Source organism: Zingiber officinale, chromosome 10A (assembly GCF_018446385.1).
Source record: "Zingiber officinale cultivar Zhangliang chromosome 10A, Zo_v1.1, whole genome shotgun sequence".
NCBI lineage: Eukaryota > Viridiplantae > Streptophyta > Magnoliopsida > Zingiberales > Zingiberaceae > Zingiber > Zingiber officinale.
Window position 1 is genome coordinate 21,096,009 of NC_056004.1, and position 72,089 is coordinate 21,168,097.

General features: G+C 39.2%; 1 protein-coding gene across 6 annotated transcripts; it reads right to left on the reverse strand.

Moving 5' to 3' along the window:
- Positions 1-27,326: 27,326 nt before the first annotated feature.
- On the reverse strand, positions 27,327-47,450 carry LOC122027067 (rho GTPase-activating protein 7-like). 6 transcript variants are annotated; one of them, XM_042585886.1, is made up of 26 exons: positions 47,048-47,450; positions 46,654-46,732; positions 46,400-46,534; positions 44,796-44,832; positions 43,923-43,999; positions 43,306-43,376; positions 43,132-43,210; positions 42,913-43,057; positions 41,917-42,036; positions 41,471-41,548; positions 41,229-41,284; positions 41,083-41,152; positions 40,240-40,324; positions 38,275-38,518; positions 37,911-38,192; positions 36,623-37,003; positions 36,491-36,540; positions 32,481-32,541; positions 32,311-32,394; positions 31,532-31,648; positions 31,292-31,458; positions 30,129-30,195; positions 28,703-28,861; positions 28,453-28,590; positions 27,969-28,352; positions 27,328-27,842 (listed from the first exon to the last, which is right to left on the reverse strand). In XM_042585886.1, exons 3-26 carry the CDS (start codon positions 46,532-46,534, stop codon positions 27,690-27,692), a joined length of 3,240 nt encoding a protein of 1,079 aa, XP_042441820.1. In that variant the 5' UTR covers positions 46,654-46,732; positions 47,048-47,450; the 3' UTR covers positions 27,328-27,689. The 6 variants fall into 6 exon arrangements, with proteins under 6 accessions (XP_042441821.1, XP_042441820.1, XP_042441819.1 ...); XM_042585885.1 differs by having other exon boundaries at positions 46,654-46,767; XM_042585888.1 differs by having other exon boundaries at positions 27,332-27,842; positions 28,703-28,825; positions 46,654-46,767.
- Between the last annotated feature and the right edge of the window lie 24,639 nt (positions 47,451-72,089).

Below are 72,089 nucleotides of genomic sequence, written 5' to 3' on the forward strand. Positions count from 1 at the left end.
CTTCGAACACCTCCTTGTCGCCTTCCTTTCTATATCTTTTCCTTTCCTGTATATGCAGTAAGAGGAAGTGTAGTCTATAAGCAAAATTTGCTTAGTAAGCGCTATCTAACTCACAAAAAAATCTCGATATGCATGTACATATATCTATAACATGAACTAACTGAATGCTTACTAAAGACTGCTCATGCTCATCTAATAGTAAAAGAATCAAACAGGCTGAAATGCTAAACATGTAAGCTACTTATGCTCTTCTAACAGCGGGAGGAACAAAGCATACTGAAATGTTAAACATGTAAGCAAGTCTAACATAAACATAAACATAGGCATAAACATGAACATGACTTGAACATACTTGCATGCGTACTTATACACCTACTATTGTGGTGATCTAGTTGCACTTAGCGGTACCGTAACATAAGTTGTTGATCAAACAACTACTCTAGCGCTAGGTTGGTAGGGATCCGAACTTAGGACCGGAGCCCCCCTTTATTCTGGCGCGCTCACCGGGCTTAGGTCCCCAGATCATACCACCATCCCAGAACATATCTTAGTTGATTCTGGCGCGCTCACCGGGCTTAGGTCCCCGGATCATATCACCATCCCAGAACATATCTTAGTTGATTCTGGCGCGCTCACCGGGCTTAGGTCCCCGGATCATACCACCATCCCAGAACATATCTTAGCTGATTCTGGCGCGCTCACCGGGCTTAGGTCCCCGGATCATACCACCATCCCAGAACCTATCTTGGTCTTTTCTTTCTTTTCTTATCTTTCTTATACTTTTCTTAAACCCAAAATACTATTAGGGTATCTTTCGTATGCACCTATGAATGAAACTAACTGCGTAACACATAATCATTCATAGAATACAAAAGAAATCTGCACATACAATACTTATCATGATCTGAACCATATCGGAATTTAATCAAACACCTGTGCAACATGAGTCTACACCATTCTAATCTAATCTATACTGTTACTATAGTTACAAGCATCCTCAATCAAAGCTTAAGAACTTCATAAGCCAGAACGGAACAACACAAATCAAACTCTACTTAACTGTTCTAAAAAAACAAGTACTGATAGAAAGAACAAGTGCAGTAGCAATCAATCCTAAACCTCCAGATGCACAAAAGCAAGTCTAACAATGTTGTAACTAACCCAAGTTATCAAAGACTGGATCACCAAGAATCAAATCGACAAAACGAATCCAATTAAAACTCATCCCAATCAAAACTCATCCCAATCAAACTCATAACAAAAACTTCGTGATAACCAGATTCGTATCAAGACTTCCACAAGATCTTCAAGCCGAGACATGAGTACTATAGGAAACCAATTTGCAACCCAACCCACCATTTGTATTCCTAACAGGCATATAAACAAATAGTTACCATACAGCAAGTTCAAACCGCACACTTCGCAGAGGTATTCGAATCCAAACTTATTCCCAGGTAAGTGAAATCCACGGGTTCCACACAAAGAGAACACCACCGAAAATCAACTCCTTCGATATCAGAAAACTGCGGCCAAGAAAACCCAGAAAACCTTGCGATACAAACACAGAAAACCTCGGCGAAACATCAATCCGAACGGAACTCTAGATCAAGGATTAAACCTCGGAGCTATCCTACTGCAGGTGAGGAAGCACTTACCTCGTGTTCTTGAACTCACAGCCGGAAGAAAGCTTCTAGGGCTTCGGCGAGCTTGAGATCGCAACTCTTCTGCCGCCCCTTCGAGCCCACGGATTTTCCTCGACAGGAGAGTCCCTATTCGGTGAAGAGCTCCCGGGACTTGCCCCTCACCGGCCGCCGGAGAGAAACCCTTTCTTGGCTTCGTCTTCGCCCGAGCACGAAATAGCGCCGCTCGAAGAATCGGGGTCACGGGAGAGAAAAGAATATATCTTAACCCTCTCTTTAACTTGTCCTTTTATAACTAAACTATATTACATGTTCTTATCTCTTCACGAAATAGCCGCGGAACGGTTGGTTGGTCGGGTTTTGACCAGGTTAAAGGTCATTGGTTCAAGCCTTGGCTTGGATATTTTTTGTTGAAACTTCTTTCGTTTAGTAAAAATATCAAACGACCTCCAAATATTGCATAAAAATACTCTAAAAATTTCTAAAAATATCTAGATTATTCTAAAAGTATTTCTAAATATTTTTGAATTACTTTTAGGACACAAAGTGAGAAATTTTGGGTTGTTACAATTCCCCATACCTTATAAAAAGTTCGTCCTCGAACTTAGAATAATTCTGGACAGTGGGTACTTGTTAGATTTGGTCAAAGAAATTAATGTTGGGTGATCGGTGGCCGGCTTGAAGGGGGGTTGGATAGACGGCACCCCCAAATCGATTGCTTCCTACGTATTCGTTAGCACAGCAGAATACAAAGAATACAAATACGAATATGAAAGCTAAATGCTAATACAAAGAACAAGAAAGAGCAAGCAAACCAACACGCGTCGATTTACGTGGTTCGGAGATAAAGCTCCTACTCCACGGCGTGTCCGTAAGGTGGACGATCCCTCAATCCGTCGGTGGATTAGTCCCCGGAAACTCCGGCTAGCACAATCCTCCTTGTCGGTGGAGAAACCTCGCCACAACTCGATCAAGAACACTTGGATTGCTAGAGCACTAGATGACTACTAATTAGGCTTTAACCAAGTCTAATTTCGTCGCCTTGGCCGGCCATACCAAGCTCCTTCTTATAGAGCTTGGAACAAATCAGAACCTGATTTGCCCGTTACCAGCCGACTGGTCCATCGACTGGTACCAACGGCTATCTCAACGGCTACGCTACGATCATCGATCGGTGGTCCATACACCGATCACATAAAGACGCTACAAGAATCGCTACAAGATCTTTGCTCTGATAAGGCCGCCACAAGAAACCCTAAAACTAGGATTTTACTCCGAGTACAATCTCTCATGCACTGAACCTCACGACTCATTTGACTCTTCTTTGCGACCTTGACCTCTTGCCTTCAAGCCTACTTCCTTTGGCTCTCGTCCCTGGATGCATCCAAGCTCGCGGCTTGTCTCCAATGCCATCCTTCGTATGTCGCTAACCCTCCGTCGCCATCCCTCGCTGCTTTGTCCATGGTCCCTCGGATGCTCCATCCTTCACCGGACCCGAAGCCGTCAACCTGAGTCACATGTGTCACCTGCAGTCCTGCACAACTCAAGTACACATATCAAATAACAAGGGTAAACCTAACTTAAACCTTTTGCCCAAACACCAAAACACATGGTCCCGCGGACCATTGGGATTGCTCCAACAATTAATACAAAGAGCGGGTAACCCTAGTATCAAATAAGACAGTAGCTAAATGCTAAAGGTTAGTCATTTGACCTGTGACTACTGTGGAGGCACCGACAGCTTCTTCCTTAGTGAGAGAAAATACTCTGGCATCGGTTGGAACTGGTGGGGCTTCCAACCTTCCTTGACTGAGATAGGGTCCCTCCAGTGTTGTTGTCATGTGGTGTAACTGTGCAGGCCCGTCTCCATATTGCACTGACTGTTGCTGAGATGCCCTAAACTTGTTAGGACATGCTTTTGCTAGATGTCCTTCTTGACCACATGAATAACATCTGGTCGTACCCAAAAGGCAGGTTCCGAAATGTGCTCTCCCACACTTAGGACAGGGAGGAAACTTGGTCTGCTTGCTTACTGGACCTCCCTCTTGGTTACCTCCTGAATTCCATTGTTTCCTTTTGCTATCCTTGCCCTTCCAGTTCTGATCACTTGACTGGGGTCTCTGATTCCCCACTGTCTTGTCTTCCGTCTTGACTGGCTTGTGTTGCGTTTGTTGTGCTTTGATGCTGTTCAGATAGTGCTCAGCGATTAATGCACTACTGACCAGCTCTTCGCCAATCTGCGGTCGATGAGCTCCACTGCTCACATTAAGAGCTATCTCCGGTCTCAACATTCGGAGCATCAGTCTGACTCGTTCCTTCTCCGTACTTACTAGCTCTGGGCAGAGGCGAGCTAGCCTGTTGAACTTCTTGACTGCTTCTTCTACTGACAGATCACCTTGCCTGAATTCCATAAACTCTTCATAGTGTTTGTTGGTGATCCGCTGGCGGAAGAATTCTTCATAGAACTCTGTCTCGAAATCAGCCCAGTTCATCTGATTGACTATTCTCTTGCTCTTCACTCTCTCCCACCACATGCGGGCATCTCCTGATAAGCAGAAAGAAGCGCACTTGACCTTCTCAACTTCTGGCCAGTCAAGAAGCTCCATGGTGCTCTCCAGTGTCTTAAACCAAGCCTGAGCATCCCAGGGCTCAGTCGTGCCTGAGAAACTTTCTGGCTTTAGCTTCAGCCACTGTATCAAGTAGGCTTCTTGTCTTCTAGGTGCTGTGAGGACTTCCAGGGCGGCTGATGGAACTTCAGTCACCACTGGAGTCTCCACATTAAAAGTTGGAGGAGTGGGAGGGACTGACTGCTAATTCGCCATCAGATTGGCTATCACTTGTTGCTGCTCCGCCACTTGTTTCTGGAGTTGAGCCACAACCTCAGAGAGATTTGGTTCAGCTGCTCTGGGCTCTTCGTTCTCCTGTGCTCGGTCCTTAATACGAACAGTACGGGGACGTCCTCTTCTTGACATCTAGTTATGTAGAGAAAACAAAACTAAAATCGTCTCTACGCTTTCTAGACATATATACATATGTAAACAAAAGAATCAAAACTTCTATCTTACTTAAACATTTTTAAGCAAATACTCTATACTGCAAATAATAAAGAAAGCATAAAAGAAAATTTTAAATACTTTCTTACTTGAAGACGGCAAGGATGGTGCTGATGTGCGATGCTGGAGAATGGGAACTGCTCTGATACCAACTGTAACGACCACCCTTCTTACTACTACTACTCTCTAAGGATGACCGTTACTTAACTACTAACTCTACTTAACCGGTATGATTAAAATCCTCGAAGAAACCCTACCGAAAAATTCCGGCAGAGTCTCCCCTGTACCGATGACCATATTCAACAATACATGCAATATATACTCAGCCACAAGCGGCTGGAACACATATCAATCAACCACGCAGTATAATAAATCCCAAAATAAAGAAAGCAACACACAAATATCTACTTACTAAACTGAACTCATCCTACATGCAATCTAAACAGAATAATCTCAAATGTTTACAATAACTAAAATGCGGAAACTAAAATTAAAACTTCTTTCCTAGTCCCAAGTCTTCCATAGTCCTGGCATCACACATCCTTCGAACACCTCCTTGTCGCCTTCCTTTCTATATCTTTTCCTTTCCTGTATCTGCAGTAAGAGGAAGTGTAGTCTATAAGCAAAATTTACTTAGTAAGCGCTATCTAACTCATAAAAAAATCTCGATATGCATGTATATATATCTATAACATGAACTAACTGAATGCTTACTAAAGACTGCTCATGCTCATCTAATAGTAAAAGAATCAAACAGGCTGAAATGCTAAACATGTAAGCTACTTATGCTCTTCTAACAGCGGGAGGAACAAAGCATACTGAAATGTTAAACATGTAAGCAAGTCTAACATAAACATAAACATAGGCATAAACATGAACATGACTTGAACATACTTGCATGCGTACTTATACACCTACTATTGTGGTGATCTAGTTGCACTTAGCGGTACCGTAACATAAGTTGTTGATCAAACAACTACTCTAGCGCTAGGTTGGTAGGGATCCGAACTTAGGACCGGAGCCCCCCTTTATTCTGGCGCGCTCACCGGGCTTAGGTCCCCAGATCATACCACCATCCCAGAACATATCTTAGTTGATTCTGGCGCGCTCACCGGGCTTAGGTCCCCGGATCATATCACCATCCCAGAACATATCTTAGTTGATTCTGGCGCGCTCATCGGGCTTAGGTCTCCGGATCATACCACCATCCCAGAACATATCTTAGCTGATTCTGGCGCGCTCACCGGGCTTAGGTCCCCGGATCATACCACCATCCCAGAACCTATCTTGGTCTTTTCTTTCTTTTCTTATCTTTCTTATACTTTTCTTAAACCCAAAATACTATTAGGGTATCTTTCGTATGCACCTATGAATGAAACTAACTGCGTAACACATAATCATTCATAGAATACAAAAGAAATCTGCACATACAATACTTATCATGATCTGAACCATATCGGAATTTAATCAAACACCTGTGCAACATGAGTCTACACCATTCTAATCTAATCTATACTGTTACTATAGTTACAAGCATCCTCAATCAAAGCTTAAGAACTTCATAAGCCAGAACGGAACAACACAAATCAAACTCTACTTAACTGTTCTAAAAAAAAACAAGTACTGATAGAAAGAACAAGTGCAGTAGCAATCAATCCTAAACCTCCAGATGCACAAAAGCAAGTCTAACAATGTTGTAACTAACCCAAGTTATCAAAGACTGGATCACCAAGAATCAAATCGACAAAACGAATCCAATTAAAACTCATCCCAATCAAAACTCATCCCAATCAAACTCATAACAAAAACTTCGTGATAACCAGATTCGTATCAAGACTTCCACAAGATCTTCAAGCCGAGACATGAGTACTATAGGAAACCAATTTGCAACCCAACCCACCATTTGTATTCCTAACAGGCATATAAACAAATAGTTACCATACAGCAAGTTCAAACCGCACACTTCGCAGAGGTATTCGAATCCAAACTTATTCCCAGGTAAGTGAAATCCACGGGTTCCACACAAAGAGAACACCACCGAAAATCAACTCCTTCGATATCAGAAAACTGCGGCCAAGAAAACCCAGAAAACCTTGCGATACAAACACAGAAAACCTCGGCGAAACATCAATCCGAACGGAACTCTAGATCAAGGATTAAACCTCGGAGCTATCCTACTGCAGGTGAGGAAGCACTTACCTCGTGTTCTTGAACTCACAGCCGGAAGAAAGCTTCTAGGGCTTCGGCGAGCTTGAGATCGCAACTCTTCGGTCGCCCCTTCGAGCCAACGGATTTTCCTCGACAGGAGAGTCCCTATTCGGTGAAGAGCTCCCGGGACTTGCCCCTCACCGGCCGCCGGAGAGAAACCCTTTCTTGGCTTCGTCTTCGCCCGAGCACGAAATAGCGCCGCTCGAAGAATCGGGGTCACGGGAGAGAAAAGAATATATCTTAACCCTCTCTTTAACTTGTCCTTTTATAACTAAACTATATTACATGTTCTTATCTCTTCACGAAATAGCCGCGGAACGGTTGGTTGGTCGGGTTTTGACCAGGTTAAAGGTCATTGGTTCAAGCCTTGGCTTGGATATTTTTTGTTGAAACTTCTTTCGTTTAGTAAAAATATCAAACGACCTCCAAATATTGCATAAAAATACTCTAAAAATTTCTAAAAATATCTAGATTATTCTAAAAGTATTTCTAAATATTTTTGAATTACTTTTAGGACACAAAGTGAGAAATTTTGGGTTGTTACACGCGAGGATCAAGGGCATCCTCAACGGGCTTCATGCGATAGGCCACCAGATGGAAAATAGAGACTTAATAAGGTACGCATTAAATGCTTTTCCACGTAATAGTTTGTGGGCATCAATTGTAGATGCCTACAAAATTTCTAAAAATCTTTCTAAGTTAAAATTAGACGAGCTCTTCTGTGAATTAGAATTACATGAACAAACTAATGCTGGAGCCGAGAAAGGTATAGCTTTATTTGCAGGTTCCTCCAAAGAAAAGAAGAGTAAGCCTGAATATGAAGAAGATTTCGACCAAGACTCCGAAGACGAAGAACACCTGGTGAACTTGGTAAGAAAAATGTTCACCAGGAGAAAAAGGAGCTTCAGCAAAAAGGGCTTTCAAAAGATTAGTTCTCCCTCAGAACAAAAGAACGTGACCTGCTACGGCTGCAACAAAAAGGGACACTACAAGAACGAATGCCCAAAACTAAAGTTCGACAAACCAAAACCAACCAAAAAGAAGGCCCTCAAAGCAACGTGGGACGACTCCTCGGACGAATCGGAGGAAGAAGAGCAGAAACATCAGAGCCACCTCGCACTGATGGCCCGCGAAGCTGAAACAGAAGACGAGTCGGAAGATGAAGACGAGTCTGAACCCGAAACAAGCCACGAGTCCGTACTCGTTTCCGAAGGCCCGAATGAGGTAAATTTTAATTTAAATAAAAAATTTTTTAGAATTATTTCCTGTTTAAATAGTAAATTGATTAAACTAGAAAATGAAAACAAATCACTTCTTGAGGAAAATCAAGACCTCAAGGAACAAAAAGAAAATACAAATCCAACTCAAGATCTAACACTTGAGGAGGAGAATTTATCATTAAAAAATGAGATTAACAATTTAAAAGAAATGTTAGAAAAATTCACAACAAGATCAAAAAATCTAGACTTAATCCTAAATAATCAAAAAACATGCTATAATAAAATCGGACTAGGATATAAGTCGAATTCAAATAAAACCTTCAAATCATTAATAACCCAATACAAATCAACCAATCTAGCTTGGGTTCCGAAAGCGTGCTTAACCACGCAAATAGGACTTAATCAATATTATATACCTAAAGAAAAAATACATTATATAAAATCAAATAAACCAAACCAAAATCCAAAATACAAACCTAAATCAAAATTTAAACACTTTAAAAATCAACAAAATTATCACCAAGTTAACCATAACTATAAAAGGAATCGACACAAACCTAAAACCAAAATTTAAATTAATGGCCAATAATTCAGGGGGAGGCTCCAGAATAGTTAGCACCTCCAAAACTAACTTACTCGACAGGGTAACCCAAAATTAACTAACCCGGCAGGGTAATTAGGATTAGTTAAAAAGAGACCAAGTTTAACTTGAATCATGGTACTGGTAAAGTTTTTGGATGATAGTACGTTAGGGAAACTTGGGCATCGCATGTCTAGAAAGATATGGTTTCGATCTGGTGCATTTGGCCAAGTGGAACTGACCGAAGCTACCCTTAAATGAATCCTAACCAGTTAGACCAAGATTTAGTACTAAGCTCCGTGGATAGGACTATTCGGAAAACCTCGAAAGGTTGGTTACTACTAATGACGTCCATGTGACTCACCAAGCTTAGAAGTTTATCCGAAAAATGCCTATTTGTGGAGACCAAAGCTAAATCTGAATCTAACACAAGTTAAACCAAAACTCCATCCAATTTCATCTCGCAAAATCATAGGATTCCCTGATTGATAATATAGATCGGGTGAGATGAATAAGGCTAAAATTTTAATTTTAAACTTAAAAATTAATTTCAAAATCTTAATTTTAAACTTAAAAATTAATTTCAAAATTTTAATTTTAAACTTAAAAATTAATCTTAATTTTAAACTTAAAAATTAATTTCAAAATCTTAATTTTAAACTTAAAAATTAATTTCAAAATTTTAATTTTAAACTTAAAAATTAATTTCAAAATTTTAACTTTAAACTTAAAAATTAATTTCAAAATTTTAATTTTAAACTTAATTTCAAAATTTAATTTTAAACTTAAAAATTAATTTCAAAATTTTAATTTTAAACTTAAAAATTAATTTCAAAATTTTAATTTTAAACTTAAAAATTAATTTCAAAATCTTAATTTTAAACTTAAAAATTAATTTCAAATTTTTAATTTTAAAAAAAAATAATTTCAAAATTTTAATTTTAAACTTAAAAATTAATTTCAAAATCTTAATTTTAAACTTAAAAATTAATTTCAAAATTTTAATTTTAAACTTAAAAAAAAAATTAATTTCAAAATTTTAATTTCAAACTTAAAATTCACTTTAATTTTAAAACTTAACTTAAATAGTGTCTGCTCAAAAATAAAAACACTAACGTTAAATCCCACTTACTGTAGGAAACCAAGTGGATTTTGGACAGTGGTTGCTCCAAACATATGACTGGAGATCACACCAAGTTCACTCAACTCACTTACAAAAGCTTAGGAACAGTTGCCTTTGGAAACAACGGCAAACTCAAGGTAATTGGTATAGGTAATATTGAATTAAAAATAGACTTTATAATTACAAATGTGTTACTTGTTGAAAATTTTAAATATAATCTTCTAAGTATAAGTCAATTGTGTGATACTAGGTATAAAGTTAAATTTCTATCCACAGAGTGTTTAATCAAACATCTAGACAATCCTACCATAAGCCTAAAAGGTTTTAGAAAAGACAACATCTATGCCATCAACTTAACCACTTCTTCCATTAAGTGCTATTTAACACAAAAAGAAGAAATTTGGTTATGGCATAGAAGGATGTCTCACACCAACTTTAGAAATATAAGTAAACTAAATGGACTTGTGAGAGGCTTACCAAAATTACCTAACTTAGATTCAACCATATGTAATGCTTGTCAACAAGATAAACAAACCAAATCCACTCACAAACAAACAAATCAGCCACAAACTAACTCAATATTAGAACTTCTACATTTAGACCTTTTTGACTTCCATGGAGTCAAATCTATAAATGGAAACTTATATTGTTTAGTAATTATAGATGATTATTCTAGATTTACTTGGGTAAAATTCTTAAAACATAAAGATGAAACTTTTGAAATCTTTATAAATTTCTGCAAACAAATTGAAAACGAAAAAGATATTAAAATTAAAAGAATTAGGAGTGACAATGGGGGAGAATTTAAAAATCATAATTTTAACAAATTCTATCTTGAAAATGGCTACCATCACGAATTTTCATGTCCTAAAACCCCCCAACAAAATGGAATTGTAGAAAGAAAAAATAGAACCATACTAGAAGCCTCTAGAACCATGTTAAATGAATATAACCTACCTAAATATTTCTGGGCAGAAGCTGTTAGCACAGCCTGCTATGTGCAGAATAGAACAACATTAAATAAAAGACATAATAAAACCTTCTTTGAAATATTTTATAACAAACAACCTAACATAAAATATTTTAAAGTATTTTGGTGTCCAGCATTCATCCTAAATACTAGAGAACACTTAGGAAAATTCACCTCTAAAGTAGAAAATGGAATTTTTGTAGGATATTCTCTAAACAGTAGGGGTTACAGAATATATAATAAAATTTCGCTAAAAATCGAGGAAACCACAAATGTAAAATTTGAAGAAACCCATGGACAAACTCAACTTCAACCTACTGAAATTAATAATTCTGAAAAAAACCAATCAATCCCTAGACTATGAAGAAGATGAACACACTCAAGAAAATGAACCCCCTAGAACTATAAGAGTAAATCCTAATCATCCAACTGATCAAATAATTGGTGACCCAGACTTGAGAGTTCAAACCAGATCATCCTTTAGAAACCTAAGTCAAATTTCTCTAATTTCAAAAATTGAACCCAAAACTGTGGATGAATCCCTACTAGACCCAGACTGGATTATAGCTATGCAAGAAGAATTAGCCCAATTTGAGCGTAATGAAGTTTGGGACCTAGTACCATCACCTAAGAATAAGAAAATAATAGAAACAAAATGGGTATTCAGAAACAAGTTAAGTGAAACTGGGGAAATTACTAGAAATAAAGCTAGGCTAGTTGCCAAAGGGTTTAGTCAGGTTGAAGGACTTGACTATGATGAAACCTATGCCCCAGTAGCCAGATTAGAATCCATTAGAATGTTACTAAGTTATGCAACCCACAAGGGATTTAAACTATACCAAATGGATGTTAAGTCTGCTTTTCTTAATGGACTAATTAAAGAAGAAGTTTATGTAGGTCAGCCTCCTGGGTTTGAAAGTCTAGACCACCCTGATTATGTTTTTAAGTTAAAGAAAGCATTATATGGACTTAAACAAGCACCCAGGGCATGGTATGAAAGGCTAACATCGTACTTAACGTCTAAAGGATTCAACCAAGGTCAAATTGACCCAACCTTGTTTGTTAAATCATTAAATACAGACATATTTATTGCACAAATATACGTAGATGATATAATATTTGGTTCAACAAATTCATAATTTTTAGAAGAATTTATTAATCTAATGGAAAAAGAATTTGAAATGAGCTTAGTAGGAAAATTAACTTATTTCTTAGGATTACAAATCAAACAAACAAATGAAGGAAATTATATTTATCAACATAAATACACTAAAGAATTACTTAAAAAATTCGGAATGGAAAATAAAAAAAAAATAAAAACACCTATGGCAGTAAACACAATCTTAGACAATGACCCAAGTGGAAAATCAGTTGACTTAAAATATTATAGGAGTGCAATAGGAAGCCTACTGTACTTAACTGCAAGCCGACATGATATTTTATTTGCAGTTAGTATGTGTGCTAGATACCAAACTTGTGCTAAGGAATCCCATTTGACACAAGTTAAAAGAATTTTTAGATATCTTAAGGGAACAACAAATGTAGGAATTTGGTATCCTAGGACAAATAATTTTGAACTAATAGGGTATTCTGACTCAGATTATGCTGGATGTAAATTAGACCGCAAAAGCACAAGTGGTGGATGCCAATTATTAGGTTCATCACTTGTCAGCTGGTTTAGTAGAAAGCAACATTGTGTTGCTCTATCTACAACTGAGTCAGAATACATAGCTATAGGCGAATGCGTTGCACAATTATTATGGATGATGCATACTCTAAAAGATTTCAACTTAAACATCACAAATGTAAAAGTATTAATTGACAATATAAGTTCAATTAACCTAACCAAGAACCCTGTGCATTATTTAAGAACCAAACATATTGAAATTATGCACCACTTTATCAGGGATCATGTTACTAAAGGTGATATTGAACTCAAGTACATTGAGTCCAAATCAAATTTAGTTGACATTTTCACAAAACCACTCCCTGAAAGTGAATTTAGCAACTTACGTCGAAAATTAGGGATGTGCTTAATAGACTAGGATTTTTCAAAAATATTTTCAAAAATTGTTTTCAAATTATTAGTTAAACCTGTTTTCAAAACTTTCCATTTTTTAGATTTTCAAAAACAGTTTTGGCCTTAGACTAGTTTTTTGAATCCTTAGAAAGCATGTACCCATAGGACTAGTTTTGAGCATCTCACCAACACCTTAGGTTTACCTTGCTTGTGTTTGACAAACATAGAAAGGGGTGAGATGCATAGGCCAACTGTCTGGACTTAAGATGCTTATTTCAGTGCATCAGCATAAGTCTGGACGTTAAATACAAATCAGACATTAATCAGATTAAGTTCATCAGTCAAGTCAAACACTGACTACTTATAATCAACTTAATCTGACTAACCAAGTGAAAGCTACTATCTTCTGATAGTTAGTTAGTACCTAATTGGTTAGACAGTTGTATAATTTTAAGTGTCAAGTTCAAGGGGAGAAATTAATTAAAAATTTGTATATTTTTTTAAAACTAACTTATTTTTGAACACCAGTCTTCAAAAAGGTTAAAATTTAACTGAGTGTTTGAAAAATTGGAAGTTTTAAAATCCCACCTAATTTTTAAACTTGATTTTAAAGTTGAAAATTATTACAAATCTAAACTTATTCAGTTTTGTAGCATATGCTTGAAAATTCAACTTTCCAAACTTAGCTTTTATCAAATTAGCCTTAAACTTGAAAAGTATTTGAAAAATTTTACACATTTGAAAAGTTAAACTTGATTAACTTTAAACCTATACTTTTTTTGTCTCCCCCAAGTCAACTTGACTATTTTTTTTAACTTGCTGTTAAAAATTGTACTTTTATCAGTATCTTTTGAACTAAACTTTTTGTTACTCTACACTATACTTGTTTACCCCTGCTTATTTTTTGATGAATGCCAAAGGGGGAGGGTTAAGTGGTTAAGTTAGCTAAACCAGAATTGAAAATACAAACTAACTTAAAAACCCTTTAAATGCTTGTTTTTTCTTGCATATGTTTTCACTAACTTAACCAGGTTGTCATTCCATCAAAAAGGGGGAGATTGTTGGTGCGGTTAGCACTAACGATTTAACCCAGGTTTTGATGAATGACAAATCAGGTTAAGTTAGTCTATTGTTGATCTAACACTCTGATCGAGTGTGCAGGAGAAGTCCAGACAGGTCGACGGGCTGACCAGATGTCTGGCACGAAGTCCAGCTAGGTCGACGGGCTGACCGGATAGCTGGCGAGAAGTCCAAGCGGGTCGACGGGCTGACCGGACGCTTGGCAAGAAGTCCAGCTAGGTCGACGGGCTGATCGGATAGCTGGCGAGAAGTCCAAGCGGGTCGACGGGCTGACCGGACGTTTGGCGAGAAGTCCAGCTAGGTCGACGAGCTGACCGGATAGCTGGCGAGAAGTCCAGACGGGTCGAAGGGCTGACCGGACGTCTGGCAGGTAAGTAAGGTAAGTCACTGGAGGGGAGTGACTGCGAGGACGCGTTCCCGGGAAGGGAACATTAGGCGTCGATCCGGCTTAGATCCATTTCGGATGTCTAAGTCGAGATCGTGACTAGATTCCGGTCTCGGAAAGACGGAATCTAAGTCATACTATTTGTACTAATTCATACTATTATAAAATGTGCTAACAATCTGTTTTGCAGGATATATATTGCCTCGGACTAACTTTGTTTTGCAGGAAAAGGGAGTTTTCTGGAACAAGGTGGTCCGGGCGCCCGGAGGGGATCCGGGCGCCCGGAAAGCAAATTATATCCAGGCCAAGTCGTTGTCACGTGGAGCATCTCGGTTTGAGCAGCTACGTCACATTCCAGGCGCCCGGAAGGAATCCAGGCGCCCGGAACAACTTATAAAAGAAGCCCCAGGCAGGAGCTTCAAAATCAACCTTTCACATCTGAGAACTCTGAGATTACTCGCTCTGCTGCTCTGCGCTCCAACGACGCTCACAAAGCTCCGACGATACGTTCCCGCTCTTTTAAATTCCTTGTCTGTCGGTACAGCTTTGTTTTTCTTGTCATTAGCATCTTTTTGTACTTAAATTGTAATTATCCGAATTGCTAGTGAATTGCCCAACGAAAGTACTCAAGGAGTACGGGCCTTCGAGTAAGAGTCGTCACAGGCTCCGAACGAAGTAAAAAAATCTTGTGTCTACTTTACTTTTCCGCTGCGCTTATACTCGATATTTTCGAATCGATATTCACCCCCCCTCTATCGAATCTAACGGTCCTACAATAATTAACGTAATACTTCCAATAAACATAATAGACATGAGTGCACACACAGAACTGATATAATCAACAAGATATAACGAATAATACAATAAATCATATGTACACATATCCCGACACAAATTTAATCGACAAGATACCTCCATCATAACACCCAAATACATGTGCACATACTACTACCTAGATTCAATCGACAAGATGGCTCCAATAAAATAACCAAACACGTACGCCTAACCACATAGGTATAATCCACTAGAAACTTACAATAATCATAACTGGATATGTATACAAACACTACCTGCAAATGGACAATCTATCCTAGGACTCCTACAACATATACATAGATATGCATAATCAGCATATTAACCCAATTAACTAGATAAAACCTTATGCTACCAACTCTCATGGGTTAGTGGTATACCTAAAAAATCAAGCATAAGTATCAAGCAGGAAAAATAATAATCATAGACAATCCAATGTATGACAACCTAATCATCCAGTAATAACCATGCTCTAAGTTCAAACGAACAAATAGAGGCCAAGAAAGAAATACTCGCCATGGTTCAACATTGCACATCTACGTCGTACCACTACAGAGACTATATCTAATGGTTCACTCAACCTATTGACTAAGAGTCTACCTATCAAGAGTGTATTTCTAGATCTCTTATAGTCGTGACTGTAAATATCCTCCGTCAAATGTCAACAAAAGATCGAACACTCTCTGATCTGACAAATAGACTCAAGACCTTGGTAAATGATCATGTGATCAAGGTCTTAAGATACTTGATAGAGACAATATTAGTCGAGCTATCTAACCATTGTGTCGCAGTACTTCATGCTATGGTTGCTCTACCTGAGGTTCAGTAACCTCTAGAGGCGAGCAATGCACACAAGATCGAGAAACGCTAGAACTAAATAGCTAGTCAAAATATCTGTCAATTGATACTCTGCCCCTCGTATATCATCATATGATATTTCCACTCGAAATAGTGGATCTTATTGGTGTTAATCAACTAACACCTTGGTAACGGTTATATCTCCTAGGTGTTAAGCATTAGCTCTACACCTTCTTACATCAATGGGGGTCACCTGACCCAAATGTACCTTCTAAGTTATCTAACCAGATACATACAGTCTAAAATTAAAATTCTCATAGAATAGGATACATCAATCCTCTATAGATTGACCAAGCTGATAATAGCATACGGCTAATTCAGTCTTTTCCACGTCGATACCAGCCATGTACTCAAATGTGCTTACAATATCTAACTAAGCATGAGTAACTCAAAGATCAACATCTCTATAAAATAGAGTAAGTCAATTCCCTGTTGATCGGACCAACCAAAATTAGATCGATCATCTACTAACTAAATCTAACAAGAGTACATTAATCCTCCGTAAGCAACTAAGGTAAATCGATCCACGACTATCCAAGTCAACAAGTGTAAATCAGTCTTTTACTGACCGATCTAACAAGAGTAAAATAATTATCTACTGTCGAAACAACCTAAGTTAAATCAGTACTCTACTAGCTGAGTCAATATGAATATACAAATACTATCCATTACTCAGCTAATAATAACAGAGTCTGGTATGTGCCTCCAACCCTAACCAACTAGTAGTAAAAGAAGTTAAAACTATTGGTGGTATGATATGAACAATCCCCTGAAACTGTAATCCTTGATCTCTATTAGGGTTAACCATGATCAGTGATTGACCCATCACATATAATATATGTTACAACAACGAGACAGGTACTAACAAAAGTACTAACACATGTTATAACTATCATAGTCAATAATACATATACTAACAGAATTGTATGAATACAATATACCAACATACCTCCTATAGTTTGGAGATGTCCTGTTGCTGCCAATTCCCCAAACTCGAAAAGTCACATCTAGAAAACCAAAACACGAAATCCAAAACACAGGAAATAAGACTCGTAAACCTATGGCTCTAATACCAAATAAATTGTCACGCCCCGAGGAGTCCCAGCCAGTGGAAAATCCGATAACATCTTCCCTGTACTAGTGACAATCTGAATCATTTCTACATTCACATATATACATCAACCACACACGGCTGGACTATATACACAACCACACAGTTTATATTCAGTCCACTCGCCTGTAACAACTAAAATACAACCACGCGGCTATATATATATCTAACAGCCCACTCGACTATACTAAAAAGAAGAAACACAACGAAAATATGATAAAATCATCACAGACCAAAAACAAGGACTGCTAGCCGGCTAGGTTTATACAACACCACAATCAAACAAAAATACCACATAACAACATTCCGAAACCAAAACCTAAATTTACATTGCTAAGTAAACCAAAAACATAGACCAAATAAAGTATAAATGAAAACCAGAAACATGTCTTCGGATGTGACGTGGGAACCGGTAGACAGGATACTCCAAGCGACTCCAAAAATCTACATGCTACCTGAAATAAAAATAACTCAACGGTGTGAGTTCAAAGAACTCAGCGGATATCAAGCTAACATGCCTAGTAAGATATAACTAACAGAAATAATCATGCGGTACAGTTTCCTGAACAAAAGTAGGGAATGCAGACTGAAAAAGCTGAAGAAACTGTACTCACCAAGGCCTCCTATCCAGAACTTACGATCGTTAGACCAAATACCTCATGTCTCCTGTATGCATGTCAATCATATGCAAACACCAAAATGCAGCAACCAATATGCAACAATCACAAGCAATAAATGCAATCATGCAATATGGTGCAAAATGACATGTGTCACCCTTGACGCAGTCAACCATCTCACACGCGATGGTGAGACCGAGTGGGTAGGACTATGACAACTGTGCACTCTGCCATCACTGCTCCTGAGTGACCTAATGGACAGGATGCTGTCGGAGTACACATATCCTCCTACCCCAAACAGAGTGGGGGAGTGCAATGTTCTCATCTCCCTGAGATAGTCCAGAGGAGGGATCCCTGCCGGCTACCACGCTGTGTCACCACACCCTGCCTGATATACAACTAATCCATGAGTGATTGTGTGTGCAAATCATGTAACTGGCGATGTGCTCAACAATAATGGAGCCGACAATCGCACAGCAATTAATTATGCAAGAACGTGCATGACACTAAGTATGTAAATCCTAATCATAATCACCTCCACATAATATGTACCAAACAGGAAAAATAAATCATACCATGACCTAGGTATCACAGATCTAAGTACACATGCCAGATAAAAAAATCCAGAAAACTAGTCCTATACTCAGTGAAACCTAGTATATCACTTCCTCTAGGAACTAAGGTACACATAGCAATAATCAAGAGATATAAACATGGGTGCATAACAAACAACAAACAGAACATACAATAGGTATCAAATAGTGACATACCAAGGGCAAATCTAAGCATGATCATTACCACTAGCTATAAATTACTATGCATATCAAAGTGACAATATCATAAAAGATAAGTCAAGAGATACCCGCCTCAAAAGAAGATCGTGTTAGAAGTATCCCACGTCAAATGATTCGTTGCAGATCAAGATCCACTTGAAGTCCTCTCTCTAGCACCAGCATTGTCTGGACCTGTAGCTGAACTGCAGCATAGAACAGCTTGCGCCCATCATAAACTCTTTCAAACTTCCTTCACTATGCTCTCACATTGCATCATCAATGCAAAACTTGGAACTGACTACAACGTTTTCCTTTATGAGATAAAAGATGCACTGACTGAAAGACCTTAGATACACTCTCAATTTGATCCAACAAAGCTAGTGCATGGCGCAGACTAAGAGAGTGGTACCATAATTGATGCAGTTGCTTACTGTGAGAGCCAAGAAGCTTCTTTGCATCAGCCATATCAACAGAAATACTCTCAGCAGATTCACTAAACAACCGCAGAATTTGAGAGTAGTATTGAATTGCTTTATTAAACCCATGATGATAAACCTGAACAACTTCATCCACAACATCCTCAACAAGATCTCTCTGTTCCTTCAAGAACTGAACTTCACCTTCATGATCTTTTGATGTCAACATGTGGACAACACGTGGCAATGAATCTAAACAGCTCACAGCTCAACTTTCATCAATCTGCTTTATCAGCAGGAATCGGCAACCCATCGAAGATCCCTTTAGCCCTTCCGTAACTCATCATAGCAAGTCGATTAAAACCTTATCGACGGGCCACGAGATCGTCCGACAGAGAAAGGAGATCGAGCGACGTCGAGTGAGGGAGGAAGGTTTTCGGCTCTGGACGGTGGTCGAAGAGGGTGGCGGCATCAGGCGGCGGTGTGCGGCATGGGAGGGAATCGGCGATGAGAAGAGTTCGGGCGGCGCGAGGTCGACGAAGAGGAAGAGGGGTTTTCGGCGAGGGAAAAATTAGGCACGGTAGAAATAAGAAAATAAATTAATTTAGGAAACTTAGGCGTTTGGTTTAGGGGAATAGGAGTGGGGAATGAGAATCATTGATTACCTCCTCTTCAATAAGTCATTACCCTATTTTCATCAATCAAAATATTTTCTTATTCCAAAAATACCCTTGACCTAAAACTAAAATTCTCCCTTAATACCAAATATCAAAATATATTTATTTATTTTTTCTTTCATATCACTTCTCTCTCCTTGTTCTCTCTCATCATTTTATCACACACTTTCTCTCTCCTTAATCTATCCTATCACACTCTCTTTCATCTTTTTTTCTCATTACACTTTCTCTCTCATCGTACTTTCTCTCTCCTCAATCTCTTCCATCACACTCTCTTCCTTTTTTCTCTCATCATACTTTCTCTCTCCTCAATCTCTCCCATCACACTATCTTTTCTCTTTTTTTCTTATCATACTTTCGCTCTCATCACACTTTCTCTCTCCTCAATCTCTCTTGTCACACTCCCTCTTTTTTTCCTTAACACACTTTCTCTCTCCTCAATCTCTCTCATCACACTCACTGCTTTCTTTTTTCCTCATCGCACTTTCTCTCTTATCATACTTTCTCTCTCATCACACTCTCTCCTCTCATTTTTCTCATTATATTTTCTCTCTCTTCATCCTCTCCCATCATACTTTCTCTCACATCATATTTTCTCTCTCATCTTCTCTCATCATGATCTCTCCTATCACACTCTCTTTTCTCATTTTCTCTCATCATACTTTCTCTCTCATCAGACTTTCTCCCTCATCATTCTCTTTCATCATATTTTTCTCTCACATTCATCTTTCTCTCATATCTAATTTTTTCTCTTATTTTCCTTTAAGGGTAAAAAGGGAAATTTTAATTTATTCCGATAGAAAATATGTAACTAATCAAACATTGCTTTTAAAAGTGATATTCATGCTCATACCTATTCCCATTCCACAATACAATGATTCTCATTCCGATTCCTATTCCTAGGAAAGAACCAAACGCCCCCTTAGAGTGCCTTTGGTTTGTGCGTTTTTTATTTTCATTTTTTGAAAAACGTACATTTCTAGAAAATGATATTTGGTTTATATTTTTTGTGTCTATTTTTTTAAAAAAATAACTAGCGTTTTCTAGAAAAATAGAGAACGATAAAAAATCATTTTCTGTTTTCTAGAAAACGCGCGTTTTTCAGAAAATAAAAATAAAAAACGTGCAAACCAAACGCGCCCTTAGGTTTGGTTTAATCAAATCCTAAGTATTTTTCTAAATCAACTCTTATTTTGGTATTTCTAAACAGACTCTTCCCATGTCTATTATTTCATCTCGCAAATAACTTCATACGAGCTCCGAAAAATCTTCAAAAAATTTCTAAAATTCCATTAAGGTTATTCCTCATTTAAACCCTATTATTTTTTTATTACGGTATTTTACAGAGGCACCACAAAGATTGGCCAAAGCAACTGAAGATCGCATGACGTGGATGTCAAAGTCAAAGAAAGAGTCAAAGTCGGGCGAGCGGGTGAGTTACTGCTGAGCGGACCGAGATGTCTGAGCAGACGAGCAAGGCCAAATGAATAACTCGAGGTTAAGAGACAAATAGACATCACATCCCCCCATCGTCGTCCTTACCGAGTGGGAGGTGTGTCCGTCTGGATGAGAGGCAATAAACCTCCGACAACGGGAAAGCTAAGAGAAGGGAGAGTGCTTGGTGCTGCATAGTCGAGCGAGTGTGTCCCGGCCGCTCGACCTAGCTGCCACCGCTCGACCTATAATGGGACTCGCCTGTATATCTCCTTGTACTCTTTTGGAGGTTTATACCATTGACAACAAAGCATGTTCCGCAGACAAATCGTATGGTAGAAGCTTCCAAGCTGTTACATCAAAGATATGCATGCTCTCTTAAGGAAAGGTGTTAGATTTACTTTTTTGACTTAGCTTTTCATAGGGTACTTGGAAAAATATTCGCACACTTTGAGATGTGTGCACAAGTACTACAGTTGCACTATAAAAGGGGGTTCCCATCTACAGGAAAAGGTATGTGTAGCTTCATCATTCTACACACTCTTTTGTGTTTTCCTATTATTTTCTACATTGTCGGAGATTGACTTAAGCATTAGAGGGTCAATGCCGAGAACCCCTTCCTAGCCCAGCATTGACACTTTTGTGTTGTAGGATCACGTAAAGTCTTTGTCGCGTTAAATTTTTAGCCACGTTCCTAGCTTTCCATCTTCTCTGCTTTCAGATAGGAACAGAACATTTAAGGATGTAATCCTAGTAGGATATAAATGGGTGCTTGTACGCAAAAATGGAAAAGGTAAAGTTATGAAATGCAAAGTCAAACTTGTAGCTCAAGGTTTCTCACAAAAGACGTGGAATCAATTATGAGGAAACATATTCACTTATGATGGATGTCACTACTTTATGATTTTTGAGTAGTTTGGTTGTATCAGAAAAACTGTACATATAACTTAAGGATGAGGTCATTGCAAATCTATATGATTCACTCGAGATATATATATATATATATATATATATATATATATAAAGATTTAAACCACCATAAACAAATGATGTAACCCCCAAGATCATGTTTTCAATAAAGCTGCAAAAATCATTATATGAATTAAAGCAATCATTAGTCCTCATACATACAAAGAAAACTAAAGTGCTTTTATATAGATAATGCATATCATTTCATTCACCAATGGTTGTTCAATCAATTGACATTAAAAAAAAAGATCTCTTTTGTCCACTCAAAGATGGAGAAAATATTATTGGTCTAAAATTACCATATCTTAATACAATTGGTGCATTATCATATTTTACCAATTATATTCGCCCAGATATTACATTTTTTGTTAACCTTCTAGTAAGATACATATCTTTTCTAACCTGAAAACATTGAAATGGTGTAAAATACATATTTCATTACCTTTGTGGTACAATAGACATGGATTATTATATTCGATAAGATCAAATTTATTTTTAATAAGATATGCATATGCATGTTATCTTTTAAATTCACATAAAATTAGATCTCAAACAAATAATGTGTTTACACAAGGAGACATTATAATATCATGGAAGTCAGCAAAACAAGCTTTAACATGGACATCGCCAAATCACTCTGAAATCATTGCAATATATGTAGCAAGTCGAGAATGTATATGATTGAGACATATGACTCTAAATATTCAAGAATCATGCAAACTAACAACAACAAAAGGGAAGTTATATTAAAGGGGATCAAACAAAGTATATTTTATCAAAGTTTTTCTACACACATAAACTCTAAAAGAAAGATGATATTGATGTTCAGTAAATTCGTTTTAGTGACAATGTAGCTGATTTATTGACAAAAACCTTGTCGACATCAATATTTAAGAAATTGGTACACAATATATGGATGCATCAAATAAAGGATATTCAATGATTAAAATCAGGAGAAGTATCTATTGTTGTACTCTTTTTTCTTCGTTCAGATTTTTCCCACTGGTTTTACTGACAAGGTTTTAACGAGACAACGTTGAATTCTCCATCAATCATCTAAGAGGGAGTGTTATAATAGATAATTGGTTTGATTTAATTTGATTAATGATTGATATATCATTATATTCTTCCATTTTTGTACCACTCCATCTATCCTATAAATAGGGGTGTTTGGTACAACGATTAAATAAGATAATTCTCTTTTTAATTCTCTCTTCTTCTACTTATTAAATTATAACACGTTATCAGTACAAGTGCTTTTTAAGGTACGAACTCATATTATATATCCTTACTCTTAGTCTTTATGTTGATGGTCTCGAAATATCACAAACTTTTAATTTTATATTTATGCCTTTAGTTTTATATTAATGCTCCGAAGTAGCACAATATTTCAATTTAATAATTATATTATTTAAGTAACACAAATTCTAAATTTATATTGATGCTCCCGAAAAAGCACAAATTTTTAATTTTATATTAATGCTCCTGAAGCATCACATTATTTAGGTTTAATATTGATACCCTCGAAGCAGTACAATTCTTAATTTATATTGATGCTCCTAAAGAAACATAATTTTTAATTCTATGTTAATGCTCCTAAAATAGCACCACGCGAATTTATGTTGATTTATTAACCGATCTATAATTTAAAATACAAAGATATAAAATTTATCAATATTTTTAAAGAATATTGATTTAAAATATAAGTTTTATCAATATTTTTTTTATACACCTGAACTTAAGAAGAAATGTAATATTGATGTTCAACAAATTCATTCTAGTGACAATATAGATGATTTTTTTCACAAAAGCATTGTTAACATCGATATTCAAGTAATTGGTGCACAAGAAAGAGATGCATCAAATAAAGATTTTTAGTTGATTAAAATCAGGAGAATATCTACTGTTGTACTTTTTTTTCCCTTCATTCAAGTTTTTTCCACTGTGTTTTATTGATAAAATTTTAACCAGACAATGCTACATTCTTCATTAATTATCTAAGGGGGAGTGTTATAATAGATTATTGATTTGATTTAATTATTGATTTATATATTATTGTATTCTTCCATTTATGTACAACTCGACCCCACCTATTATATAAATAGAGGTGTTTAGTAGAAATATTAAATAAGATAATTCTCTCTTATTCTACTATTAAATTATAGCAATGTAAAAAAGAAGAGGTATAACGAAAGAAAAGTGATGTGTATTTGCAAAACTTTAAAACTTAACTACTTAGTCTCTGTGATGGAAGAAAGTGAGCAAAGGGGAGGGAAGGTTAAATAAGGAGAAGAAAAATTTGAAATTCTGTTTGGGAGGAAGTGAGCTAAGAAAATGAAAAGTAAAAAAGGGTAAATTTTAACCTTCTTTATCTATGAAATAAAAGAATTTTTTACACTCTGAATTGAGGTGAAAGAAAGGGTAAGGAAATTTATCCCTATTTTATTATATTAATTCTAAAAATCATTGTTTTACTTTGCACCACGATGAAAAAGCACCACTCGATCAACTCACACAGTTCAACGCTCACATTCCACCAACGTTAATGTTGACACCGATGTCGACATTGATGCCGACACTTACACCGACGCCATCCCTTGTAATATCTCTTCGAAGACAGGTAATCCTAATTTTTATTTCTTCTTCTATTCTCTGCTGTTATGTTAGATTGGTTGTTAGGGGTTAGAATCTGGCTAAATTTATCATTGTTGTGTGTTGTTATTTGATTTCAAGTATATGATCCGAAGAAATAAAAAGTTTGTGTGTTGCCAACCAGGGAGGAGGCGATGGCGGCGACCACCCCCTCTCAATTTTTAAGTATAAGAAGTATATAAGAAATTCCTAACTCAATAGGGTGAAAGAGAGGCGAATGGAAGATAATGACATGGTTAACTCTCCTCAATATAAATACATACATTTCACCCCCTTAATATGAAATTCCTAACTCCATCCATGTTGCGGCCAACTGATTTCAAGTTTACCATATCAAAATGGTCCTTTAACAATCTCTGTTACAATCAAAAGTTAGTGATTTCAAGTTTGCGGTGGCTTGTTATCCTATTAGCATCATTTCAGAAGTTATTCTTGGAGGTTTATTTGTTCAGCCGTAGTGGTTCGTTGGATCTGTAGACAGAGATTTCACATAAAACAATCTTCTGTAGATTTTCTAGCGATCTCAATGATATCAAAATGTCTAGTTTTTGTGTTCCACTGGTTAAAACGATGTCTCTTCATGTTGAGATGTTTAAAGTTGATAGAGCAAACAAGTGGTTTCATTTTTGGATGCTCCCTATTGTTGCTTTTATAATTTAATTTATTTTTTATTTATTTGATTACATATGAGTGATGGAAATATAAAATTTTATGAAATTGTATCCTATGTATCAACTTGTATCGACATAAATGATTTGTTTTATTGCTGCTTGGTATGCACGCTTGCATCTTATGTTTAGATGGGGTTGGACGACTTTCCTAATATTGTTTTGTTAATATATAAGATTGTCAAAATTAATTTCATGATTGGAAGATTTTAATAAAAGAGTTATAATGGTTTAAACGTGTAAATTTTAACCAATAAATATATATAACATGCACCCGATTATAAAACACATAAATTTTTAATAAAAATAAAAATAATTTTATAATTTTATATATTAAACCTTTATCATTCTCCCTTTCTTTTCCAATAATATCTCTGTGTTAATGAACCTTCGAGCACCTGTTGGATTAGAATGGATAATACTGAAATTTGGGAACGGATCCAGGTGTATCGAATTTCATAATATCAAAGATAATTAAATAAATAAATACTTTTGGGCCTTCGGAAACATTATGTGGGCCTACCTGTCAGTTTTAAGCACGATCTAGGCCCATACTATCACATAACTGACGGCGATGTTCCTCGGCGCGTATCGGTACGCACGGAGCGACAGTAAACCCTAGCGCTCTGACACTGTCCATAAATACCTAGCGATACCCTTATCCTCCGCCGCATCTGCGAAATCGACCTCCTTGCTTCGGGTTTAATTCTTCTATACATTCGAATCAGGTTCGTTTATTCCCCTTCTTGTTTCTCTCCCAAAGATGTTGCCTTTTCGACTTTGTTTTGCTTGATTTTCCTGTTTATGCATTCTTCTGTTAAAATCACAATCGTCCGGAGTCGATCGCGACTCGTCCGGACTATGCTTGAGGCGAAGAGATGCAATATCAAAGAATTGGTGCCCCTGGACGTGCGGCATCCGGATCACCGTGGATTGCCGCATTTTCTCGTGGGTTCTACATGTATCTGTTGTGTCTCTCCAGTCTTTTATTTTTTCGCGTGTTGACTATTTTTTTTTTTAATTGATAGAAGATGGACCTTCCGGCTTTAAATTTTTTATTTTGGGCTCAATGATGACATATTTTTTGCTTTAACCACACCGAAATCGAAGCCATGATGGGATGAACTTCTGATTCCCGTTATCTTTGATCCCTTTCTTGACGTCGCTTGAGGATCTCTATTCTGTTCCAATTAGGGAGCTGAAAAACTCTCTTTGGAGTGTCTTCTCCCTCGTTGCGAAGAGAAAAGAGTGAGAGCTCCGGCAAGATTGGGATCAATTTTTGTAATGGGCCGCAGGAGTGATTATCTTTTCCTGGAATTTCGTAACTGTGGAAAACTTTGGCCTTGTTCCTGAGAGCTCAGGCATTCTATTTGTTATTTAATCTCTTATTTGACTAGTTTTGAAGTTAAAATCCATTGGGAACTGTCTGATAACAAATTTATTATGCCGATAAATTTTTACTGAGCAACTGTTTGACTAACTTTGATCATCATGAGACGATCGGGGTGCCCTCCCGTTCACAAGAAGCGACGGCTTAAACTGAACGCGAACCGAGTTGCACTCAGTGGTTTCGAGCAGTTCTTGTCGAGAAAACGTTGGTGGTGAATGGAAATGAGAAGAATGACTTTGGCATGGTTGTCATTAGAGGTTTGGTGATGATTGAAGCTCTCTAACCAGTTGCCAGATCCTCGTAGACAAGTTTTATCCATCATTTTTTTTTAGCAAACAAGTTTTTAATCAGACCTTGAGTTTGATATGATTCATTAAATTTGTCACACAACATTATCACACTGCTAGTTAGTTGATACGATTGTGTATAATATATAATTCATTACTATTATATTATACTTTGATTGTATAGAATAAAATCATTGTTATGTTATAATATATTTTTGATGATCTATCAATAATTTAATTTTACTAAACTAAATAATTTTTTTACGTTTTTAAATTCTTAAAAGCGAAATGCGCTACTTTTCCCATTCTCTATTTTAAAAGACTAAAAAAAACGGTCGGTAACCATAAAACAGTTTAAGCAGCTGTCTACATTGTGGAAGATGTAGGTGCAAATACAAGCTCCTAAAGGCCAGGATGAAGAAAGCATTACCGCTCGATGTGGAAATTTGGTTCTTGGAGGCATTGACTGTTCATTTACACTATTCCTTGGCATGTTGGTATAACTAGATTTTATATCACGGAAGCCATCATCGAGAAGTGAAACAGCAATGGAGAGGTAGATTCTTTCAATCAACAAAAACCCTCAATGAAAGAAATGGTCAGATTTTCCACAAACTCATAAACTACTGTTTCAAAATTTTATGCCATTGTTTTCAAAACATTTTGCAAACCTTATTTTTCAGAAGAGAAACTTTCACCTGTACACAAGTACCAGGACTTCAAAAATTATCTTCTAGATTCATAATCATCTGGCACTTGTTCTCTGAGAACTATCTTGGGCAGATCTTCGAGTATTCTGCTTTGTTTGCTCATTTGCAAGTTGCGCACGCCGTTCTTTCAGAAAGTTCAGACGATTTGTCAACTTAACGAGTGCTGAAGATGATGAAGAAATTGTTTCCTGATTGGTATCAGAGTAGTTTAGTCAAATCTCATCTCAGCAACGTTGGCTATAAAGAAACACAATCATGACAAAAAACAATCCCTTTTAACAAGGTATTAACCAAGTTATCTTCATGACCTTTACCTCAAGTTTGAAACTAAATCCTTTTGCATCTCCAGTGTGTCCCGCTACTGCTGGCATCTCAGAAGATGAAATGCCAGTAGAAGTCTGAGATTTCAAACAATGTAATGTAGGATCACTTGATTGTTTCTTGTGAACGCTCTGTTTATTTGTCAATTGTGGATCTTGAGCTTCTTTCTTTCCAAAATCACCCCAGATCATGAATTTCTTTGAAATATTCTGTCCAACTTTTGTTGACCCTTCTTCAGCTGATGAAATTTTATTATTCCCCTTGGATAACTTACCACCGTTCCGCTTTGTCCTTTGCATCTGAGATGGTTGCCCATCTGCCAATGATGCTGATTCCTGGGTTTGAGTTGCTGCATTCTCATTGACCATGGGAGTGCCCTGTTTAAAAGAGAACTTACTACTGTGATTCATAGCAGATTTTATTATAGTATTGGGAAAATGCATGCATATGTACAAGATGACATAAGAGATCATCTACCTTCTTGTAAGTATAATTCTTAGAAGTGGCCATTGATGATTCTTCACTATTTAAGGTACAGTTTAATGCTCGAGACTCTGTGCTATGATGCTCAGAGTGAGGCTCACCACTTTGAGAAGGTAAGCTTAGTGCTCCCCCCTTCAGAAAACAGTAGGATGCTGCTCAGTTGCAGAATACAAAATTGGTATACGTGGGCAAGGAAGATGCTACAGCATGGCCATTGCGCGATCAGAGTGATTAATGTTAGTACCTTATTCTTGGAAGACCTTGAAATTGAGTCTTTGGGAGAAAAGCTTCCTGGGAGTATAACATTCTGATTATCTGATTCGCTGTACTGCTCCAGAGATAGCACTGCTTCAGAAGAAAGCAACTCCTGCTCAGATTTTAAAAACTTATACATTATTTCCCCCTGAGAAAAATACCAAATCCAAATGTTCACACAACTTTGGAAATAAATTTCAGTATCATTATAGTCACAAATATGAACTTGACCAACTGTCTAATCTGGGCTCTCCAATATATACTAAGACTAGACATGTCGAATAGATAGAGTAAGAAAAAAATGATTAATCATGTTAGGTAACGTCAAATTTGGGTGACTGACCTGGCCTATAAAAGTTTTCCATCGGTCACCAAAAATGATTAAACAAGTCAGGTAACGTCGAACTTGGATGACCGGCCCGGCCCATGAAAGTTTTCCACCGACCATCTGGAGGCCCATTCTAACGGCCAACATTCCCAGGTTAGTATTCAAGTAAATATGTGGTTTGACCATTACTCACTAGTCCAACCATTAACCCAAAGCCTATCTAGGGCCTAGCTTGGACCAGTGTCTGATCTAAATCTGATAATTATTTTAAAAATAGCATAATAGGTCCATGTCTTGTGTAGAGTAAGACACAATTTAGATTGAGTGTTGTTAGGACCCAATTATGATTATGTAAATGTGAAAGGATTTAGATGTAAATATTGCTAATCTTATGCATTTCATATAGGCAGAGGGTGATTGTTCTATACTCTTCCCACATTATCTAGCAAATGCAAATAAGTGTATTTGAAATAGCAAGTTCCAAAGTCAATTGAAATTGCAATCTTCAAAATCAGATTTTTCATGCAGGCCGGCCTTTCATACCAATTTAAGTGGCTAGTGCATGGTTCGAGCTGGACTCGGGATCTAATCCCATATAGCTGTTTCATGTATGCAATATTAGCCTTGTAACGAAAAAAGGTTCACAGTTGTATTTTCCAGCTTATATAGATACCTTAAGCCTTTTTCCTATGACTATTTGTTATTACTTTAGAACTGGCTATATGGCTTTGATCAAAGAAGCTCACAACGAACATCAAAGCTATTTTGACTAAAACAAAGACTAAGAATATAAGAGTTCAAGATTAAAAGGAACAACAAAAAAAACAGCTTTAACAAGCGATTAGTAAATTCAGCATAGTTAATTTTCAATGTTAGTGTTAGACATAATCACAGATGGAGTTCTCCAATTAGACTGGCACATAATATTAGTAGCAACCTGATCATCTTAAATACAAACCCTAGTTTAAAATTTGTATACTAGAGAGATGAACTTGAAGCAGCACTAAGTAATAGCAACTTGAGAATTGTGTAGCTGCTAGGTGCAAGGAATGAAACAGCTGTCAGGAACATATACCCACAAACTTACATCTTTGATCAAAATAATTGAATGTTGATCAGGACAAGTACTTCTAACTTCTTCCAGCTGCCTTTTCCTGCATCATGAACACTCATTAAAACAAAAAAGAAAAAAAAGGCTAGAAATAATATGCGAACATTGTGGTTTCAATTGTCCTATTAAACAGAGTTTCAAACAAAGAAACTGAGCTAATATAATTCTCAACTATTTTGTATATTACACAAATATGATGCTTAGTGAAAGTAGAAACTGTACCAAAGATTTTTTGTTTCATCAGAAAAACATTTGAACACAAATGCGTAACAAGTTACTACTGTACCAAGAAAATTGTGTATTGAAGTGTCAACTTTAAAAGTTTTGTCAAAATTTTTGGCAAGAATCACATTCCATAAGTTGTTGCCATGTGACCAAAAGGTCACGGGTTCAAATCCTGAAAACAGCCTCTTGCAAAAAGCAGGGTAAGACTGCGTATAATGGATCCTTCCCCGGGACCCCGCATGGCGGGAGCTTCATGCAATGGGCTGCCCTTTTAATCACATTCCATAAGTTTAAATCAGATGCCAGGATTGTTGGAAAAGGATACAGAGGCCAAAATCTTTGACGAAAATAATATTCCATTAAGTTTAAATTAGATACCAGAATAGGTGGGAAAAACCCAGTGGCACAACCTATACTTATCAAGTAACAAATCTCTATTAGAAAAAAATCAAAGAAATGGTAAAGGCTTCATCTCGAAGAGGTTTAAATTTTAAAACCTAACTGCAAGATGCTTTCAATCTTAAGCTGGTCCTTGTCCCTCTTCTTTTGGTTGTCTTGTGAAGCAAATGAGAGAACTTTAATCAAATCAATAGTCACTAATAGCAAAACACATCTTTGTTGGCATTGGTGCGAAAATTTTCTTGTGTAAATCTACAAACAGTGTTCCCATTGGATCAATCCATAGGATTAAGAGGTGCCAATCGTGTTCCCACAACCCCAAAACATTGAATTTCAATGTTACAATTTTCTAAAGCTACACTAGAGGTTACTCTATTAAACCAAGAATTCTCATTCATCTTCTAATTTTGAGAACTAGCATCTACCAAAAATCGACATCTGATATTCGGCATTAATAAAACAAATGGTCTCTGATGAGCAGCAAGCATACAAGTGGAGAACAAGATTTATCTTACTGTGTAGAGTTGTCGCTAGTGCACAGATTTTTGCCACAAGACTCACATAAGGAATCATAACTTTGCGTAAGCTGATCGTCAAGCTGCCCACGAAGATCAGCAACTTTCTGCTTCAACTTAGCTATATCTGCCTCAACAAGAGCAACTTCCTCTAGATCTGCCCTTGTCTTCAACACAACTATAAAGTATGACTATGAATCTGCTGCAAGCTATTTACTTAACAAAAAGCTTTAAACAAACCTTGCTATCTAGAGCAGAGGCAACAGATATATGGTTGGGTCCCATGTTCAGTAATCCAGACTCCAATGATGTCCTCAGATCTTTCTCATTTTGCAATTGCTCACGCAATCTTTCTATCTACTTCAACAAAGATAATTTCCAAAGTCTAGATTATCTTATAGTGATACATCAAGAAGAAAATAAAAAGAGATTGAACTATTGCAAATACTATTCTATACAGTGGAAAAAGAAACTAGGAGCCTATGAAAATCAGAAAGTGTTTAATAGCTCAACAATGAAATTTAACAAATATAGTTTCAACTTTCAAGCAATAAAATTAATTATGAGTCGCAGTTGTTTACAAATTTTGCTATTAACAAATCCAGAAGTCATTTATAACAGGACATGGAAAATAATAAACACATTTGGTTCATACTTTGAATTTGATACTTTTGAGGCACATGAAAATCATATGCATATGATCCTTGAGCAAGTGGTTTCATTCAAGAAAGGCAAAAAGGAAATTCAGGCAATGCTACTGTAAGTACAAGTTTTTTCAACACGACTGGTAATGAGGATATTAAGTGCAAAAAAGTGATTCAACAAGAGGGCATTATAGGAGCAAGCAGCCTATTATAAATCAATAAGCATGTCATCATTTGACTACATGACCTAGAAAAAAACAAACTCTAATAGCAATATATTTTCTTAGTTCCTTTACCCGAAAGAAAGAAAATTATGATTTTATTGAATTGATCTAAATAAATAAAGATGCATCTGCTGTATTGTCTGATGCTTACATCTTGCTCAAGGGTTAATCGCCGCTCATGCAGTGCTTCTTTTCGTTGTTTCAAACCTTCTTGCAAAGCCACATTTTCTTTTACCTTTACAGTCAACACAATAGTTTTAGAAGAAAAAAATAGCCTTATTCTTGTTGTAGACTGAATTTCAATTTAGAAAATGGACTCACGTCATTGGCAAATTTGATTTGCAAATCATCCTTAGTCTGCTTAAGCTTTTGAATAGCACTCCTTATTAACAAATGTGGAAAAACATAAGTTAATTAAATAGCAGAAAATTATTGCAAGCCATCTAGCATACTAGCACGACTAAACTAACATAATAGCATAAAAACTATCAAATGAGAGAGAAAAGTTTTCTGGAAGAAACCACTGAAAATTTTGGTTTATTGCCACATAGCAATCAGTCAAGTAAGAAGAGGATAAAATCTAATTCAGCCATGTCTCTGCATGGGTCACAATATCTTACATGGAATGTGACCTAAGTTTATACTATGACTTAGTTTGCATTCCAAATACACACGACTGCCTATATAATATCTTAGATGGAATGATGGTTCAAATTACTTCAAGTACACGTGACTGCATATATAATATATCATCTTAAAATGTTGTATGTTGGAAATGAATGGAAAGTAGGATGCTATGGATATGAATGTCCTACTATTACTAGTGTAACGCCCGAAAATTCTCAAAACTATTTTAGAAATATTCTATGATTTTTCTGGAATTTTAGAATATTTTTATGGAATTTTCCGAGTAGCGGAAGCAGCAAAAATAATTAGAACCGCAAAATAGCTTAGGCGGGAATCAAACCCGGAACCCCTCGGATCCGATAACTTTTAGTTAGCCTTAGTAACCGGTGAACCCAGCAGGGCCGTGCTGAAAGAAAGAGAAATCAATTATATTTATATTAGAGTTGGGTTCAATTATCCACTTAATATAAATAGAAGAGTTAGGTTGGGTTTGGTTTATTTTAGAATTTGGTTCGGCAAACTCCTCCCCTCCAAACCCTCACGCCGAACACCCTTCTTCTCTCCTTCTCTCGGCACCAACCACAAGGAAGACCTAGGGTTCTCTCCCTAGGGCCCCAAGGACATCTTCCGGCGATAACTCCAGCACGAGGACGCTCTCCTTCGCGAGGGGAACGTTTAGACGCGAGAAGATCGTCGAGAAGTCGTCTCCACCGGAATTCTAGCGAATAGAATTGTAAGGAAATTAGCGTACGAGGTAAGAAACCCCTCACCTGTAGTATAAGTAGCTCCGTTTGGGTTTTCTACGCATTAGTTTAGCTATATGCAGATTTTTATCGACGCATAGCGTGAAATTGACCCTCCTCGCAGGTTTAGGGATTTAGTGAGCACTTCTAGATGGGTCGGACACGTAATCCCTCTTCAGTGGGGGTTTCTAGACGTTGTCGGGTGCCTAGAAGTGGTCTCCCTAATAGAGAGGAGAGTTGGGGCACACTAAGTGTTCGATAAAATAGCTAGTTAAGTAAAAAAATGCAAATTAGGCATTTTAACAGCTCAGTTGAATGCATTAGAAGCATCTAAATCAGTAAATCAATTTATTCTAGCTTATATGGGACTACGGTCCAATGGGTGGGCTCCCACAGTCGCCTCTGGGTTCAGACAACCTAGCTCTAGGTTCAGATAACCTAGAAACAGCAATTTAGAACAGTTTAGCTATACTCAGTATTTTACTTTTCAGTTGGCACTGTACCGGATTAGATATCCATTGGGTTGGACTCCCACAGTCGTCCCTAGGTTCAAATAACCTAGTAAACCCTACTAAATTCGGGACTTGCAAACCCGGGTTTAGTTAGGGATGCGCGCATAGTAAGTACTAACAGCACATGATTATTATTTTGATCTACTATGCTATTAGTTTTCAAAACTCATAAAATCAGTTATGTTAGTTGAGTTTGATTTCAGCTTCAGGTTAGCTTCAGTTAGCTTAGTTCTCTATTATTGTTCTATGTGATTAGCTTGCTATGCCATGTTTCAGCTTACATGTTCAGTTATTTCAGTTTATGCTTGCAACCATAGTATACCATGCCAGTACATGTTTTCAAATAGCATTCTTTAAAAGCATGTTTGCATCGTTGCATGTTTTAGTGAGGTAGTTGGTTTCTTACTAAGCTTTAAGCTTACAGATTCTATTTTCCTTATACTGCAGATAAGAGTAAAGGGAAAATGGACTAGCAGAGTTGGAGTTCAATGCAAAGATGGTGTGTGTGGCGGAACTGGAATAAAAGATCCTCCGGGGTTTTAGCAAGCTTAAATAGTTGAATTCTTAGTATTTCTTCTTTCATGCATTTTAGACCTTAGAATGTTTAAACCATGGGAGATTTATTTAGTTTGTTAGTAATTATGTTAGAATCTGGTTAATAGTTGCTTGAATACATTCCAATTGATTTTAGAATTGTTGTGTGAGGTTTTGTACGCATGATCTTTGAAATCGAGTTTCGGTGAGATCGACCGATCCAGAAGCCGATCGGTTCTGTATTCGGCTGGATCGGTCTACCGACCAGGAGCATCCATGTGTGCCTGGATCGGTCGGCCGATCCGGATCTGAAGTTGGCGTCTGCGAGCGAGCTCGCGATCGGTGCGCCGTCGATGTACTCTGGATCGGTCGGTAGACCGATCCGACTGATCCAGGAGTACACGGATCGGTCGGTAGACCGATCCAGCCGCATACAGAAGCGAGAAAGCATATGGATCGGTCTGCCGACCGATCCAGAGGGTTTTTCCGTGCCAGTATTAAGCTGGAACGATCACGGGGTCGATCCGATAGCCCAATTGATCCATGGATCGATTGAAATGCCTGATTACAGCTAGCAGGACATCCGAGAGGCATAGAATATTCCCCCTAGCATGTGTACGACTCCTAGGTACACCTAGAATATTAAGTTCAGCTTACAGTAGTCAGTTTAGTAAAATTTTAATCAACCCAGTTTTTCCGCAATAGTAATTTAGCACAGCATTACGTAACGATCGGCCTCGCAGCCTAGTCAGTGGGAGGCGGGTTGTTACAACTAGAGTCAACTATATTTGTGTTTTCAGTGCATCAGCTATAAGCCATACAATGGGTTGTGTACCTGCATAAATTTAGCTACCTATTAATAAGTAAAAATTGTAAAGGTTAAGAACGTTATATATAAATATATATATAAAATAAAAAAGTTTTAAACTTATTGATGTATCCACTTAAAGAGGTTGAAAAGTCACATGTACCTGCTAATACACACTTATAATGAGATCATGAGACAATCCCTTTGTCTCCTTCAGCCTCATAATAAACCTCAAAGATTGTCAAAAATTAGATTTTGTAGTCCCACCTCATAGATTTAGATAGTAGGATTATAAGATTCCACAATTTAATTAAATTATTATTTATAATTATATTTATTTTCAATTTGCAGTATTATTATGCACATTATAAACTTCTATGGATCTAATATCATTAAGCAACATTAATTTATATAGTAAATATATGAATAATGCAATGTAATTCTTAAAGTGGTGTATCTTTATATCCTAATAACATCTAAGAGATGACTGATAATGACAAAAGTTAAGAAAAAAGGTTATTATAATTAGAAGTTAAAAGAATCCCATAACCTCTTTGCAATATGCTATTGTTTCACTTCCCATAACCTCTTTATCTTCTCTCAAATAGAGGTTAGACCTCTACCCGGTTTCCTCTTTAACATCTTCTCCCTGTCTCTCAGAATAGTATCAAACTTAGTCCCTCTTCCAATATTTCTCCGCATTCACAAATTTTAAATATTCAAAACCTAATCTTTTGTGTCCCTGTTCCAATATTTACAAGTTGTTTCAGTGATGATTAAATATTCAAAACCTAATAGTCAAATGTTTTGTCAATTACATTTTCTATTGTCTATTTTGTGACACTAGAGGGACATGATCAATATCCATTCTCTAGTTTGAGTATGCGCAAACTTAATATATTCTTGGAGAAGAGTCACATACTGTGAAAAATACCATGATAAAGACAAAACTGGTAAGGCATAAACACTGCAATCATGTGAAGGATTCTGGGGATCTTCTACAGTTGCATAAGAAAGATATTCAGCAAAATTGATGTCTACTATCTGGTCCAATATTTTCACAACAAATGAAAGTAAACATAAAATGTTAATGCATAGAGAACACACTCATTTTCACTTGGCAAATCCTTTGACTTCATAGGGAGATTCTTCTTTTGCTGGACATTACAAACATAACATATCATTATCTGCAAAGTTTACTAATGGAAGAAGGCTCAAATCAAATACAAATGTACTCACAGAGGCACGCCCCCAAATGGTTGGCTGTTTTGAAGAAATCTTACGTTTTGGCTTATCTATAACTTTTCGATTGCTTGAAGGTAAGATATTACTAACAGACTTCAGGAATGAACTTGCAGGATTATGAGCAGACTCATGATGAGCACTACCATGCGATGTGGTGGTATTACTTACATCACGCGGTATACTTTCATGTTTCTGAAAATCAGTTGGGATATTATGGCCTGCTGTAGAATCCTTGGGCTCTGGTTTATCAGTTGCTGATGACTTCTGATGACAAAATTCATGTATTAAAGGATCATGTGCTGTAATGTCAAAGCATTTGAATGCATCGTTAGCATCTCTGTCTTGCACACATGCATCTTCTTTCTTTTGATTGTTCTAAACAATGTGAATATAATATCAGTTTACCTGTGATTTAAAAATTAGGAAACAAACCGAGGAAACTTTTAAAACTAAACATGTCTCTTCAACATAAAAATTTTGACGGAAACAAGAGTACTTCTGTGGTGATTTCAATCAATTAACATTTGATCCGTCACCTTGCATGCAGATCCTTAAAAAAATATATATAATTTTAAAAAGGAAATCCCAGATTCGATCTTTACTGGTAATGCAATGTCAAGAAGCTCCCGTCATAAAGTATAAAGAAAATGAAAGATCTAACATGGGACAAATCTACACTTCAATTGTCATTTCTTTAGAGAAAAATGATTTCTAAGACCTTTTAGTTTTGTGTCCAATCAAAGTGGAACACACCAAGATGTGACCAAGAAATATGGAACCAATGGTGATAATTCATTCAACACTCAACAGCTAGGCCTGAAATTGTATCAGACTAAACAAGAGTTTCTCTATTCAAAAGGAAGCTCATTCTTACTTCTTAATACTTAGCTTAGTGGCTCTAGATGACCAGGTACAGAAACTGCTAGGCATCTGTAATTATGAAGTTGAATAAATTATCTGAGCAATTGAAATTTCCTTCAGCTGATCAGTTAAAAGTAAAACAAAGATAACAAAGTTTGCAAATTTACGACCTACCAAAATATTGACTAAGTTTTCCATCCAGATTTTTCCTATTTGTTAATTAATTAAGAAAATTCCAGTTGATCCCATACAAGTATTTGTGTATACTGCATATACTGTATACTCAATTTTTGCACTACGAAACAGATATTCAGGCACAATGTCGAAAATGATTGTCCAGGATACTAGAAGCAATGAAAACTATGTTCCTCATACTAAATTAAACACACTATTAAGAAAATCTGAACAGTAAATTGTTAACCTGCACATTGGATTCAATATTTTTGTGGCTTTCACTAACTGTTCCACTAGAGGAATGATCAGAATCATCATTTATATTTGTTCCTGAGCTATTATCCTCATCATGAAATCCATCATCTTCTGAAATATCAGTATCAGTTAAATTATCGCTATCATTATGCCCATTGTGATATTCATCGTCTTCTGGATTGTCATTATCAGTTGAATAATCATCTTCAACATCACCATCTTCAGAATCAGAGTAAAGATCTGATGACATTGAGTCCTCATGCAGGAGATTCTCCTGGTTAAGTGCTTATATTATAAGATTGAGACTTTGTTATAATGGAATTTTTATGCTTAATTAAAAAAAGAAGAAACCTTACATTAAATATTGTTTCATAGTCCTCTAACATAATTACGACAATAGCTTGGGCATGGTTAGCAGCAGCAGCAGCTTGCATGAGTTGAATAGAACCATCACCACCCATATTAAAATCATCTTCAAATTCACATTCACCAAGAAGAAGAGGGCGTAGAAGTAACGGAGCCATACAAGCTGCTAAAGCAGAAAGTGACATACGGTTCTGAGATTTGTAAGATTCTACCATCTGCATCATTTTAAGAATCCTGAACAAACAATGATCTCATAGTTAAGAAATGTAACTGAAATTACAATAATATAGTTTACTGAAAAAAAATGGTCATTGTAAGTGATAATTGTTCTCTAAATTCATAAAACAGTCTGAAACTTTGAGAAGGTACCACAATACTTTCCAAGAAAACTACAAGGAGTTACACATCCTATTACATAATAAGGCCTCTAGTATGCACATTGTACATTGACGATGTTAAAGTTGACTTGTTAATTTCTCCCAGCAGCAATGCTTGAGCTGTTTAGAAAGGGACCAACCTATGCATCTATATTCTTAACACATAAGAATTTGGAATCTCTGAATCTTGGTTTTACAGCTATGTGCGTAAAAACAGCTTACTTCCTGAACTTGACCATTAGTTAACAAAAGCATGTGTAGTGTATTAAGCTTAATTTAAGCTTGTATGCACAACATTGCTATTTAATTAATTACAGGGTACAAGATAAAGAGTATATATATGAGTCCTAAAATTTTAGAATTAAGCAAGAAGCAAGAAGCAAGAGGCAGAGACGGAAGCATCTAAAATAGTATGGCTATGAATACAACTCATATGTGACATCTAAACTACAATTATCACAAATCTATTCATGATCACTCAGAATCAATTCTATGCAATAGAGATTCGGAGCTTGATGGATACAATAGATGGGTTGTTCATAAGTTGAACTCATCCAAACTGGTGCTCAGTAGAACCCAGTGCAGAGTCAAACTTTGTGCTCAGCTGAACTGAACTGAACTGAAATGGTCTTTACCACCAAGTCTCTAGAAGCTATGAGTCTTTCTCAATTATTGCAAGTGATTCATCATTTACATGGTCACATATGTTATGAATGTATACCTTAGAACTTTTTTTGTATAAGAAGAGGTAAATCATCTAGTAAATTGTGAGATGAATCACAATAATGTGATGTATGTTTGAAATGACATAATAAGAATTTTCTATATTTGACCAATGACAGGCAAGCTTGCCAAACTATGCAAAACTAATGCCACTTCAATTCTGTAGTTGTTAACTGTAATCTACCTTCTTCACATACTGGGTTTCCCATTTTTGCTGTCTGCAAACATTTTTGTTGTGTTCCTAATACCCACCTAACCAATTAGTATCCAGGCTATAACACAATCCCAAAACAATTGGCATCAACAAGATCATATAGTGGTCTAGTATGAAAAGAACAGAACATGAAAGAATGTTGCAACTAAAGAAACTAGGGTTAACAACTAAAAACGAGAATAGCAATGAGTTGATGGACAAAAGTAAACTAGGATTACATTCAATTGGCCAGACTAATAAAGCATTAAAACTTTTAAAAGAAGAATTAGATGCTTATTTGGGATGCAGTTCAGAATGGAAAGCGGCAAACAGATTGTTGAAAGTAAATTAGTGTGTTAAAAAATCACTGTGGTACACTAAAAAACACTCAAATTCATAATTGATGTTGATACTATCCTATCAGCCCATAGAAAATTGTGCATGCCTGCAAAAACCTTCATTATCCAAAATCTACCTCAATGTTCAGAAGATTCAGAACCAGAAAAATACAACATAAATTTAAGAGGAAAAAATGAAGTATACAATGGAAACGAGAATAGTAGGAAATTCATGTGATTCATGAAAGAATTTTTTCCCTTCAAAGAAAGTAATAATGGGAAAATAAAACTTACATGATAAACACAAATAATTCACTAGTATACCTCTGCAAAAGATGACAATTGGGCTCTGGGAAAGTTTCAAATATTGCAGCTCGTATACAGTCGACTCTGTTTCCACGATCAGTTCCTTGACAATGAAAAAGATGAACCATTAGATGATTCAACCTTCCAGAGGGCATGTGAAGATAGCTTGGTTTTTGAGAGTTTGAGACACTCAATAAGGAGCATATTGTAATTATTTAGCCAAGAGAAGCAACATTCTAAGTTTTATTCTGTTAAGAAGATAAGGCAGGTACTAGTATTTTCAGAAGTGAAGCAAAGAAAGAAACCAACCGTCCAAATGTGTCAGTATATTGATTGGGTATCCACTTATCCCAAATGCCTAAGTATTTAGAAAGATAATGGATTTATAAATTTACAATGTCATATTCTCTTTGATTCAGAGCTGGATTAACCATTGAAATGATCACAACCAAAACATAACAGCACACATGTGCACTTACAAGCCCATGATAAGCAATTAATCAAGGACTTTTTATCAAAAGTTGGACAATTTTTTTTTTTCTAATTTGACCAGGTTGTTTATCCCAAAACTTAAGCTGTCAAAAATTTATGGTTTCAAAGCACTATATATATATCAGAATCAAAGCAAAGAGGGCCATAAACCATGAGAAGCATAAAAAAAAATGTACCTGCAACCAATAGAAAATTGTCTGAACACACATTTTTCATTAAAAATCATAGGTACAAAAGGATTCTTTTTCTTGAACAACAGAAATTAAATTCTATTTTGATTTCAAACATGCATATTTAAAAGAATTCCTTTCTGAAACTAAATGTGAATATCTGAATTATCCTATGACAAGGAACACTGTCCAGACGTACTGTATGCTTTGACTAGTGCAGTACAACAAGATGCTGGCACTGGAGACGAAGGCATCTCCCGCAAAATGTACTGCATAGCAAAAGTAAATTACTATTTAAGTATGTTTGCAAAATCTGCATAATTTGAAATTTCTAAAATTTTGTACCTTGATACAATCTCCAATAACATGAGCATCCTCATCTGGAGAAAACTCAATTTTTCCTGAAAAAAAATTGTATATATTACTTCTCATTCATGAGTGCATGAAAAAGTCAAGAAGTAAATTTGAGTCTGATTGCAACAGTAAGAATCAGGAATCACTGTTCCAAAGCAGTGGAGCAGATTACAAGGCTAGATAGGTAAAGTTTTCGATCTGGAGAAAAATACAAAGCAGAGTAGCAAACTAACCCTGTTCATATTCTTGCACTCTGCGTTTTACCTCTTCAACATCAGCAGACTGTCGCAAGATACCTTCCACTTTGATACCTTTTGGGGAAAAGAATAAAGTAATCACATATCTAGGCAGCTTCAAATAAAGAAAAGCAGTTAGATTCTACCCAATTAGATTGTACTATGAAAGATTGACATTAGATAGATCCTTTTTTCTGTGTTTGCATAATTGGAAATGGGACAAAAAAATCAGGTGGTACATGTTGCCAAAAAAAAAGGATGAAGTACAAGTTAAATGATATTTTTCCCAGTTATTTCACAAAATCTATCCTACCACATTTAAGCTTATAAGATATGTAACCATGACACAATAACAAAAGAAACTATCAAACCTAAATTGGCCGACCTTTTCTGACAGGGAATAATATTAAATTCATCTAGTAGTAGCAAGAAACTGAAATTACCATGTTGCTCGATGAACTTAAGGGCCTTCTCCAAGAAAGATGGGCTCCCATCAATATCTTCAAGTGCAAGCGATGCAGGCTTACCAATCACAGAAGAATTTGTAGATTGTCTGTCCCTCTCTTCATATAACAAAATAGGAAGAAATATTAGAAACAGCTGTCACTGACAAGAAACCACAGAAACAGGCTAGTAAAAAATATTCAAGAACAGTAAGAAAAGTATAACTCTGAAATAACTAAATTTTAAAAAATGATAGTTAATCCATAACATAACATCATAATGGGATTTTTAAGACATTGATTTGATCACCTACTCTTTCAGAAAGCATTCCAAGAATCCATCCATATGTGCCATTGGTATATGTCTATCTTAAAAAAATTGGCCAAAACAGAGCTTCAAACAGGTCTAAAAACATTGGGAAATATCCCACATACTAACTGGAGCTTATAAATAACAGAGAACAAAATGCTGAGCAATGAAAGAAGAAATAGGTTGAATGAGAGAGATCAGAGGAAAAACTACCAATGCTTTGTGACAGTGTTGAGGAAACACTAAATTAGAAAATTATGATATTCTTTAATCATGTTAGATTCACAGCTTGTGCAATCCCTAATGTCCTTGATTTTTACTAGTTTAATTCATATTTTTTCTGAAATCATACAGGACAAACCAAAAAATCATGCTATTAGTATTATGACTGAATAATGAAAATTTTGCTTTTCTTAGTTCAGTTGCAGTCCTGTATTGTTAAGGGGTGTTGAAATTGTTTAATAATATATTTATATCCAGAAACAAAATTTACGATGATATTTATTGTATCAATAGTTGAGCTGGATATTCCTCAGTTTAATAGATGAGAGAGAGACAGAATTGGGAAATCAGAAAACAGTGATTAGTGATAGTAAATAGAGACAAGCTATCTTCCACAATGCATCACAAGTATCAGAAGAATTCATAACAACAATTCTATGTGGAAAAGTAATAAATCAGTATACCTTTCTCATGTGATACTTCACTTGATTCAGTCACATCACTGCGAAAAATTCCATTCTGAACCAAGGCAGTGGTTGCACTGGGCGCTTGTGCTAAAGCATTCTCCAATGCAACCTTCCATTCATATAGATCCTCAGAAGTTTCTGCCTGTCATACCAAATAATAACATTATATAAAAATCCAAAAGGATATAGAAGAAATCAAGAAGCTTGTAGAACTACCTTTAGTGTAAATGTTCGTCCATCACGGCCATCAGGAAAAATGACCATCAAAATCTTTCTATCTGCTTTCACATCAACACTGTGGAATTGTAGTTTATTAGATTTGTTATTGAAATTCATTAAATATGGTTTTTCTCTAAACTGGGACATAATACAATCCTTAAATTGTCCAACCTTCCTGAATTGTTCAAGTCGATACCACCAAGGCTAGAATTTGCTTCATTGCCCTTTTGAGGCAGAACAGACTGCACAACAAAGTGGCACATTCGAATAAGCCACAACATTTCTAGAAAATAATTAGTTAAATATCCTCATACGTAGTGCATTCAATATCATTGCTAAAAACTAAGATTGAGAATATGGATAAAATCACTCTGTTTCAAACCCTAGGCAACCAAACTAGTGACTGTTGAGCTTGTTTACTGGGTAAATTTACTAATTTCCAGGCTGGACAGAGTATTTAATTTCTTTTTCTCAATAGCATATCAAAATGTATATGTCATTTCAAGAGTAGATATTAAATGCTAGAATATTGATCTATTTATTTGACACTATAACTTTGTAGAGTTGTCATTTCGTCCTCACAGTCTTTAAATCCTGGAGTATTGTCAATTTGAGGGGAGTTAAGGAAAAAGTAAATTCTTTGAAAATCATCAACTTTGACATTTCACATTTCTCTCTTGAAAATTAACTTTTCAACTCTTTGAAGTTCAATCCAGAGCAGGAGATACTGAATTGTAGACAGGCACTATGCAATATAAAACAATGAATAACAGGCACGATGCACTTACGGGGTCAGCTCTGAAAAAAACCAATGACGTGCGTGTAAGGACAAACCAACGTTTCTTCCATGATGTCCAACCAAGTCCTATAAATTAAGAAAGTTCAAAAGTTGAAATTACAAGTCATGCTATAACAATGAAGAATGTTCTTTTTAAGAAAAAAAAAACACCAGAGCTTGGTTCAAATATCTCATAAAAGATCAAATCCAAAAAGGAAATCAAAACTCCCACTTTCTCTTTCTATAGGAAATAGTCACCTAATTTATGACAGTTATGGGCAATGTGCTAGTGCAAAACTTTGGGTGAAGTTCTAAGGCTTTAACCCACTAGAGAGGACAGGTTAAAGCAGAAAACTGGTGATTAGCAATTCTCTGGAGTAGAAGTTACTGTCCTACAATCCTTATCCCTTTCATATGCACTAGTAAGTTAAAGTGAGATTATTACTTTGACGATTTATACAGATTATAGGAAAATGGAAAAGAATCTTGTATATTCATTAGAAAGATAAACTAAACAAAAAAGGCATACCATGATTTGGAAGGCACTAATGCAAGGTTAGTATTAGACAATTTTTAATTTTTCTTGTGGAATAAGCATTTTCCCTATTATAATAAAACTAATAACAAAAATAGTCTCTTAACATGTCTAACATTCCTTATAAAAAAAGACAGTCCGGTGCACGAAGCTCCCGCCATGCAAGGTCATGGGGAAGGATTCATTGTACACAGCCTTACCCTGCTTTTTGCAAGAGAAATTCAAACCCGTGACCTTTTGGTCACATGGCAACAACTTTACCGTTGCGCCAGGTCTCCCCTTCATGTCTAACATTCCTTATGTGAAAATCAAATGAATTGACTTCCTAGAAACTGCATTAATAAATACCTTTAGATGAAATTAAAAGTGGCCCGCTCTTGAACACCTGCACTAGTAAAAAATGGATAATTTAGCATTTATAGTATTCTTGAAGAAAAAAATAACCCTTAAAAGATATGAGCATAAGAATCTAATAAAATAAATAGCAAATCAGGGATTCATGAAGATCACACTCCCTCGGAGAACAAATGATCAGCTAAAAAGGATAATCACATCAAAAGCACATTTGGATTTAGATATTTGGTATATTTTCAGTCTGCGCGAGAAAAAATGAGTTTATTCTCTCATCCATCTTTGAGTTGCTACAATATAATGCTACTTGTTTGGGCAGATGTTGTCCCCTCAGGGCGGGGCGGTGGTTAAGACATAGGGTGTTGCCACATGAGGTCTTGGGGTCGAAACTCGACGCATCCGAGCATGTCTTCCCCCATGCCTTGGCCACCTGCACTAATGGCTAGTGGCCACCGTGATTTACCTCCTCCGTGTTGGGCGAGGAACGAGTTGGCGGGAGTACTGGAGATGAGCGAATCGCCTTTTGTCACTTGTTTGGGTTGATGTTGATGTTGGTGGAATGCTGATTTTTTTTTTTGTTACATTCAGATATGTTTTTTTTTCTTTATGTGTTAACAAAAGTTGAAAGAGTCGAATAATATTTTTCTGCTATAATCATATTTTCTACCAAAAAGAAAAATTCACAGCTAAGAGAAATTATATAACAGTTAAAGGGGACAAAAATCATTGGAATAAAATGAAAGCCACTTATCTCAGCGACAACATAAACTAATACAAAAAGGCATTGGTTGTAAAATCTTAAAGAATAAGCAAAGTTCCTTGCATATGAAACTTCAAGGACTCCAGAGAACGTATTCTTGTTTCATTTCCTCCTCTCATACTATTGAGCAATTTAGTGGAAAGGATGCACAATTGTTAAATTACAGCTAAAAAAAAGGATAGCCCGGTGAACAACGCTCCCGCTAAAGCGGGGTGTCGGGGAAGGGTCTATTGTATGCGGCCTTACTCTGCTTTGCAAGAGGCTATTTCCAAGACTCGAACCCGTGACTTCCGGGTCACATAACAAAAACTTTACCGCTGCGCCAAAGCTCCCCTTCTAGTTAAATGTTACAGCTGAGAAAGGAAATGTGCACATATAATTCAAGGCCATAATAAAGGATGAAGTTTGGCTGATTTGAGTAGGACTAAGGTGCAGTTAATTAAATTAAGGAGTTCAAGATACAAAGAAGCCAAGTGCACTCTAATCTCTAGCCTTAGAAGAAAGCATTCAGAAGCAAAATAGTTAATTGATATAGTTGCGTTTGTATACTGCTGGACCACTTTATTTACTAACAGAGACAAATTTGCATATCTTTTTTGTCAACAGTCAGAATAATGAAAATAAAAGTTCTGGCATGTTCTGTAGTATTCAAACATGCCATATAAAATGACATCATGCATTGCAAAGCAAGACTGCAAGAGGCTAAACATACTAGATGCCAACCTTGACAAAGTTTGCAGAAAAAGAAGGATTTGAATGAAGAAAATTCCATTATTCATAGAATCATAATTATACTGAGAGTTTAAAAATATATATTCTGCACTGAACCAAATCTACTTACCTTACAGTTGGGGCATTTGTTAGTTTGTTTGTCAGAATTTTCCAATGATCTGGAAATCCAGAAATTGGCATCCCCCTCTCCACAGAGACAAGTTTTACATTGCATCAGATTCTCACTGCTCTGAGATGAGGCCATCTGTTACATAGCATCAGAGTAGGAAAAAAAAAAATAGACAAGGTTAAGTGATTAAGTAGAATGGTGAAAATGACAGGCGTTATTGAAAATTAGTTTTTCACTTGAAATTGAGCGCTTACTAATCCGTTCCCAGTAACCAACTTCTAACAGCAAAGAACAATAAGACCAATTCAGACAAGCAGTATGCCCATCAATGTTCTGATCCAAAGTGGTAATAAGAAAGAAGGATAAATCTACAAAGCCATAAACGTATCATTAAAAGCAACAAAGAAATCTCAGGTAAAGGGGAAAAAAACAGCATATTAAATGATTCATGCTAAATCCAAATGGTCTACGCATAGCACAGGAGACAAGCCCTATATTTAGGAGAAGAAAATAGGACTAAGCGGCATTTTGATACAGCATTACAGAAAAGAAAAAGAAAAACATTGTTCTACTGTATTCTATGTCGCAATAACAGTAAATTTTAGAACAGATAACATTGGATATTCAAATACGGATGGAACATTTTACCAAGACGAGACGTTGTCGGGGATCAATCGGGGTCCGTAAGCCTAGAAAATGCAAAGGAACAAAGGACTACGGAGCCAGAACTTCCTCGATCGCACCCGCAAACATCAGCCCGATGAAAATCCAAACATTGTCGGCACCGAAGCCGCAATGTCGCTACGTAGAACAAGATTGTGACACACGATAAAAGAAAAAGTCAATTCAGGATACTAATCCCTCTTCCACAACGATCGAAGGGAATTCCTTCCTCACGTCTCTCCTTCTCTCTTTCTCTTCTCCTTGACCTTTTTTCTCTTCCCCGTTTACATCTCTCCGCGGCACGCGCGTCTCCGTCGCCCCGGCATTCCCTCTCTCACCTCCCAAAACTCCCTCTTGAATTCGCGAACTCGGAACAAATCACACGGAGGAGGGCGCAGATAAAGCGAGGCCTTGATCGACATTTCTGGACTCGTGCATAAATGTAGTGTACGGGACACCAAACCACCCGTTGGATTTGAAATGCGTATAGTAGATTCATGAGAACGCGTAAAAATTATATTATGCGGTAGTCTGTTGGGCCCAAACCGTCGAGCAGTGCTCGTAGTGGGCACGTCGCGTCAGAAAATAATTTATTTGTAATTTCAGATCTCTATATTTTAATATTATTAATACTAAGACTACGTTTCATAGGATATAATCTTCTATGATAGGATATAATCTTCTTTATAATATAATCATGATTATATTATAATTTTGATTATTTTATTTCGTTTAATTTTAAACTTATAATATAATGTAATTTGGATTATCAAAGGTAGTGAAGTTTTATAATATGGATTACAAAGTAAATACTATGTAATTCGATTACATTACGAGGTCATAGTTTTACCAAAATTTAAATGTTGAATATACCCTTAGTCTACCGTGACCGCCGTCCACCGTCGTCGGTCGCCGCCACTTTCGGTCGTCACCATCGTCGTCGCCCATCGTTGTCGGCCGCCGCCGTCACCACCCACCACCGTCGCCGCCCACCGCCATCGGTCGCCGGCGTCGCCGTCACCGTGCAACATTTCCAGAAGCCAAGAACGCCCTGGCCGTGTGCAGTACACGATCGTGCAAGAGCTCCAAAGCCGGAGACAGTGTGGGTCGTGTAGATCTACACTACCGTGCAAGGGGAGCAGTGGCAAAGCAGGTCATGGCCGTGTCCCACACATGGCCGTGTGAGACAGGCAGAGAAGGGAGTGGCACAGGCCGTGTGAGTTCCACACGGCCGTGTCTCGGGGTCGTGTGGCGGCCAAACCCTTACCCTATATAAGGATTTCTTCCTCATTTGAAAGGGGATCTTCTCCCTTTTGGGGGGAATCAAGATTTGGGATGTTCCTCCATCTTCTTGAAGGGATTTTCCGGCGATCTAAGGGCGGATCTTCAACATTTTGACTCCAAGATTGTGGATTGGATCCGGAGACGGTTCTTCATCGTAGATAAGCTTTCTTTCTTCCTTTTCTTGGATTTGGGATCAAGAATGTTTGTAATTTTCTTCTCTTCGGATTTCTTTCCTTGTTTTATGGAGTAGATTTCTTTGTTCTAGGATGGAGGGAGTAATTGTAAGGATGATTTGATGTAAAACTCTTGTGAATTTGCCAATTTTCTATTTCTATGATTTTACCATGTTTGTATCAATTTGATTTTGTATGAATTGTTGTGATTGTGCCTAATTACCATACTTATTGAATGTTTGGATATCTTGTGGATCTTGTAGAGGTAATTCCTCATTCGATTTTCCGAGGGACGTGCGTGACAGACATGCCCGTGTAAGGACGTTTGAGGGATGATCTTGAAGGTGAAATAGGGTCATTCAAGGGGGTAGGATGGATAGTTTGCATTAATCTTTGTATCTCGATACGGTTGATGAGTGATGAATTCCTATATTGATTATCCGAGGGACGCACGCGATGTAACACCCATAGGATATCTAGTAAGTTTATATATTTTTACCATGGTTAAAAATAGGCCTTATGTGGAAATTTACAAAAAAAAAATAATAAAATAGAACCAGAAAGAGATGACCAAGGTTTGAACCTTGGACCTCTTACTAGATACATGTATGTGATAACCAATGAATCAAGAGAATATATTGTTAGGAAGAGAAGGGACAATATAGTTAAGAGTAAGAGAAGGTTTCTTTCATTTAGGAAGAGAAGTTGGAATTGTCTTCTTCCTCTCAAAGGAAAAGATGATTCTTTCTCTCTCTTTTCATTAAGGGATGAGTAAAAGAAAAGAGAAGGAAAAAATCATTTTCCCTTCTTCTTTTCATTTGGAATAAAAAGAGAAAATGAATGAAAACATTCATTTTGCTCTCTTCCTCCTCCCTTCTCCTCTCCACCGAAACCCCTCTTCTCTCCCTCACCATTGCCGAACCAAGCAAGAAGCAAGCTCCCTAGGAAAAGCTTCACAACCAAGGACTTCTTCTTCTAAGAAATTAAGCGAGAGGATGTGAGTATCCCCTCACTGCAGTACAAGTACTTATCGATTTTCCTTGTATGTAAATGCTTTTGAAACCTTAGAGATCTCCTTGCAAGTTTCGACCAAGATAGATTGGTGGTCACTTAGGATAAACAAGTCTACAAGTTATGCTTTATGTTGTACAAAAAAAAAAAAAAAAAGAATCTAGAACCTTACCTTGAAGTTTAGGCCAAAACAAAAAGAGAAGGTTTAGAGCAAAGTTTCTTTTGTCATGCTTGTCTATGCTCCTTCTTGATATAGGATCTTTTACATGTTGTTAGCTAAGTTTAATACTTCATATGATATTAAAAAGTTTAAGAACCCTAACCTAATGTTTTGGCCAAGATGAGTTATAGGGTTCAGGGCAAAGCTTTAAAAAGGAAACATATTGTTTATGCTCCTAAACTTGTTAGACTTTCTTATATGTTGATAGCTTAGGTTTTCATGCTCCATGTTGTATAAAATTAGGAGAAGTTTATCTTCAAGTTTCTGCCAAGAATAGGAATGAAATTTAGAGCAAGGTTTTTGAAATTTCAATGATAATATGTTGTTTATGCTTCCTCATGATGAATGAACTCTTATGTGTTGATAGCTTAGATTTTTTTTTTACGCTTCATGTTATATATATATAAAAAAATGAAAACCCTAGTGAAGTTTCGGCCAAGATAAGATATGAGGCTTAGGGCCAAAATTTAAAACCTAAACATGCTTGATTATGTTCATTCATGAGGTATGATACCTTGTGTGAAGTTAGGTTAAGACTTTATGTTACATGTTGCACTACAAGACTTGAAACTCTACTTGTAGGTTTCGGCCAAGGTAGAATGTAAGCTTAGAACTAAGTTTTTCTAACCTAATTATGCTTAGTTATGTTCCTACATGTTGTATGATCTTTTGTATGAGATTAGATAAGTTTTCATGCTACATGTTGTACAAATGAATCTTAGAACCTCACCTTAGGGTTCGGCCAAGCAAGTATATGAGCTTAGAGCAAGGTCTTGAAATTTAACCATGCTTATTTATGCTTCTTTATGATGTATGATTATTTATCTATAGTTGGTTGAAGTTTCATGCTTCTTATGGTGGCCAAAGTTTAGAATTCATGCTAGTAAGGTTTCAGCCAAGATTGAAAGAATAGGTTTAGGGAGAAGTTTTTTTTTTTGAACCTAACTATGCATGCTTATGTTTCCTCATGTTGTATGATTCTTGATATATGGTTAGTGAAGGTTTAAAAACCCTAACCTTAGGGTTCGGCCAAGATTGGAAAAAGGGGTTTAGGGAGAGGTTTTTGAACCTAACTATGCATGCTTATGTTTCCTCATGTTGTATGATTCTTGATATGGTTAGTTTAAGTTTCATGCTTCATGATATGATAAGATATGTTATACTTCATGATATGAGATGATATGCTATGTTTCATGGAATGATATAGGCTATACCTCATGATATGATATATGTTATGCTTTATGATATGATATGCTATGCTTTATGATATGATATATGCTAAGTTTCATGAGATGATATGCTATGCTTCATGACATGATAAATGCTATGTTTCATGTAACATTCTATGCTCTATGTTATGATAAGAACATGTTATGGTTTATGAGATATGTTATGAAAGGCTTATGTAAGAAGAAAAGCCTAAGAGATGCTTCCCTTAACTTGGGATCAAGAGCACTCTTCATGATACGACAAAGAGATGCTTCCCTTAAGTTGGGATCAAGAGCTCTCTTCATGATATGACATGTATGATAAGACAAGAACATGATATGTATGATGACATAATAAGAAACATGATACATGATATGTATGACATGCTATTTTACTTTTTGTATGGCTTGCACCAAGGGTGGGCTCCATAAGCGCCCCGAGGTCGATGGACTATGAAACAGGCCTCGTAAAAAGGGATGGGCTTCTTAGTACACCCCTAGGTCGACGAACTATGAACGGACCTAGATCCCTAGTAGGTTCGGGGCTAGCTACCCTGTCCTAGAGATTGCGCGCATTTATGTATGTATGTGGTACAAGCCGGACCCTTATGTTGATATTATGTTCAAGTATGTATATGATATGAAAAAAAAAACATGTTGCATATGTTCATTTCATTATGCATGTTTTCAAAGGAACATCTTGCATCTACATGTACATGTTATATGATTCCCTTCACACTTATTAAAGATACTTTTGAAATCATGTTTATGATGCTTGGATGATCATGTTATTAGTTCATGTTATGTACTCACATGTTATGTCCTCACATACTATGATATGTTTCATGATATGTTCTCACATGCTATGATATGTTATATGTTATGTTCTCACATGCTATGATATGGTTATGTCATGTTTTCACATGCTATGAGATGTTATGTGTACGTATGATTTATGGTTTTATGAGTAGGAAAGGAACTTACTAAGCCTTAGGGCTTATAATTTTTATGTTTCCTTGTACTGCAGAGAAAGGCAAGGAATGGATGAACTAAGGGGAGCAGCAGGAAAGGCAGGGAGTGTGTGTAGGAGTGGCATGGTGGATAGATCTAATTTAGTTTTAAAACTTTATTTGGTTGAATTGTGCATGTGAGCTAAAGTTTGGACCTTATGTTTATGATGATTACTTGAACTAGTATGATATGCATTTATGATGTCTTATTTCATGTCAGTAGATTTATAAGATCATGATTCATGTCCAAGTAGCAAATATAGATTAAGTTATGCATGAATATTAGTATGATTTATGGTTCACATGCCACGTTAAAAAAAAAAAAGAAAAAAAAGAGAGAGATGCATATGATAAATATCTTCCGCTGCCATGAAATCATATGCACATGTATGTTAGGTAGGTGTAAGTAACCCCGTCCCTTAGGGTAGCCTTAGCGCCCCCGGAAGGGGCGGGCGTGTAACACCCCGCCCCTTCCTGCTCAAGTTGACGGGGGTTACTTATCCTTTTCTTCTTATCTTATCTTACTTACTTACTTGTTAATAATCTTTTCTACTTAAAACAGTGGAAGTCTTGTTTATAGTATATTTTTTTCCTTTTTTTAAAACTTTTCTTTTACTTTTCAAATCATCATCACTAACTACCTATTATATAAAGTCACATAGCATGTTTAACATAAATTTAAGTCATAATACTAATAAGCATGATGAAATGTCATGGAGTCATGAAAGAACGACATAAGCATAATTCTTATTAGATAAAAGCAGATATTTCTCTTTTAGCCGAGCCACTACTACACACATCCTTCTTGCCCCTCCTGCTGCTCCCTTAATACATTCATTCCTTGCATTTATCTGTGGTACAAGGAAAGTAAGCTATGAGCACACAAGGCTCAGTAAGATCCTTCCTACTCACAAAAACCGTAAAGCATGGCATATTCATAAGGCATAAAGCATAAAGACAACTCATCATATCATGTATAGAAGCATCATATCGTAACATAATCGTAAGGTATCATGACATATCATAAAGTGCATCCTAGCATAACATAACATAATCATAACTTAATCATAAAGTGCATCCTAGCATAACATAACATAATCATAAGTATCATGGCATATCATAACATAATCATAAAGTGCATCCTAACATAACATAACATAATCATAAGTATCATGGCATATCATAACATAATCATAAAGTGCATCCTGACATATCATAACATAGTCATAAGTATTATGCGAGATGACTTTCAAAAACATGTATCATGAAAAATATATGCAACATGTCTTTTGAAAACTTATTACATACATACTTAAACATAATCTCAACATGATTAGGGCCCCAGCTTGTACCACATACATAAATGAGCGCGTCCTATGTAGGTCCAAGGTAGCAAGTCTTGAACCCTACAAGGCATACATACTAGGCCCGTTTCTTAGTCCATCGACCTAGGGGCACTTAGGAGCTCATCCCTAACGAGGCCCGTTTCTTAGTCCATCCACCCCGGGGCGCTTATGGAGCCCACCCTTGGTACAAGCCATATAAAGTAAAGTAGCATGTCATACATATCATGGTTCTTATTATTTCATGCATATCATATTTCTTAACGTATCATATCATACAAAATTTGGGCACACAGCTCATCATAATAGCATGCATAATTTGGGCACACAGCACATCATAAATACATGCATAGTTTGGGCACACAACTCATCATAAAAGCATACATAATTTGGCACACAACTCATCATAAATAGCATGTATAATTTGAGCACACAGCACATCATAAGGGTTATCAACATGCATAGATCATGAGCATACATAATTAAACATAGAAGCATAGCAAGCTCTTATCATATCATGAAACATTGCATGTGAGACACATGGGAATCATATTTAGGTCTCTAACCCTAATATCATATAGTGGCCGAAACATATAGTTGTGACTTAGGTTAAAAATCAACATGCAAGCATGTAAACCCTAAACCAATATCGTATCATGTATCACAAGGAACATCATGAGCATGCTTAGTTTAGGTTCTAGGTTTCCTAAGCTTAGAAATCTTGTCATGGCCGAATCTTATCAAGCATTACATTGGGTAAAAAGCAACATACAAGCATGTGAACCCTAAACCAATATCATATCATAAATCATGAGGAACATCATAAGCATGTTTAGTTTATGTTCTAGGTTTCCTAAGCTTATAAACTTGTCATGGCCGAATACCATCAAGCATCACATTTGGTTAAAATCAACATACAAGCATATGAACCCTAACCCAATATCATATCATATATCATAAGGAACCTCATAAGCATGTTTAGTTTAGGTTCTAGGTTTCCTAAGCTTATAAACCTACCATGGCCGAGACTTGTTAATCATGGGACTAGGTTTCATGTGGCATAAAAGCATGAAAAACCCTAAACCAATTCCATAGCATTTATTACAAGGAACATCATAAGCATAGTTAGGTTGGGTTCTTAGTTTCCTAGGCCTTTAAACTAGTTGTGGCCGAAAGTTCATAAAGCATGAAAAGTTCTAATCAACCCTACAAGCATGAGCATGTCATGTTAACTTCATATTTTTGTCTTAAGGAACATCATGGCATGCTTAGTTTAGGTTTAAAGTTCTCCTAGGCCCTAAAACCTACCATGGCCGAATATTCATGAGCATGGAATAAAATTCTAATCAACATACAAGTATGGGCATATCATGTTAACTACATATATTGTCTTAAGGAACATCATGGCATGCTTAGTTTAGGTTTAAAGTTCTTCTAGACCCTAAAACCTACCATGGCCGAATGTTCATGAGCATGGAATAAAATTCTAATCAACATACAAGCATGAGCATATCATGTTAACTGCATATCTTGCATTAAGGAACATCATGACATGCTTAGTTTAGGTTTAAAGTCCTTCTAGACCCTAAAACCTACCATGTTCGAATGTTCATGAGCATGAAATAAAGTTCAAATCAACATACAAGCATGAGCATATCATGTTAACTCCTTATCTTATCTTAGGTAAAAATCATGGCATGCTTGGATTAGGTTTAACAATTTCCTAGGCTCCTAATCCCATCATGGCCGAATGCTTATGAGCATGGAATGAATTCAACCCAACATATAAACATGAGCATATCATATTAACTTCATATCTTATCTTAAGAAAGATCATGGCATGCTTGGTTCGAGTCTTAACTTACCTATTTCCTTTATTCATGCTTGGCCGAGAGTCTAGGGACATGACTCTAAGTTCTAACCAAACATTCTAGCATATGAACTTTAGATAAATCCTCTACCATAAGATACATGTTACAAGAAACATATTGAGCATGTCAAATTTGGGTCTTTACATTTCCTAGGTCCTTCTTGTCTTGGCCGAAAATTCCATGAAGGTATCCTAGGTTTTTAGGCAACCAAATCTCATAGAAAATACACAAGCTATTGTACCACAGGTGAGGGGAAACTTACCTCCTTTCGCTTATGGTTTTTCTTAAGGAAAAAGGTACCCTAGGTGCAAAGGAAGGAGAGAGCTTCTTCTTCTTGCACTTCCTTTTTGTTTCTCTTGCTTGGAAGGGGTAGATCTTGAAGGCTTCTTCTTGTAAATTAGTTTTATTGGAGAGGAACCTTAGCTTAGCTTTTGGAATGAGGAGAGGGAGGGCTCTTGGTTTCAGTGGAGAATGAAGAAGGAGAAGGAAGGAGGAAGAAGAAGAATTTAATCCCTCGAAAATAGAGAGAGGGAGGGAAGTAGGCAATTTATCTTTTGCTTGCTTCTTCTCTTAACCAAGAGGAAGAGAAGGTAAGCAACTTGATTTTCTCTTGCTCTTTTACTTAATCATCTTCTCTCCTTTAACTACCATTTCCATTCTCTTTTATTCACTTATCATTCATTACTCTAGTGGTTCCATCCACTACTTTAACTCTATTACTTGTGGGAGGTTCAAGGTTCATGTTGGTGCAACATCCCTCAGGTCAAGGTTGACCTAGTTGACCAAGCTTGAGTCTTGGTTTGGGTTTCGATGTTTGACAATGCAAGGTTGATTGAAGAAGAGTCAAGAAGGTCAAGGATGACCGGATACTTGACTGGGAAGTCCTAACTGGGATGTTAGGCAGAAGGAAAGACCTAGTGAGTGAAGCTAGGCAGGAGGAAAATCCTGGTGAGTGAAGCCAGGTGAAAGGCCTAGTGAGTGAAGCTAGGCAATTGGGAAGTCCTAGTGAGTGAAGCTAGGCAGGAGGAAAATCCTGGTGAGTGAAGCCAGGTGAAAGACCTAGTGAGTGAAGCTAGGCAATTGGGAAAGTCCTGGTGAGTGAAGCTAGGCAATTGGGAAGTCCTAGTGAGTGAAGCTAGGCAATTGGAAAAGTCCTGGTGAGTGAAGCCAGGCAAGAGAAATCCAGATGGGTCAAGGTTGACCAGACATCTGGTGAGAGTCCAAGTAGGTCAAAGGGATTGACCGGATACTTGGCACGAGGAAGAAAAGTCCAAGTAGGTCTTAGGGAGTGACCGGATACTTGGCAAGAAGAGAAAAGTCCAAGTGGGTCAAAGGGATTGACCAGACACTTGGTGAGAGAGTCCTAGCTGGTCAAGGGTGACCGGATGCTAGGTCTTATGTACCAACAAGTCATGGTTGACTAGATGTTGGTTTAGGGGGCTTTGGACTTGGTTTTGGGCAAAAACCAAGATCTGGATTGATCAGCCGATTGATCCAGCATGTTTGAATTGACCCGTGGATCGATCCAGCAGATCTGGATCGATCAGTGGATCGATCCAGAAGATCTGGATCGATTGGCCGATCGATCCGGCGAGTCCCCGCGAACAGAACCCCTATGGATCGATCGGTGGATCGATCCAGAGGTCCCAATCGATCGGTGGATCGATTAGGACGCTGCTGCTTCGCGCGATAAGCGCTGGATCGATCCATGGATCGATCCAGGCGTTTTTCCAGAGCACAGAGGCGCTCTGGATCGATCCAAAGCCTCCCTGATCGATTGGGAGCATTCCAATCGATCGGGATTCGACCGTTAGCGTCGATTTAAGCCGCAGGCGTTCATTTCCTTCGGCATCTCTTCACCGATTCATTTCAGATCTTCACCAGCTTCTCCATAGCTCTTCTCAAGCTCGAGATCGCCAGTTCTTGAAGGCTCTTGAAGGTTCTTCCAAGTCAAGAGGCGGATCAAAGCAAGAAGAAGAAACTAGGGTTAGGGTTTTTGCTCTCATTGTAAGCTTGTAAGCTTGTATTTCATTACCTTTCCCTTTCTTCTTGTATTGAGTCTTGTAGGGCTTCTCCGCCCTTGGTAGTTACCATAAAGGAGAGTTTTATTAGTGAAGGGTGTGTGTGTAGGTGTGGATCCTTGGACTAGTCACCTCTTGTGAGGTGGATACCAAGTAAACCAACCTTGTTAGCGTTGTATGCTTTTGTTTCTTATATTTCCGCTGCATACCATCAAAGAAACGAGCAACGCCAACGACGAGCACGCGAAGAGCTATTCACCCCCTAGCTACTTTTCGGTCCCAACAAGTGGTATCAGAGTGAGGCCGCTCTTCACCCGAATCATCGCCGGAAGGGGCAAACAAAACAAGCAAAGCTAGAGGGTGAAGAAGTTGGAGCAAATTCATCAAAGTCAAAGAATTCAAGAAGCTCAACTTCAAGATGCAATTCCAAGATGGACTTGGATTTGACACAAGGGTGGCTCCATCGTACACATCCACAAGCTTCGATTCTTGGAGATCAAGAATCGAAAATTTCTTGATGATGGAGATAGAACAATGGTTTGCTCTCATGGAAGGATTTGAAGCTCCAACAAACTCCAAGGGAAAGCCTCTCAAGAAAAGCAAATGGAGTCAAGAGCAAGTTCAAAGGAGTAAAGCAAATGATAAAGTGACCAAGCTTTTGGTCAACTTATTGCCAAGCAATATTTTGGCTCAAGTTGGAGAATTCAAGGATGCCAAGGAGCTTTGCAGCAAGTTGGCATCAATTCATGAGATCCCCTCCACTGTACCGAATCAAGAGGAATCCAAAGAGGGCGACTCATTGGAGCAAGATCTAGAGGAGGACTCAGAAGTTGAGAGATGCTCAACTTCCGAAGAAGAAGTTCAAGAAGAAGCTTCATCTTCGAGGGAATGCAATGAAGGGAACAAGAAGGGAGCATACTCCTTGTTCCATGTACAAGATGATGAAGCCTCCACCTCTAGGATTGAGGGGGAGCAATCTTTGGTGACACCGGATCAAGAAGAAGGAGAAGCTTCTACATCCGGGTCAAAAGAAGAAGAGTATGATGAAGCTTCCACCTCCACAAGTCAAGCAAAATCAAATGGAGGAGTATCATCTTCGGATCAAGAGGAAGCTTCTACCTCCGGATCAAAAGGAGAAGATGTCACCCCTACAAGCAAAGGTATAACAATTTCAATTAATAATAAAAACCATATTATATGCTTTGAATGTAGGGAAAAAGGGCATTACAAAAGTAAATGCCCTAAATTGGCCAAGAAGAAGGGCCAAGTGGCACAAAAGAGTAAGGATAAGCCCAAGGAGACCATCCCCGGAACAAAGAAGAGCAAGAAGCACATTGTGTGTTTCTTGTGCAATCAAAAGGGGCATTACCGAAGTCAATGCCCTAAGGGGAAGAAGAAGGTGGTCAAGGCTCTTGGAGGAAGCTCAATTCAAGGGGGAGCCTCCAAGGTAAAAAAGAAGGTAACTTTTATTGAGCCTACCCCTTTACGTTATGGTAAAAAGCATGATAGTTCTAATTTTTATCATTTTAATGCAATTTACCATAAAAATAGAAAGCATGAGGGCATTAAGGAAAAGCATGTGGCCCTACATGCCAAGACTACCCAACCTAAGGTTAGGAAGGTAGATAGACATTTGGGCAAGAACACTAAGGATAATAGATACAAGCCCAAGAATAAAAATGCTCATGGATCAAATGAAAAATCAAATACTAAGGACTTAGTGAGGGAAAATCAAGTCTTGAGGTCAAGACTTGATAAATTAGAAAAGACCCTAAAAAGATTGGAAAATATCCTATTAGGGCAAAATGAGCATAACCTAGTTTTAGGGGTACAAAAGCCATCAAATGGCCATAGAGGTTTGGGATACAAAACTAAAGCAAAAAATGATGTGCCTAGTTATCATAGGGTTCCATATAGTTATGGAACAAACCCTAAGTCTAGAGGTCAAGTCAAGGATACAAGGGAAGATATCCCTAGAAGTATCTTTGCAACCAAAGTGACTAAGACTTCTAAGAAGTCTAAGAAAGTCACTAACAAGGTCACAAGGGAGGCTATCCCTAGAGTTGACCTAGAAAAAGTGACCAAGGCTTCTAAAAAGCCAAACAAGGTCACTAGGAAGGTATCTAGGGAAGTTATCCCTAGTGAATACCTAGAGCATCCAAGGAGCACCAATAGGTTTTGGGTTCCTAGGAGCATCTTCTCTACCCCATAGATGGGTTAGAGAGTGTCAACTCTAAGAAGAAGGGTAGTTAACCCAACTTTGAAGAAATTGACACTCAAGGAGCATTTTCAAAGTTATTATCAACTTTTGAAAATGAAATGGATTTATGATTTACTCCTTGAAAGAGTAAAATGTGCCAAATTTGAGAAGTTTTGGTTTTATTTTAAAATGACACATATTGGAAAATCATAAGACCTACCAAGTTGGGATTGTTGGGATTTTGGTATGTTCTTAGGAAATTAAAGGCAATTTGAGCCTTAATTTAAAGTGCTACTCTTGTGGAAAAATGAAATATGCCAACATTTGTGGAATAAGCTTAATTTCAATTGGCATAAATTAATCAAGAGAATTAGAAATGCCCATTTAGGTTTTGGCACTCTCTTGAAGCACTTTGGGCAATCTAGGGTTTAAGCTTTAGGATTAGCTAAGATTAACGATACTTAGATAGGTAATCTAGGTATCTTATTTATGCTAGACTTTGCCATGATTGTTTGCCCATTATATGCCATGACATCATGTTTTATTTTTGCACTCATGCCTTATCATGAAAATACAAAAATACCATGTCATACCATACATACATCATGTAGTTATAAGAAAATTTTCTTTTGAAAATTATTTCTTTTTGATGTATGTCATAACATTATCATGCATTATGTTTATTTCCTTAAAATTAAGGATAAATGCCATTTATAAACAAGTGGAATCAACAAGTAACATCCTTGGTGGATGTTTACCACTCAAAATGCCTAAATAGATATGCATGATCCCTAGATTAGGGCAAAACCAAAATTTACATCTCACAAAGACCTATAAGATGACTTGTATGTGTTTTGTGCACAATAGATACAAGTGAGATGTTAGGATGATGAACAAAACTCAACATGTTGATTTAGTACATTTCTTTGAGTTTTAAGTTCATCAAAACACATAGTTATGTGTTTTCCCATCATTGGGAAAGCTAATGTACAAGTCATGTGCATTAAGCCCAAGGAACATGGTGGGATATTGGTTTTGAAAATGTTTTTAAAATGATTTTGGAAAACCTTGGTGAAGGCTATCTTTTGATAGTAATCACCATTGAATAGTTAGACACAAACTTGAAGAAAACACTAAAGTTTTTGCAAGTTCTCTAATTTGTGTCAATCATTGAAAATATGAAGTATTTTCTTAGAAAACTATTTTTCAATGATAATACATGTCCTAAATAGTGTCTACACAAATTTTCACAATTTTTGGATTTTTGTAGAATTTTCTAGGGGTTTCTGAAGTTGACTAAAATGAAATTTCAGCAACTATCAGAACTCCAATCGATCACATGATCGATTGGAGTGCCTCAATCGATCGGGCGATCGATTGAGAAGGCAAATCTCGCGAGCAGAAGCTCGCTGGATCGATCCGTGGATCGATCCAGACTGGCTGAATCGATCAGTGGATCGATTCAAGACAGTTCAATCGATTGGGACCCAACTCCAATCGATTGAAGATGCTGATTTTGGCTGGGAAAGCCTGAATTCAGTATTCCAAACCAAGTTTAGTCTAGGAAACCATTCCTAACCCCTCAAAATACATTTGTATACATAAAAAGGGTGTTTTCATGTTGAAGACAAGGATGGATTGGTTGAGAAAGACTAAATTGAAGTTTAGGTTGAGGTTTGGTTTCATTATTGAATTTATGAACCTCAAAACTTCTAAATTTGGGTTTCCTAAAGTTTTAGGGATTCCAAGTCATTGTTGGTGCAATGACAGAAGTTACCACCATGTCTTTATGGGGAGGGACTCTTTAAAGACATAAAAATTATTTTTCATGAACCTTGGAAGGTGGTTAACCTTCCGTTAAGAACATGCTCAAGGTTGAGCGTTTGAACTTTAATGGGGAGTGGATATCCTCATTGTTCAAGTGGTTTCAAGTGCATAATGCTCAAGGATGGGCATTTGCCTACATTGGGGGAGAATGTAGGGTTAAGGATAATGAAGGGTATGGGACCTTCATTATCGTGTTGATCACAACGAGTGAAGTTGTGAATAACGATGAGCAACTCTTCAGGGGGAGAGTTTTCAACAAGTGAATTTGTTGATGTGTGCCCAAAAATGGGGCATGGTTTGATGTGTGCCAATAGGGGGAGAATGAAAGGGAGTAAGTTAGGCTTTTATCACCTAGAGGGAGTTTGCCCTCTTAGGGGGAGAATGAAGGGCTTAACTTATGTATTCATTACCTAGTGGCATGAAGAAGGTTTAGGCTATGAGATTAGCCTAACTTACATGTGGTATTGTAAGTGATAGTGTTGGTATTGTCAAACATCAAAAAGGGGGAGATTGTTGGTGCAACATCCCTCAGGTCAAGGTTGACCTAGTTGACCAAGCTTGAGTCTTGGTTTGGGTTTCGATGTTTGACAATGCAAGGTTGATTGAAGAAGAGTCAAGTAGGTCAAGGATGACCGGATACTTGACTGGGAAGTCCTAACTAGGATGTTAGGCAGAAGGAAAGACCTAGTGAGTGAAACTAGGCAGGAGGAAAATCCTGGTGAGTGAAGTCAGGTGAAAGGCCTAGTGAGTGAAGCTAGGCAATTGGGAAGTCCTAGTGAGTGAAGTTAGGCAGGAGGAAAATCCTGGTGAGTGAAGCCAGGTGAAAGACCTAGTGAGTGAAGCTAGGCAATTGGGAAAGTCCTGGTGAGTGAAGCTAGGCAATTGGGAAGTCCTAGTGAGTGAAGCTAGGCAATTGGAAAAGTCTTGGTGAGTGAAGCCAGGCAAGAGAAATCCAGATGGGTCAAGGTTGACCAGACATCTGGTGAGAGTCCAAGTAGGTCAAAGGGATTGACCGGATACTTGGCACGAGGAAGAAAAGTCCAAATAAGTCTTAGGGAGTGACCGGATACTTGGCAAGAAGAGAAAAGTCCAAGTGGGTCAAAGGGATTGACCAGACACTTGGTGAGAGAGTCCTAGCTGGTCAAGGGTGACCGGATGCTAGGTCTTATGTACCAACAAGTCATGGTTGACTAGATGTTGGTTTAGGGGGCTTTGGACTTGGTTTTGGGCAAAAACCAAGATCTGGATTGATCAGCAGGTTGATCCAGCAGGTTTGGATTGATCCGTGGATCGATCCAGCAGATCTGGATCGATCAGTGGATCGATCCAGAAGATCTGGATCGATCGACCGATCGATCCGGTGAGTCCCCGCGAACAGAACCCCTCTGGATCGATCGGTGGATCGATCCAGAGGTCCCAATCGATCAGTGGATCGATTGGGACGCTGCTGCTTCGCGCGATAAGCGCTGGATCGATCCGTGGATCGATCCAGGCGTTTTTCCAAAGCACAGAGGCGCTCTGGATCGATCCGTGGATCGATCCAAAGCCTCCCCGATCGATTGGGAGCATTCCAATCGATCGGGATTCGACCGTTAGTGTCGATTTAAGCCACAGGCGTTCATTTCCTTCGGCATCTCTTCACCGATTCATTTCAGATCTTCACCAGCTTCTCCACAGCTCTTCTCAAGCTCGAGATAGCCAGTTCTTGAAGGCTCTTGGAGGTTCTTCCAAGTCAAGAGGCGGATCAAAGCAAGAAGAAGAAACTAGGGTTAGGGTTTTTGCTCTCATTGTAAGCTTGTAAGCTTGTATTTCATTACTGATCCGGCGGTTAGAACAGGGGATCCCCATTCTGAGGGGTCCATGCCACGCTGGAGTCAAAAGGCCAAGTGGCCGACCGGCTAGGCAGACCGACCGGTGAATAGCTGAGGCAATAGGCGCCCCGACTAAAGTTGGGGTTCCGACGCTCAATGGAACAGTAGCAAAGAGCCGAGCGGAAGGCCTAATAGAAGGTGATGTACTGCTAACAGTTCTTACATAGTACCCTACCGAAATTCTCTCCAGCATATCGCTGCAAACGGCAGTCCGGACGTGAGGAGAGTGCCGCCCGGACTGCGCATGAGATGAGGTCCGGCCGGCCGGCGCGTGAACTCCCCGTTCAGCCGGACGGACAAACGTCCCGACCTGTTGGGGGTAAAGGGGGACAGGAACATCTTCTGACAGCCGTCAAGTCCTATGGCTAGGCCATACTCCAGATCTGACAACGAGGTGTTCTGTTGTCCCATCGAAGACGTGATTGGACTGTAGCAGTATGGCGTCAGGTAAGCTTTCTGACAGGCACATACCCAAGTATGGGCTGCGGACATGCATGTGCCTCGGTGGACGCACAAGAACCCTTCCACCGTTCTATATAAAGAGCCGCAGACTTCGCCAGAGGTACGCGTTCTACAAGCTTTGGAGCTGCTTTTTCCACCACTTGCTTACCTGACTTGAGCATCGGAGGGTCGCCGCCGGGAACCCCTTCCCGGCCCGACTTCTGTGCAGGTTTGCCGGAGCTTCGTGTGATTAGCCGGAGATCTACATCAGCAACCCAGAGAGCGCCACGTGCCCAGCGTTCGTTGATTCAGCATTCGGATATGATCAATTTGGCGCCGTCTGTGGGAACGCTCTTGCATCTAGGGGTGTCAAAAATGAAGTTACACGGGTTGGGTTCGGGTTGGGCGGGTTGGGCGGGTTCGGGTTCGGGTTTAGGAGTTTCGGGTTGAATTCGGGTTCGGGTCGGGTTCGGGTTGGGTTATAAAAAAAAAAAAATTTAACCCGACCCAACCCGACCCGACCCACCCGAATTGACACCCTTACTTGCATCCGATCGGAAACAATGGACGAGGCTGGATGACAACACATGGTGACGCTTTCGAACGAGGAAATCGACACTCTGATCGAGATAAGGGCCGCCAAGCTCGTGGAGCAAAAACAGAAAACCACAGCCGAGCGGCCGGAGCAGCAAACAACATCAGCGTCTGGTGGTCGAGCGGAAGCACCACCGGCCACCGTTGCATTTCATCGAGCCCCATTCCGCACCCCTGAAGCCGTACCAGCTCATAGAGATAGGGGATCTTCTTCGGATGAAATGCCTAGACGAGATGACAGAAAGGGGAAAGCCCCCCGAGCGGATGCATCACCCGAGAGGATTAATCGCCAATTTTCAGAGGCCATTCTGCGAGATCCTCTGCCGAAGCACTATGTGCCTCCGACAATCGGCGAGTATAATGGGACAACTGACCCAGATGATCATCTGGGTAAGTTCGATAACACAGCTACCCTCCATCAATACACAGATGGAGTAAAGTGCCGAGTTTTTCTTACCACTCTCTCGGGATCGGCTCAACGGTGGTTTCGGAGGTTGCCGGACGGATCCATCACAAGCTTCAAGGACTTCCGAACGGCCTTCCTCCACCATTTTGCAAGCAGCTGACGCTACCAGAAAACGAGCGTGAGCCTGTTCGCCATCAAGCAAGAAGCCCGTGAATCGCTCCGAGCTTACATCCAGCGGTTCAACAAAGTGGCGATGGATATTCCAACGGCCACTTCGGAAACCATGATGAATGCCTTCACACAAGGCCTAGTGGATGGGGATTTTTTCCGATCAATCATCCGAAAGCCGCCCCGAGATTACGATCACATGATAAACCGGGTTAACGAATACATCAACGTGGAAGAAGCATAAGCGGCCAGGAAAAAAGAAACTCCGACCGAGCGGGCTCCTCCTGCCGAGCGGAAATAGCACGCCGCTCATCAGGCGCCTAGAGGACCAAGGGACAAAGCAATCTGATCCCCCCACGCTAGGTCCCATGTGCAAGAGGTAGCTGCCGCCCGACCCAAGCCAAAGAAGAGATGGACCCCGATGTTCTGCTCCTTCCACCGGACGGATACGCACAACACAAGGGATTGTCGAAGTCTTCCCTTTGTGGCTCATCCTGTGCCCCGGAATGCCGGACGGCGGTCTCCCTCAGTCGACAGGTGACAGAGAACTCATGAAGCCGATCGGACGCGAGCTGATAGGCTACAGCAACAGACTCCCGATCGGCATCGTTCTCCAAGGCAGGAGAATCGCCGAGCGTCCAGAGAACGGTCCCGACCGACCGCGCGGGAAGAGGAAAATAGAAGCAATACTTCCCGGGGCGAGATCAACGTTATTGCTGGCGGGCCGACCGGAGGAGACTCCAACCGGGCTAGAAAGGCGAGCGTCCGGCAGCTCCAGATTCATGCGGTCGGCTGTAGCCGAGAACGAGCGGAGGGACCCGAAATTAGTTTCGGGCCCGGGGACTTGGAAGGAGTTGAAGTACCCCACGACGATGCTTTGCTCATCAAAGCGGTAATAGCTAATTACACTATTCACCGCGTATTTGTTGGCACAGGGAGCTCAGTCAACATCATATTCAAGAAGGCGTTCGATCAGCTGCAAATTGATCGAGCCGAGCTGTTACCCATGACAACTCCGCTCTACAGGTTTACGGGTAACGAAGTTCAGCCGATCGGACAGATCCGACTGGCTACTTCGATGGGAGAAGAGCTGCTCCGGAGGACAAGGACAACAAACTTCATGGTGGTCGACTCTCCCTCGTCCTACAACGTCATTTTGGGACGACCGGCGCTCAGCGAATTCTGAGCGGTCGTCTCAACCTTCCATCAGAAGATCAAGTTCCCCGTGGAGGACAAAGTGGGAGAAGTACGGGGAGATCAGCTAGCAGCTCGGCGATGCTACATCGAGATGGTCCGAGTAGAAGCCAATTCCGCTCGGAAGGCGCCCCGGATCGAAGTAAACGCCATCACCGAAAAGCCACCCTCTTTAATTTATGAAGAAAAAGAGGAAGTGCAGATTCACCCAACCCGATCGGAGGCCACGACTTTTATTGCATCCGATCTGGAGGAGAAGCAGAAAGAGGAGCTGATCCAATGCCTCCGAAGAAATCATGATGTCTTCGTCTGGTCAACACATGAGCTGCCTGGAATTTCGCCTAGCATAGCGCAGCATGAGCTACATGTCCGACCGGACGCATGACCAGTGAAGCAAAGAAAAAGGGACTTCAGCGCCGAGCAAAATTCCATCATCCGAGCGGAGGTGGAAAAACTTCTGGAGGCCGGCCATATATGCGAGGTGCAGTTCCCGAGCTAGTTGGCCAACGTAGTATTAGTCTCCAAGCCAGGCAACAAGTGGAGAGTATGCATAGATTTCCGGGATCTCAACAAAGCTTGCCCGAAAGATTTTTATCCTCTGCCCCGGATAGATCAACTGGTGGACTCTACGGCCGACTGCGAATTAATCTGTATGCTCGACGCCTACCAGGGTTATCACCAAGTGCCGCTCGCCCGTGAAGATCAAGAAAAAGTCAGCTTCGTGACGGCCGACGACACTTATTGCTATAATGTGATGCCGTTCGGATTGAAGAATGCGGGGGCCACATATCAACGCTTGATGAATAAAGTATTCAGAGAGCAGATCGGGTGGAATCTAGAATTTTATGTGGACGACATTCTCATTAAGTCCGTCCGAGCGGCCGATCTCTTCGAGGACATGGAAGAAACCTTCCGAACGCTACGCAAATATGGAGTCAAGCTAAATCCCCAGAAGTGCCTGTTCGGAGCAAAAGGAGGGCGTTTCTTGGGGTACATAGTAACCGAGCGGGGCATCGAAGCAAATCCCAGCAAGGTGAAAGCTCCAAGAAATACTAAGGAAGTGCAGCGTTTGACCGGTCGGATAACCGCTCTGTCCAGATTCATCTCAAAATGCTGGAGGAGCTTAAGATTTATCAAGCCTCCTTACATGTATTGGCAAAGCTCATCGCTAGCGAACCTCTCTGGATGTACCTATCGTCCATAGAGAAGGCGGTTGGCTCAATGTTGGTACGATAGAACAACACTAAACAACAGTTGATGTACTTTTTTAGTCATATATTAAAAGATGTCAAATGTCGCTACACTTGTCTCGAAAAGTTGGTGTACAAGCTAGTTCTCACCGCTCAGAGGTTACGTCAATACTTTTTGTCGCATCCTATAATTGTACTAACCAACAGTGCTCTAGGGCGGGTTCTTCTCAACCCTAAAGCGTCCGGTCGGCTCATCAAGTGGACCACGGAGCTAAGTAAATTTGACATACAGTACCAGCACCGATCAGCAATCAAGGCACAAGCCTTGGCCGATTTTGTGACGAAGGTACAGAATGTCAAGCAGGAGGCAACCTAGAAAATATATGTGGATGGATCGTCCACCATCCAGCAGCATTGGAATAATGTTGCTCTCCTCAAGAAGAAAAGATGCACTTATCCGTCCGGCTGGATTATAAAGCTACCAACAATGAAGCAGTATGAGGCCCTCATAGCAAGCTTGTAGGCTGCCCGGCATGTGGGAGCCGGTCGGGTAACGCTTCACTCGGATTCGCAGTTGGCCGCTCAGCAGCTCTCTGGTACCTTCGAAATCAATAATGCTCGGCTCAAGCTCTACGTTGAAGCCTTCGAGAAGCTCAAAGCCGATTTTAGAGAAGTTGTTGTCCAGAAGATACCCAGAGCAGAAAATCAAGCAGCTGATGAGTTAGCCAAACTCGCGAGCTCAATAACGCCGGTCTCCATTCAGCAGCCAATTGAAAAAGTACTGTTGGTGGCGCACGTCGACCGGATGGAAGGCCTCACATTTCCAAGCGACTGGCGGACACCCATCATAGAGTTCCTCCGCTCGGGCGCCACACCATCCAATGAGTATGAAGCCCAGCTGCTAAGGAGGAGAGCCGGTCGGTTCACACTCATCGGCGATCAACTTTATAAAAAGGTTTTCTCACGCCCGTTGTTGAAATGCGTGAGCTCGGAGGACTCGGCTTACATCCTCCAAGAAGTACATCAAGGATCGTGCGGAGGACATCCGGGCGGACGAGCACTAGCTAAAAAGATCCTGCTAGCTGGATACTTTTGGCCGACTTTACAAGCAGACACCGCTCGGACCATGTCGACGTGCATTTCATGCCAGAAGTACCATAACTTCAACCACCGACCGGCAGAGGAAATGAAGGCATCAACAGTTTCATGTCCGTTCGATCAATGGGGAATGGATATTGTCGGTCCATTTCCGATGACGACCGGGCAGCGAAAATTTTTGCTAGTGGCGGTGGATTATTTTTCCAAGTGGGTGGAGGCCGAGCCGCTAGCCAAGATCACCGAACAGATGGTCAAAAAATTTATTTGGCAACACATCATCTGTCGGTTCGGCATCCTTCGCCGATTGGTTTCTGACAATGGGCGGCAATTCACAGGGAAGATGCTAGGGGATTGATGCAAAAGCTACGGCATCGAGCAACACTTCACGTCCGTGGCTTATCCCTAGAGCAACGGTCAAGCCGAAGTAGCCAATCAGGAAATTCTTCGCATTCTACGCACTCGGCTCGACCATTTGGGAGGGAGTTGGGTAGATGAAGTGCCGGGCGTCTTATGGGCCATCCGAACGGCTCCAAAGGAAGGGACGGGCGTCATGCCTTTCCACCTGGTGTATGGCGGCGAAGCGGTCATTCTTGTTGAAGTCGGAGTCGAATCCGCTAGGATCCAAAGCTATGATGAGGGCAACGCCGAGCGGAGGAGCATGGAGCTGGATCTGGTCGAAGAAGAAAGAGCCAAGGCGCCCGTCCGGCTGATGGCGTACCGGCAACGGATGAAGTAAAATTACAACCGCCGCGTAATCCCCAGATCATTCCAGGTCGGCGATCTTGTCTGGAAGAAAGTCAAGCCGGTCGGCGACGTCGGCAAACTGGAGGCACCGTGGGCGGGCCCTTTCAAGGTTATTGAAAAGCTCCGCTCGGGCGCATATTATTTGAAGGATGAAGACGGACGGCAGCTGGATCGACCGTGGAGTGCAAATCATCTCCAGCCTTATCGAGCTGGATGAAAGGTGCACGAATGTAACTCATTTTTGTGTATATGCTAGTCGCCCGTGTCCTTGTAATGCAGGAAGCGAAATTAATTCAAAGGATGGCCAAGGACTTCGCCTATCGGCAGCGTTAGCAGAAGGCCGCCGAGCTCCGACGTTAAATATCGAGACGAGCCGGCGCCTATAAACGTCCAAGCGGAAGACCGCCGAGCTCCGACGTTAAATATCGAGACGAGCCGGCGTCTAAACGCTCCAAGCGGAAGACCGCCGAGCTCCGACGTTAAATATCGAGACGAGCCGGCGTCTATAAACGTCCGAAGCGGAAGACCGCCGATCTCCGACGTTAAATATTGAGAGACGAGCGGCGTTTATAAACGTCCGAGAGGAAGACCGCCGAGCTCCGACGTTAAATATCGAGACGATCCGGCGCCTATAAACGCCCGAGCGGAAGACCGCCGAGCTCCGACGTTAAATATCGAGACGAGCCGGCGTTTATAAACGCCCGAGCGGAAGACCGCCGAGCTCGACGTTAAATATCGAGAGACGAGCCGGCGTCTATAAACGCCCGAACGGAAGACCGCCGAGCTCCGACGTTAAATATCGAGACGGGCCGGCGTTTATAAACGCCCAAGCGGAAGACCATCGAGCTCCGGCGTTAAATATCGAGACGAGCGCGTCTATAAACGCCCGAAAAGACCGCCGAGCTCGACGCAAATATTGAGAGACGAGCCGGCGTTTATAAACGCCCGAGCTGAAGACCGCCGAGCTCCGACGTTAATAGAGAGACGAGCCGGCGTTTATAAACGTCCGAGCGGAAGACCGTCGAGCTCCGACGTTAAATATCGAGAGACGAGCCGGCGTCTATAAACGTCCGAGCGGAAGACCGTCGAGCTCCGATGTTAAATATCGAGAGACGAGCCGGCGTCTATAAACGTCCGAGCGGAAGACCGTCGAGCTCCGACGTTAAATATCGAGAGACGAGTCGGCGTCTATAAACGTCCGAGCGGATAGCCATCCACATGATATAATCAACGACAGCCTGGTCGTTAAGACCAACATACGGCTGAGCGGCTAGCTTATCAAAAATATACGGAAAACCCCTTTGGAGGCAAGGCGCAAAGCAAAAGATGGTTAATTAGAATTAAAAATGCGAGCAAGTGAACGAATGACGTTCGCGCGCCGAGCGGCTGCTCAGTCGCATGATGAAAGATTTTATTAAAGACAATCAACTTTAGTCTGACAGAGCGTGATGCTGAGCGGAGGAGTTTTAAAGAACACTTAAGTTATGACGAGAGAAAAATTTCTTGCCAAAACAAAAGTTGAAGGAAAGGAAAAGATTATCTATTAAGCACAGGGCTAACCAAAAAGTTACAGCAAAAATAAGCTTGGCCGAACGGCGGAGATACAAAAAAGTTCATAAAGAAGCACTCCTCATGCGCCGAAATCAAAAAGAGCATCAGGGATGGCGCCCATCACGGTCGCGAGGTCCTCGGGAGGGATGGTCAGCTCGGCGGGCAGGTGGCCTTTGGCCTTTAAGTGATTCACAGCCGCTTTGATCGCCTCTTCAAAGGTGAGGGAGATCTTGTCAGTAAATTTCTCCCCAAATGCCTTCCTCACCTCGTCGGAGCGAGCCGACTCCCCCTCTTGATACTCTTTGAGCTCAGCGTGGGCAGCGTCGCTGGCAGCTTGGAGATCCTTCAAATCTCCATCAAATCTTTGAAGATCGGCCGAGCGGCTCTCCTTCTCGGTGGCCAGAAGAGCATCCAGATCCTTGATGCGTTGCTCCAGCCCTCTGATCTCCACCTTCATTTGGTCCATGTCCTCGATGGCCTAGCGCTTCCGGGTGGTCGCCGTCTTGATCTCCTTATCTCGTTGTTTGACCATCACTTCGAGCTAAACGACCTTGCTCGCTAGATCGGAAGCTCGTTTCCGTTCGGCTTCCAGTAATTTTTTGGCCTTCTCCAGAGCGGCCGTCGACTGTAGGCTGTCTCCCGCGGCCTTGAGTTCGCCAACCGATTGCTAACGGCAATCTGCTCCACCCAGTTCTACGAGCAAAAGTGAACAGGTTAAAAACTTAATTCAAATACACGAACAAAGAAAAGGAGCATACCCCGGTGGCCTGTTGAAGGTTGCTGTCGCCGAGCTGCCCGGGAGTCATCGCTTTTATTCGGCGCCGAGCGTCCTCCCAAGCTTTTGCAAGAGGGCCCGTCAAGGTGATTTGCTGCTCGGGGACCACTGGCCGATCAGCAGCAGCCATGTATTCCTCTGATGGGAGGTGCAGGACGGTTTTAATTAAATTTGAGCCGCCCGGCTGGCTCTGAGAAGCATCGGCCTTACCGGACGGCCCACCGGTGGACGAGGAAGGAAGCTCGCCCAAACGCCTGATACGGCGCAGAGTTCTTGAAGGGCTGGATGGCGGCACCTCGGAGCTTGCCCTCGGAGAGCCATGTGGGGTCGGGTTACTCTCTAGGGAAACCGTCCCGGACAACACCGGAGCATCCGCGCCCCGCTCGGGCTGTGGCTCATCAAGTGGAGTTGAGGCATATGCGGATTCCGGTTGTCGGCGTTTCCGAGTGAGTAGCGGAACATCATCGGCCGAACGACCCTCCACCTCGGCTTGGGTAGAAGGTTCTGTGCCGCCCGCTGCCTCCTCGTGAGAGGTAGTAGCTGCTAAGGCTTCAAGGCCATCCTGAGTCCCCTCGCCTAATTCGCCGATCGGATCTGCTGGATCAAGGCCCCGCTCGGCGACCTCCTTGTTCGTCACCGCCTCAATCTGAGCGGCTTTCAATTTGAGCTTCTCGGTCACCTTAGCACGCCATATAACTTCAGCTGCAGAAACAAAGATTAAATCAATTAGAATAAAAGAAAAAGGAGGGATGAGAATCGCTTACTCATGCTGCAGGGCAGATCGGCCGGGGTAGAAGACAAGCCAAATATATACATTACTCCCGGGA

What these genes read in the sequence shown, in the direction of transcription:
- LOC122027067 (XM_042585887.1), bottom strand. Translation starts at nt 46,534, where the DNA reads ATGGCCTCATCTCAGAGCAGTGAGAATCTGATGCAATGTAAAACTTGT. An exon ending in TAAGTTCATCGAGCAACATG is followed by an intron (nt 41,549 to 41,916) that starts GTAATTTCAGTT and finishes TTTCCCCAAAAG; the next exon opens with GTATCAAAGTGGAAGGTATC. An exon ending in GATTAACCCTTGAGCAAGAT is followed by an intron (nt 31,649 to 32,310) that starts GTAAGCATCAGA and finishes TTGTTGAAGTAG; the next exon opens with ATAGAAAGATTGCGTGAGCA.